This window comes from Phaseolus vulgaris, chromosome 4, assembly GCF_000499845.2.
Source record: "Phaseolus vulgaris cultivar G19833 chromosome 4, P. vulgaris v2.0, whole genome shotgun sequence".
In the NCBI taxonomy this organism is placed as follows: domain Eukaryota; kingdom Viridiplantae; phylum Streptophyta; class Magnoliopsida; order Fabales; family Fabaceae; genus Phaseolus; species Phaseolus vulgaris.
In genome coordinates this window covers 4,886,698-4,941,071 of record NC_023756.2, presented here as the reverse complement: position 1 = coordinate 4,941,071, position 54,374 = coordinate 4,886,698, and the positions used below count along the sequence as shown (strand labels likewise).

General features: G+C 30.7%; 6 protein-coding genes across 9 annotated transcripts; 4 read left to right on the top strand and 2 right to left on the bottom strand.

The window, feature by feature from the left end:
* Positions 1-10,255: 10,255 nt before the first annotated feature.
* Positions 10,256-14,355, top strand: LOC137837022 (cytochrome P450 85A-like). The gene is made up of 9 exons (XM_068645834.1): positions 10,256-10,846; positions 11,427-11,748; positions 11,879-12,028; positions 12,130-12,375; positions 12,479-12,565; positions 12,752-12,830; positions 13,303-13,409; positions 13,597-13,721; positions 14,146-14,355. The coding sequence occupies exons 1-9, from the start codon at positions 10,659-10,661 to the stop codon at positions 14,231-14,233; spliced, it is 1,392 nt and encodes a 463-aa protein (XP_068501935.1). The 5' UTR covers positions 10,256-10,658; the 3' UTR covers positions 14,234-14,355.
* Positions 14,356-24,501: 10,146 nt separating this feature from the next.
* LOC137837021 (UDP-arabinopyranose mutase 1-like) lies at positions 24,502-27,576 on the top strand. Its single transcript, XM_068645833.1, has 4 exons — positions 24,502-25,314; positions 26,108-26,358; positions 26,476-26,644; positions 26,946-27,576. Exons 1-4 carry the CDS (start codon positions 24,985-24,987, stop codon positions 27,273-27,275), a joined length of 1,080 nt encoding a protein of 359 aa, XP_068501934.1. The 5' UTR covers positions 24,502-24,984; the 3' UTR covers positions 27,276-27,576.
* A 2,302-nt stretch (positions 27,577-29,878) lies between these two features.
* Positions 29,879-36,552, bottom strand: LOC137837020 (tRNA (guanine(26)-N(2))-dimethyltransferase 1-like). 4 transcript variants are annotated; one of them, XM_068645832.1, is made up of 14 exons: positions 36,306-36,552; positions 36,120-36,223; positions 35,385-35,732; positions 35,129-35,216; positions 34,811-34,932; positions 34,578-34,717; positions 34,416-34,488; positions 33,054-33,142; positions 32,825-32,930; positions 31,639-31,851; positions 31,337-31,531; positions 31,029-31,106; positions 30,291-30,486; positions 29,879-30,151 (listed from the first exon to the last, which is right to left on the bottom strand). In XM_068645832.1, the coding sequence occupies exons 2-14, from the start codon at positions 36,213-36,215 to the stop codon at positions 30,138-30,140; spliced, it is 1,758 nt and encodes a 585-aa protein (XP_068501933.1). In that variant the 5' UTR covers positions 36,216-36,223; positions 36,306-36,552; the 3' UTR covers positions 29,879-30,137. The 4 variants fall into 4 exon arrangements, with proteins under 4 accessions (XP_068501933.1, XP_068501931.1, XP_068501932.1 ...); XM_068645830.1 differs by having other exon boundaries at positions 36,120-36,518; XM_068645831.1 differs by having other exon boundaries at positions 29,879-30,486; positions 36,306-36,434.
* A 7,431-nt stretch (positions 36,553-43,983) lies between these two features.
* LOC137837018 (COBRA-like protein 4) lies at positions 43,984-46,625 on the top strand. The gene is made up of 6 exons (XM_068645827.1): positions 43,984-44,255; positions 44,342-44,421; positions 44,680-45,136; positions 45,226-45,373; positions 45,705-45,982; positions 46,075-46,625. Exons 1-6 carry the CDS (start codon positions 44,204-44,206, stop codon positions 46,353-46,355), a joined length of 1,296 nt encoding a protein of 431 aa, XP_068501928.1. The 5' UTR covers positions 43,984-44,203; the 3' UTR covers positions 46,356-46,625.
* A 981-nt stretch (positions 46,626-47,606) lies between these two features.
* On the top strand, positions 47,607-48,556 carry LOC137837019 (COBRA-like protein 4). Its single transcript, XM_068645828.1, has 2 exons — positions 47,607-47,913; positions 48,006-48,556. The coding sequence occupies exons 1-2, from the start codon at positions 47,658-47,660 to the stop codon at positions 48,284-48,286; spliced, it is 537 nt and encodes a 178-aa protein (XP_068501929.1). The 5' UTR covers positions 47,607-47,657; the 3' UTR covers positions 48,287-48,556.
* A 397-nt stretch (positions 48,557-48,953) lies between these two features.
* On the bottom strand, positions 48,954-53,538 carry LOC137837017 (protein COBRA-like). Its single transcript, XM_068645826.1, has 6 exons — positions 53,257-53,538; positions 52,176-52,255; positions 51,269-51,725; positions 50,672-50,831; positions 50,295-50,578; positions 48,954-49,544 (listed from the first exon to the last, which is right to left on the bottom strand). Exons 1-6 carry the CDS (start codon positions 53,360-53,362, stop codon positions 49,255-49,257), a joined length of 1,377 nt encoding a protein of 458 aa, XP_068501927.1. The 5' UTR covers positions 53,363-53,538; the 3' UTR covers positions 48,954-49,254.
* Positions 53,539-54,374: the final 836 nt, after the last annotated feature.

The window sequence follows — 54,374 nt, the reverse complement described above, 5'->3', positions numbered from 1 at the left end:
TAAAAAAAAATGAGTGATGATGGTAATTAGTGGATTATGGAATGGTAAGTTTGGTTGAAAAGAAGGGCTGCATTTTGTGGTATGATGATGTCAAATCTCTATCTATGGATCTGCCTGTGGATTCACACTTTTCATCTTTGTCACCATCCGATCTACCTTTTGTGCCACTTGATGACAAGTCCTTGAAGCAAAGTCAAAAAACAAAATGAAGGAAGAGAAGATAATATACAGAAACCAGTCACACTCCAAACTCATGTCTCATTAAAATCATAAAACACACTGATGAGACTTATGATCATCACACACATACACACCAACCCAGAAACTGTACGGACCCAATTCCATGGTTCACTGCAACTCTGTTCATACTTCACATACATCAAAACTCTAGCTACAAGATGTTGATCACTGAGAAATCTCCACCTTCACAAGAATACACAGCAAACAACCAAACAAACAAATGCATGTAAAGAGAAAATTTTAAAAGATAATTAATAAAGTTTTTCTGGTACTACAGTGCTGGATTCTACTGAATCTCACCATGTTTATTTGATTGCGATTGAACTGTGCTGAATACTGAACATTGATTCTAAAGTATATTTTTAAGAAGTTGATTAAGAAAATGATTATGCTAAGATGAAAATGACAGTTAATCATAGATCTGATGACTGTGATTGGCCACCACCCTTTTGTATGGTTAGTGTCCAATCGTACGTTCATGCACACGCCAGAGATATCAACATTCTTAATTAGCTTAATCTTTTATGGTTATGTTTCTAATTTTTTGGATATATTATTCATAATAAAGGACTGTCTCAAAGATATGCTTGTTTCAACAAATCTTGCTTTCAATGTCAACTTTCATGGATTTTAACCAAAAACACCTTTTTGTAAATTTAAATGTATTTTTATTTCTTAATCCTGTAAAATAACGAATTTTTATAGCTTTTTTTACATTTTATTTCTGATCAAATTTAAAATCAATATTTTTCTGTTAACTCGTCTTAACATTGTATCACATAAAATATTCATTTGACATTTTCTTTCCTACATAAATAGTAAAAGATGTTAGATAAGGTTGGGATAAAAAAACAGTTGTTTTTAGACGCAAAGGGAGGAAAAATAAATACTTTTCACAATAACGAAAATTAAAACTTGTTTATTTGATAAGAGTTATGAATATATTTAAGCCAACTAGTAGTTTCAATTGTATAAAATTATTAAGAAAATTGTTAAGAAGTGGGCTACTACACTACAAGAAAATCATGAAATAGAAACTAATTTTTAGAGACCAAAATAATTAGTTGCAATAGTAACTAAATTAGAGACCATTTTAGAAACTAAAAAAAAAATTGGTTTCTAAATTAGTTTCTATTATTTTCTATTATTGTTAAATAGTTTCTAAATTGGTATCTAATTAGCAACTAAGGTTTTAACTACCAATTATTTAGTTTCTAAATTTGGTAGCAAAAACCTTGGTTGCTAATTAGATACCAATTTAGAAACTATTTAACAATAATAGAAAATAATAGAAACTAATTTAGAAACCAAATTTCTTTTTAGTTTCTAAAATGGTCTCTAATTTAGTTACTATTGCAACTAATTATTTTGGTTTCTACAAATTGGTTTCTATTTCATGATTTTCTTGTAGTCGTGGGTAGAGATATATGTCATGGGTGGTCGGCTCGCTAGTATAGATTCGAAAATGATTCTGATATCATGTTAAAAAGTGGACTTTAAGCCTAACTCAACCTCATAAAACCGACTTCATGAGATGAGGTTTGCACCCACTTATATACTATGAAAAGTTATAATCTCTAGTCGACGTCTATCTCCAACAAAAGTTAACTATTTGGTTTTTATTAAAAAAAAAAGTAAATGTCTTGTTTTGACTTTCATGTTTTTTACCTATATTTCTTTAGTTAAAAAGTGATGATAAGGGATTAAAAAGATACTTTTCCTGAAACTGTTTAATTAAAAAAGACTGGGAAAAGAAAGAACAGAGAAAGGTGATTTGGTTTTGAAATGAAATTGTAATAGAAGAAATTGGAAGAAAGATGATGAATGTGGTAAATTCAAAGTGCAGTGTGCTGAAAAGTTTCACAAGGTAGCAAAATTCCAAAGATCCAATTTTATTAATTCCAGTGATGTGATTAAATAGTTATCTTTTTCTGGTGCAAAGCTGAACTATCTAGTCCTGTTAAATGGACACGTACCTTATTATTATAAAATTGGTAAGAAACATACTTTCCACTGTCCTTTATCTTCTTATCTCATAAAACTCCAAAACTTCAACTCTCACAATTCCCTGGTTATTTTCCCCTTCCTTGTGTGATTCTAACAATTTTCTACTACCCAAAAAATAAAATCAAAAGCGAGCCAATTTAGTAAAAATTTCTTAAAAAAAATTAGAAAAATTATACTATAATAAATTATCAAACTAATTTTTAAATTATTAAATGATTTAGGTAAGGTCAAATTAGCTCATTCTAAATTAACACAAACTATTTTAATAAATAAATATTTATGATAGTGTCGGTTTAATTGACGTTAATTGAGTTTGTTTAATGTTGGACGCTAATAAATCTTCTCACATTCATTTCTTACCTGCACACTTATTTCCTTCATTCATAATCTGTATTCACATATATCTCATTTATCAACACTCATCTTCACATTTCCTTCATTCACATTCATTTTCTTCCACTGCATTTATCACTTTCCTCCGTACACATCTCCTTCATTCACACTCATCTCCTTTATCAACTACTATTTTTTTCTATTTTTCTTTTTTTATTTTATTTTGTTGAAGTTGGAGGGCTTGTAAGAGAAACTTTTTTTTAAATTACAATCATTAGCATATGAAACTGATGTAAGTTAAATTAATACTAAAATTAGATTTTATTAAGCATCTGCATAGCTAATGCTAATTCATTTCTATTTTAAAATTTATTTAATTTAGAGTCAGTTTAGACCAACACTAAACTGTTTTAATTAAAAAATTGTGATGAATTAACATCAGTTTATCCAACACTACTTAGAGTCGGTCTTCAAAAGTCAACACTAATGAATTAGCGTATGTGATTTTAGAGTCACACAAACGTGTGACGCAAATTGGATTCCATTGACTAATTATCATAAGCTTTTATTTGGTAATGTTGACTTTTCACCGACGTTATAAGTATATTTTCTTGTAGCAATAATATTTTGTATTATATGTAAGGAAGTGTATTTTAATAAGCATAAATTTAATATAAATGAAAAATAAATGTTATTATTTTAAGTTATAATATATATATATATATAACAAAAGATCTCATTCTTTATTTATGTGTTGACAAGTTTATGTTGAAAAATCTTGAGTGTTGGAAAACTAAATTTGACTAAATTAGATAAATCTTGATATATGTAACAAAAGATTTTGAAATGTAAAATTCCTAAGTTTTGGATTGATTTGAAAGAAAACATGTTTTTGGTGTTTGAATATTACTCAAACAACATGTTAGTTACTCCAACAATGTTTAAGTGATAACGTTTAATATTATGTCAAAAATTAATTATTTAAGTAACCATATCTAACTCGAATGATGATGTTCAAGCCTTAAAATAAGAGTTTTAGTGAGAAAAAAATATATAAATATTTTTCCTTAAAATGTATATCACTTAAATTTTGGAATATCAATTAATATTGGATATTGTTACTAGATAGCATGGTTAATATTGATTCTCTATATAATAATATTGATCAATTGAGTGGATTTTTCTCAAGCCATATTCTTCTTTTGAGCTAATTTTTTTTGTTTTATATATTTGAAAGGTTTATTAAAGAAGTGATTTGAGTTATTGAAAAGGGGAGTGATATACAAATAATATAAATTGTGATGAATTTAAATTGAATAATGTATGAAATTATTACAAAAAATAATAAATATATATATTTTAAGTTGTAATAAAATAATTATACAATATGAATGAATAATTAAGAGAATAATGATGAGAATGATAATGTGAGAGAAATCTTAAGTATTGTTACTATCAAGGTGGACATACACATGTGGTTACAAGTTTAGTTTAATTAGACATTATTAATTTTAAAAATATAAAAGTGTCCATAAGATATATTAGCACTATCAAGTATTGATTTAGGGTTTAGGGTTTATGATTTAGGGTCTAAAATTTAAATATACTTATATTATTTGTAAACAAGAACACAACATAGCTGGAAGAAAGAAGAAGTTGTACCTGAAAACAATATAGATTTGATTAAAAAAAGAAAACAAAAATCACGCGAAACACAAATTCACAACACAACACAACTGGAAGAAAGAAGAAGTTGTGCCTGAAAACAATATAGATTTGATTAAAAAAAGAAAACAAAAATCATTCAAAACACAAATTCAAAAATCTGGAAAAAAAAATGAACTTAATTGATTACCCTCTGCCTTAAAAATACAACCTAATAAATTATCCAAAGGTTTTAAAAGCATAATCGACTATGCATTCAGTTAAAAATCAAATATAATCAATTATGCTACAACATAATCGATAAAACTCATATTTACACACACACACCAAATAATCGATTATACTCCCAAAAAACAATACATAATCGATTATAAACTATTTTCAATAACATAATTAATTAAGTGTTGTGTTATTTTTCAGTACTAATCGATTAGGCACGCTACAAAGTTCACTGTAAGATAAATTCACTTTAAAAAAAGTGAACAAAAACAAGGGTAGCATGGTATTTTTTTGGTCTGTGACGTGGCTTTCTCCTTAGATATCTCTATTTTCTCTTCATTGTTGATAGGACCACTGCCCCTCCACTTTCTCTCCTCCCGCTCTCTTACCTTCAAGTGTGCACTGAACCAAACGGAGGTAACACCCTCTCATTCGTCTTTAACTACAGTAGAACCCCATAACCAAATAGCGTGTTAAAGTTAGAGTATGATACATGGATAATATGTGATTGAGAAAGTAAATTTCACTAAAAGTGGTAACTGGTTCTCTAATAAATATTAGTCGATAAAGCTAATAGAGGTGTAAAATTAGACTATTATAATAAATGAGGTGAATACATATATAAAATATCATAATAAATTATTATTTTTATCTTTTTTTGTTGTAAAAATTTATATTAGCAATAGTATTTTCTAAATTTATCTTTTAATACGCACAACCATATAATTTTTTATATAAAATATCTCCTAAAAAATGTAAATTAAACTTTATAATTTTGTAAACAATTACTCTAATTTCACAAATTAAAACGGTTTTACTTATATGGAAAAAAAATCGATTTTAAATAGAATATACCAACACAACTACAATATATTTGTAAAACACGCTAAAAAATTAAAGAAACTACCACCTCATAAACCTCATAAATCATGAGAAACTAACTTCATATTAATTTACTAGTAAAATGTTTTGTATAAACACCATGTTTATTTGAATGTAATAGTGTGCAATTTAACTATATATATATATTGATTAAATTATATAGATGAAGAATTTTAATAAAAACACGCTAATAATTTAATAATTTATATAAAAAATCTTAAAAATCTACATTTTTTTGGTGGCCATGAATTAAGGTTTTAAATAATTTAATCCTCATTGGTGTATTGTAAGAAAATGAAAAGTATAGAAAAATGCATGAAAAAGGGAATAAAAGTTGTTGCATGGATATGATTTGGATTTATCTATGTTGTTTAAAAATTCACTTCTGGCAAGAGTGAATGCAAATAGTGGAATGGTTATGTTGGAAATAGTATATCACAGAGGTTGAAAATGGAAGAAGATATTAGATGATAAAAATGATCTCATATAATATTTTAGATTTTTAATTGTAACTCTTTATCAGATATAATTGTTTTATCAATTATAATTGTTCTATCAGTATTCAAAGAACAAACCTTAGTTTTAGAGTCAGAAAATGTGTTTTTCTCGGTTACAAAGATGGGGTAAAAAGTTTTTACTCTTTTTGATATGAATTAGAAAAATATTTTTGTGACATGAGATGTTAATTTTTATGAAAATTTCCTTTTTATAAGGACAACATAGATAACAATTTGGACACACATGATATGTTTAAGCATTTGCTTCCTTATGTTTCTGATCATGATATTGTTGTGCCTACATGTGTTAATGGTATTGTTCCTTCAGTTCCTGAAGTTGTATTACCATCTAGTCTTCCTGCTACTGATTCTTCTACACCATTACATTTAATTGATATTGATGTCTTGCAACACCAACATTCTGATCCAAAAACTTCATATGTTTGAGTTTCTACTCGTCTCAAACAACCACCTAGATATTTGAAGGACTATCACACTACTTTATTCTCTTCAAAATATGTTTTCAATCATTCTTCAGGTACTAAATATCATATTTAAAAGTATCTCTCTTATCATAATTGTTCTCCAACATATTCTTCATTCTTCTTTTTGTCATAATATTTCTTCTATCCAAGAACCTAAATCATTTAAAGAGGAGATACAACATGATTGTTGGAAAGAAGCTATGCAATGTGAACTTGATGCTCTTGAGTCTAATGAAACATGGTTTATGATGGATTTGCCTCCTGGAAAGCGTCTTATTGGGTGTAAATGGGTTTTCAAAGCCAAGCATAAACCAAACGACACCAATGATAGGTACAAAGCTCGTTTGGTTACCAAAGGATATACTCAAACCGAAGGTATTGAGTATTTTGAGACTTTCTTTTCGGTAGTTAAAATTACTACTATTCGATTTATTTTGTCTTTAGCAAGTGCAAAGGGTTGAATTCTTCATCAACTAGATGTGAATAATGCTTTTCTTCATGGCGATCTTGATGAAGAAATTTACATGACTCCTCCCGCAGATCTTACTCTTTCTCATCCCACGCAAGCTTGTAAACTTAGAAAATCTTTATATGGACTAAAGCAAGTGAGTCGACAATGAAACTCAAAACTAACTCAAACTGTAATACAACTTGGTTATGTTCAAAGTTTAACTAATCATTCTTTATTTATTCACACAGACAATCATTCTTTCACCGCTTTGTTGATATATGTTGATGACATTATGTTGGTTGGCAATAATCTTTAGGAAATCCAACGTGTTAAAACTCATCTTCATAACTCATTTAGTATCAAAGACTTTGGTACTCTATGCTATTTCTTGGGATTTGAGATAAGTCGTTCACCTTCTGGTATTGTTCTCAATCAACAAAAATATTGTTTAGATATTCTTTCCGATAGTGGTTTATTGGCTTGCAAACCCGCCTCTTCTCCCATGGAACCATCTTATCCTCTCTCTGAAAGTGAAGGTTCATTACTTTTGAATCCAAGTGAATATAGAAGATTGATTGGGCATTTTTTATACCTTACTCACACTAGGCCTGATATCAGTTTAGCAGTTCATATACTGAGTCAGTTTATTTCAAATCCATGAAAACCTTATGACAGTTCTTCATGTATTGCGATATTTAAAAGGATGTTCTGGTCTTGGTCTATTATTTTCTAGTAATAATCAAATTGTTATCAAAGCTTTTTCTGATTAAGATTGGGCAACCTGCATTGATTCTAGAAGGTCTATCACTGGTTATTGTGTGTTTATGGGAAACTCTTTAATTTTAGGGAACTCTAAAAAGTAGTCTACAATATCCATATCTTTTTCAGAGGCAGAATATAGAGCACTAGCTTCACTTGTTTGTAAACTTTAGTGGTTACAATATTTGTGTCATGATTTGCATACTAATATTTTTGAATCTTTTGTTGTCTATTGTGACAATAAATCTGTTGTATGCATAACAAAGAATCTCACGTTTCATGAGAGGACGAAACACATTGAAATTGATTGTCATTTCATTCGGACTAAACTTCAAGAATGTCTCATTCATTTAATTCCAATTTCTTTCTTTAATCAAGTGGCTGATATGTTGACCAAACCTTTGCATCATCAGTTATTTCGTGACAACTTATCCAAGCTGAACATGAAAGATTTACATGCTTCATCTTGTGAGGCACTATTAAATGATAAAAATGATATCATATAATGTTAGATTTTCAGTTGTAACTACTTTATCAGATATAACTGTTTTATCAGTTATAACTGCTCTCAGTTGTAACGCTCTATGAGTATCAGTTATTTGTATTTTTTTTTTTATCTTTTTATGTGCTATATAAATATAGCTTATAACACTCCATAATGGAAGTGAATAACAATTCTTGATTAATAAAATATATCATTTTCTTCTTTTCTCCTTGTTTTTCTTCTTTTTCTAAATGAGATATATAAAACTAATAGAAGGGTTGGTTTTTGAACAATAATATTTTCACTGGTTTTATCTCCTTAATATTTTATTATAATATTGTGTCGTCCCGTCAAGGAGGCCAGGGAGGAAAGTCAACGGGTTGACCGCTTGAGGCGTCGCCAGGTTAAGGCATCGACGGTGCCACCCCCCGATACCCACGGGTAGGAAAGACCGTGGAGGGGGCGACACCCCGAGGGGCCTCAGTACCTCAGAGCAGTAAGAGACAGGTGGCTCCAAGGCCATAGTTTAGTACCAGTAGGGGGTAACCTGACTCGTGAAGTACCCATGCCACCTCTGGGAGACCCCTGAGATAGATATGACCCATGAGAGGGCCACGCCCAGGGGCGAACCATGTGCGTAGTACGAGAGGAAGGTAGATACACTTCCAGGGCAAGTGACTAGAGGTTGGGGCGCATAAGTTAGAACCCAGAAAGTTACCCCTTGCGCCAGATGCACTTCGAGAAAGGAGGACTTACACGATGGAATGTTCCTAAGTTGGGTTACGGCGCTGTAAGTCCCTCCACGTAGAAATAGCGATCAAGTCAGCAGAACACATGGCAGTAAGTACTGAATCATCAGGGTGTACACGTTTCCCTGAAAGTTTGCTAAGGTACGTTTTTATTCAGTTTACGTTTTAAACGCTTTAAAGCACTTTAAACGCTTTAAAGCACTTTAAACGCTTTGAACGTTTTAAACGCTTTAAAGCACTTTAAACGCTTTGAACGTTTTAAACGCGTTGAATGTTTTTAAACACCTTAAATACGCTTTAAGACGCTTTAAATGCTTTAGACGTTTAAAAAGGGGCTTTAGATGTTTGAGACGAGATCCAGACTCAGTTTACACACACTCTAGTTGCTTGTTCGCGGACCCACTGTACGCACAGGCAATCAGAGAGAAATTAGTTACTCAGTCATTCAACCACCTTCAGAGCATCCATTCACGGTGCTCCGATACGGAGGTGTGTTCTTTGATGTTTCTCGCTAACTGACTTGATCGTAGGAGTGCAAACGGCCGCGAGGGCGCCCCTTTGTTCACTTCTTTTCAGGTACTCACAGCGGCTAAAGGTGGGGATTTGGAGCAAAGATGAAGGGGACCTTGATACGCGAGTCTTAGCTACGCACGAAGCACAATTTGGTCAACCGACAGAAACAAATATAATATTATATTTCAAAAAATATTATAAAATCGTTCCGTATATCCTATAATCTCATTATAATTCTACATCATTTAGAAATTGAGACTATAATTCTTTCCTTATTAAAAAGTATGAAACAAATTTTATTCTAAATTTTTAGGATTGAAAGTGGCAGTTAGTATTTAGGAGTTGGAAGGTAAAGAAACCCCCTTTGGTCTTCTCTCAGCACATATTCACATGGTAACACAAGGAGAAAGTGTCTTGTAGTGGGATTATGTATTTCCATGACCAGATCTTATTGACAGACATGTGAGGAACTGGGGCTGGCTATGACCACCTTTTCCTTTAGGTCCAATGAGGTGCTATGCATGTGCCTTTTCTATAAACTATTTCCACTTTTTCCCCTTCTTCTACCTTCAAGATAAACTACACATTTTCTTTTTTATTCCATTCTTTTTACACTGTATCACACTATTTCTTGCTCATAGATTAACTTCTCAAAATACTCTTTTTAACACATTTCTATACTATAATTTAAGCAAATAGTTAGCAAACTTATCATCTGTCAGATGGGTAGATACTGATATATTTGAATTTAAATTACATGTTCCTTAAAATTCCCTACTTTCCTTCATAAACTCTACCCTTAATACCAAAGGACTGAACTCATTTAACTATAATCAATTATAAAGGTCACAAACAGACATTTCCAGCTTAAAATCTCGAAGGACTAAATGGGGTGTAAATATTTTATCCATGAATCATTGAAGACTGCATATGTCTGTTGTATTTAAGTTGCTCACCTCCCTAAAATCCTCATAAAAGGCATCCCCACTTTTTTTTTTTATGTAATTTCTTGATTCAAATTTGATGTTAAAACTTGGTAAAAAAATTATACTGTAAAAAAAAGTAGTCTTTTTTTTTAATAAATATTATATAGTTTATGATAAGATTACACGATAGTTTAGTCTAAAAAGTGCATATGTTATTTAGTTTTGAAAATTTATGTGGTGTGGTTATTGTTGGAATAAGAGATGCTACAACCTTGTGGAGTGCGGGTTTTTTTTGTCTTTATGGTTAATTCTTATTCTTATATGAAATGGTAGCACAAGGTGAAGGGCCTATAAATATGTGTGTTTATGTGCACTCTTTGGGTGACTACAACAGAAGAGATTGTACCTTCTTTTTGAAGTCTCTTTTGGGTTTAGAGTGGGAGCATCAATGGCTGTGTTCATGGCAATTGTAGGTGTAGTGCTGGTGCTCTGTTTTTGCTCTGCTCTCTTGAGGTGGAATGAAGTAAGGTACAGGAAGAAAGGTTTGCCTCCTGGCACAATGGGTTGGCCAGTTTTTGGGGAGACAACTGAGTTTCTCAAGCAGGGTCCAAACTTCATGAAAAACCAGAGAGCAAGGTAACTAACTACAGTAACTAACTGCATCATCACATGCTTTTCCTCATATTTATAGTTGTATGAGTATGTGTGCACGGAGTCTTCATCATGTTCACTTGCATAAGTGGGAAAAAAAAGTTGCTTTGGCAACACTTTACAGCCTTTGCTTCTGTTGTTAGTTTCATGTTCTTTCAAAAGTTCCATGTTTTGAAGGGTGTTTAGCTTTTAACTCCACCCCTTGCATGCCACTCTTGTTGTGTTTAATTTGTTGGGGGTAGGTACTAGGCCTAGCATGTTGATTCAAGAGATTATTGAGGATAAAATGAATGAAAAGTTGTGTTTGGGGGTGGAGAAAGAAGGGAATTGGAAATGGAGATCAAGGGGAATGAGCTAATAGATTCTGGTTTAATGGTACTTTTCTGTCCCTAAAGAATAATTTATGGCTTGCACACATCATCATGACAAATCTTTTTTTTTCTTACTTAAGGGTGGTTTCTTAAATTAGTTAAACCGGGTGTGAGGTAAGCACTGTTCATGCATGTACTTTTACCTCATTAGTAATGATTGTTAACTTTTATTTTACCTTTTGTCAAAATGGCAGGTATGGCAGTTTTTTCAAATCCCACATACTTGGTTGTCCTACCATTGTGTCCATGGATCCAGAGCTTAATAGATACATCCTAATGAATGAGGCAAAAGGTCTTGTTCCTGGATACCCTCAATCCATGTTAGATATCTTAGGCAAATGTAACATTGCAGCTGTTCATGGCTCCACCCACAAGTACATGAGAGGAGCACTTCTTTCCATCATTAGCCCCACCTTGATCAGAGATCAGATTTTACCAAAAATTGATGAGTTCATGAGAGCCCACCTTAGCAACTGGGATAACAAAGTTATCAACATTCAAGAGAAAACCAAGGAGGTTTGTGTTACTAATTCATCAATATCAAATTCATGAACAAAAGGGAAAGAAAAAAACAAAACAAAACTTACACATCACACTTCAACTTCCTAACATAACTTTCTTCCAAATTCTCAAACATTTGAAACAGATGGCCTTCCTCTCATCTCTCAAGCAGATTGCTGGCAAAGAATCTGTCTCATTATCTGACTCATTCATGACAGAGTTCTTTAAGCTTGTTCTAGGAACCATTTCTCTCCCTATTAACCTTCCTGGGACAAATTACCACCAAGGATTCCAGGTGTGATCATTGATCTTTTATGACACTTAATCTGTTTTCAGTTTTCTCTTCATCTTAACAACACTTTGACATAGGCTTATTTAATCCAATGCTTCTTGCAGGCAAGGAAGACTATGGTCAACGTTCTGAGTAAGCTACTAGAGGAAAGAAGAGCATCCAATGAAACCTACCATGACATGCTTGGTTGCTTGATGGCAAGAGAGGAAAATAGATACAAACTAAGTGATGAAGAAATCATTGATCTGGTGATAACAGTGATATATTCTGGTTATGAAACTGTTTCAACTACATCAATGATGGCAGTGAAGTACCTCTATGACCATCCCAAAGCTCTTGAAGAACTGAGAGTGAGTGAAAAACTCTATTTGTCCTTAAGTATCATAAATAGTCACACTTGTGATTTCTTATGTTTCTGTGCTGACTATATCATGTGTGGAATATTTGTTTCAGAAAGAGCATTTGGCCATAAGAGAGAGGAAAAAGCCAGATGAGGCAATTGACTGGAATGACCTCAAGTCAATGAGTTTTACTCGTGCGGTAAGAACTGTGTGCCATTTCTGTCACATTATGTGGTTGTTTTTCTAGGTAACCACAGTTAGTGTCTGATAGTGTTTTGAACCGAATTACCAATAAGAAAAAGATACACGTGAGAGAGAAAAAAAAGTAGTTGTTTTTCAAATGATTGCTAAGAAGATTTGATCAAGCTTTTGTACATTTTTGCAGGTGATTTTTGAGACCTCTAGATTGGCCACAATAGTTAATGGGGTCCTAAGGAAAACCACTCAAGACATGGAACTAAACGGTGGGTTTCATTAGGTGCTATAGCTTTTTGTTGTATTTTTGGGCTCAAGAAGCTGTTTTTTGACTTTAAGAGCTTCTTCTTTTGGTCACTTCCACAACATCAATGATTCAATATGAATATAAAATATGTAAAATTGTAACTTTCAAGAAAAAATTATCTGAGATGGTAATAATGCACACACACACCTTATAATTTGGCCATCAATTCAACAACCACACAAAGACAATTCCACTATAAAAACATGTTTTCCAGATAAGGAGGTACATTTCCTCCCAACTTTCCTTTGCCTTTTAGCATTAAATTAAATGGGTTAGCAAAAGGAAAGGATAAAAAAAGTAAGAATGAATGAAAGGGTAGGGTGTCCTTAACGAGTTTTGCACCAGCACACAAGTATTCCACTATTCACCATAAATGTGAGCAGCACCTTCTTGTTGCAATTAAGTGTGTTACTAATCCACATTGTTGTTTTCAGGCTATTTGATTCCCAAAGGATGGAGAATATATGTGTATACAAGAGAGATCAACTATGACCCTTTTCTGTATCCTGATCCTCTGACTTTCAATCCATGGAGATGGCTGGTTAGTCTAACAAAACAACCTTTTTCCTTTTGTTTTTTTAATGTCACAAGTTTTTCTTGGTCTATATGAGATACTAATCACACTACATACACTGTGACTGTTACTATCTATAGCTTTTCACATAAAATTCAAAATTAGTATATGATCATCACCCTTGATAACAATAAGCTTCAATTGCCAATTGCAGGATAAGAGTCTAGAATCAAAAAACTACTTCTTGATATTTGGAGGAGGCACCAGACTTTGTCCAGGAAAAGAATTGGGAATAACAGAAATTTCCACTTTCTTACACTACTTTGTAACCAGATACAGGTGACTAACACTAAGTTGAATTTATTTTCTACAGACTTTCAGTATAAAAAAATTTACATTCTTGATCAATCAAACCTCATGATAGTCCACCAAGATCAGTTTACATTATTAATCAATCATGATAGTTACTATAAAAAAAGTGTATACTTTGCAAACTGTGATTGTATAATAATAGTATATAAAGTTCCTTAATGCTACTTTATTCAGTTAAATATTTGGTTGGCACAAAGAATTGGTAAAAGTTTGAAAAGAACTATTATTTACACTAACTGCATTTGACTGATTTGGATTCTCTAAATGTCTCACATACATCTAGAAAAATTATTATTATCCATCATTAAGCATTGATTTGTCTGGTTTGAAATTTTTAACTGGTTTTAAGCTGTTTTCTGACATGTTGTAAAATATTTAATGTTGAGTGCAGGTGGGAAGAAGTGGGAGGGGATAAACTAATGAAATTTCCTAGAGTTCAAGCACCTAATGGACTGCACATAAGGGTGACATCTTACTAACTAGGCAGTGACTGTATATGTACAGTAATGAGATGAAATGTAGCAGCAGATGGTAGGGTATGTGTATGACAATGATCTAACAAATAATACAAAATGCAAGAAATTAAATTTTCTTCTTCATATATTCCATTCTTTGTTTTTCTATCTTTTTCCCTCATTATAAGTTTTTCTCATTTTGGTAAATTCCATTTAAGTTATATATATATATATATATATATATATATATATATATATATTCTCCATTTAAGGCCTAATTGTTAGTTTAACATGTGGGAGTAGCACATTCAATGAAAATTCCAAATCCATTATTGTCATGAGTCAAGTGGGCCATCTCATTGGGTTACTACTTTTATTGGCCCATTAATAAATTTGTTAATAGACTTAATTATATTTTTTAATAAAATTTGAACTAATTCTAGTTTTTCATTTTCAATTTTATTAAATTATTTTAGTTACTCACACTAAAAAAATACATTTTTAGTTCTTAAGTACGAAAAGTGAGGAACTATAATATTTTTTTTCATAACTTGGTTAGTTTGTAAACAGTAAATTTGGGAGACTAAAATTGTTTTTCTTTTCAAATTTGAGAGGTTTTGAAAAATTATTATTTCAAGAATTAAAAATGAAATTAAGACTTTTTTAAAAAATAATAAATCATTTAAAAATTAAGACAACCGACAAGCCCAACCCATTATAAACCATATTTTCAATTCAATTTATATTTTTTATTAGTAGGCCCAATGAACTGAACTATCTGATTCAACAAAGGTGATAAATCTTGATAAATTACTCAGTGTTCCTTTAGATGAACTACTATTACTATTTTTGGTGTTATTTATTTAACTAAATTTAAAGTTTCGCATCTAATAAAAAAATATCAAATGATAATATATATTATTAAAACAAAATGTCAATTCTAATACGAGAACAATATAATTTATGTTATGTCCTTTTACGTACTAAAGAATATTTTAGCGTAAAACTTATAAATAAATTAATTTCTACACGCTCATTTTAATTATATTTAATAATTCAAAATTTATCCTACTAAAATTTTAAGTACCTGTAACTGGATCTATGATTAGTCCGAAGGCCAAACGATTTTGGGCTATAATTTCCAGACCCATGCTAGTCTTGTTCATAAGATAAATTTCAATTTATGAGAGTTACTATTTACACTCCACTTTCTTACTTATGCATTCACTCTTTTTTTTTCTAAATTATCCTTAATTATACTTCTCTTTCTATTCGAACCTCTTTTTCACAAAAGATAATATACCTCCTTTTCTTTACTAAAAAATTCAAACACATTGCTAGTGTACACATCCATAATTTTACTTGCGGAATTTTTTCCCCACAAATTCTAGGAGAGAAAAAAAATCGGAATGAGTTTTTCTATAAGCTAATATAGTTTAAGCACAAATTAAAATGTAATTTTATAAATAATTATATGAAAAAATTAATTTATTCACAAGTTAATTTTAACTTCTAAAATAGTTATAGGAGAAAAAAATGAAGCAAGTGTTTTTATAAGCTAAACTTAGTTTATATAAAAATAAAAATTTGTTGAAGAGAACTTGCACAAATTATCTTATGCATGAACTAATTTAGTTTATAGAGAAATTTATTTTATTTTTTCCGTCTTATTTCTCTCAACTAAAAATATTTATAGAAAAAGGGTATAATCATGTAATATATTTTTCCACAAATTATTTTTCTCAACTTTCTCAACTACAAATTATCTTATTTTTCTAAACCCTAATGTATTTACTTGAATTGAAAATAGCACATTGATTGAGTTGGGCTTGAATGTTCATCTAATATCAGGTAAGGGGATGAACTTCTATTAGTGATGGGTTTGAACTCATATTTAAGTTGTCTTGTCATAAGATATTGTTTGGGTATAGAAGAACTTAATATCTTCCTAAATATTTCATGAAATGTGATCCTGTCGGTTGACCTGAGCGCAAGAGTCTTGCCACGTCAAAGGTTTCTCCTTCTGGATCGGCTTTGCACCACGTTAGCCTCTGCTCCTCACGCCTCGAATCCTCGCGAGAACCTGAAAAAGACAGAGTGGCGCCGCTGTGGCCGATCGCGCTCCGACGCTCAAGTCAGTGACGAAATCACCAAATACTAAGAGAGAAAATCTCAACTCAAGGAACCGTGCAAATATTCTCTCAGCGTACTCAAGTGTTCTGGAAAACGTACCTCAAAATCTGTTAAGAGTTCCTTATATACCTGAGCGTTTCTCTCTCCTGACGGTTACACCTCTGGACACGTGGCTCACATCCAACTGTACACGTGTCACCATCTGGATCCCTCTCCACTTGAGCGTCACTTCTACTCTTCACCCCTTGAAAGCCTTAAGCAAGCCTTCTTGATCTTTCGGCGATGTGCCCCTTTAGGCGGTCTCTAACCACTTGATCGCCTAAAACTCACATACGACGACTATGACATAAGCCTAGTGACCGCCGGTTATTCATACTAAAGATCGGAGAACGCCAACTCAACGGTTGGCGATTACACAAACTTCCTGATGTACTTCCCTTCTGTCAGCCAGGTGTCCCGTTCAACACGCATATATTATCGCTTGCTGCCACGTCATCACTTCTGATTACCTGATCGGTACAAAATGTATAACACATTAAATAACCCTTGGAAACATTAATTTGGAATTTGAGTAGAGTAACTCATAAAGAGAAGAAAGTTTTATTGCTCCCATTCAATGTTTGATGGATTCAAAACTTGAGACAAAGAGTACCTACTGTGAAGGACAAAGAAATACTTGAGGATAAGGTGTAAAAAAAGAAGGGGAGTGTAAATAGCAAATCATGTGATTTATAGTAAATATTTGTGCTTTACTGGGAAAATTTACAAAGTGTAAATTTTGTTTTGAATTCTTCTTTTATAAAGCTTTCATGTTAGGCATCAATATGTAAATTGACATCCCAGCTATGTTGCCACCTCAAGTAACAACAATCATTCGCCATCACATAAAAAAATATTATTAAAAGAAAAAAGAAAAAATAAAGAAAATACAAAAATTATGGGGAGATTAGACCAAAACTCATATATTAAAAAAAACGATACGTAGGTAGACTATACATATTCATAAATAATTCTAAGAACAAACTAGATGGAAGCCTATTATACCAATGAAAAGATTCTCTATGAATAAATCTTAAATTAGTCAGTTTATCCGCACACACATTCCCTTCATGAAAAATATGAGTAACCCTAAACCTGATTTTTCCACAACAAATAATACAAGTGTTCCATCGAATACGAAGCATCCACAGAACATCCGGGTCTTGCTACTTGTGGAGGTATTTTTCGTGGGAATATGAAGGAGTTTATTAGTGGTTTCTCTGTGTTTCTTGAAGTGCATACTGTCATGGTTGTTGAGTTTTATGGAGTTATGTATGCTATGGATGAAGCTCAAAAGAGGGGTATTACTAATGTATGGTTTGAATGTGATTTTTCCTTGGTTTGTGGAGGTATTTTCCGTGGGAGTATGGAGGAGTTTATTGGTGGTTTCTCTGCGTTTCTTGAAGTGCAAATTGTTTTGGTTGCTGAGTTTTATGGAGTTATGTATGCTATGGAGGAAGCTCAAAAGATGGAGGAAGCTCAAAGCTTTTACTGCTAGGACTAATGTTCCGTGGACGCTTCGTAATCGATGGAACACTTGTCTTAATTATTGTGGAAAAATCAGGTTTAGGATTACTCATATTTTTTGTGAAGGGAATGTGTGTGCTGATAAGTTGGCTAATTTAGGATTTATTAGTAAAGAATCATTTCATTGGTATAATAGGCTTCGATCTAGTTTGTTCTTAGAATTCTTTATGAATAGGTATAGTCTACCTATGTATCGTTTTTTTTAACATATGGTTTTTGGTCTAGTCTCCCATATTTTTTGTATTTTCTTTCTTTTTTTTTCTTTTTTTAATAATACTTTTTTCATGTGCTGACAGATGATTGTTGTTACTTAAAGTGTTAGCCTAGCTGAGATGCCAAATTGTATAGTGATACCTAACATAACATGAAAGCTTTTTTATAAAAAAAAGTTTTCCAAAAAACAATTAATTTTCACCAAAATCCAACCATAATTCTTTATGAAAAAAAAATAGACTTTTGAGAGCGACCAAGAAGATTTCAATAGAAAATAATGATAATAATAAACAATATTTGCATAAATGAAAAATATATTCAACTATAAAAATTTAAATTAGCATTTTTATTAGATATGGGATCGGGCTTTTCACCGATTACATGAAAAACGCAAGCTTAAATATACTTGTAACACCAATTTCAACTATTAATTGCTTTATTTTTTTCCCTTAAAATAATTATCAAAACAGAACCCAATAAATCTTAGCCAACTTGATGAACTTCTCTAACACTCATTGATCTTCTACTTTAAACAGCTTTTTTGTCATAAAAAAAATAATAAAAAAATGCAAAAGTGGCACTTAGGCATAGCCATGGCTACACTAGCTAGCCCACAATATTTTTTATTACTTCAATTTCTTCTCTTTGAAGCCTCATTCACAATCTTCAACACATAAAAACTCATTCAAATTCAAAGAATTGGTCGTTGGTGGTTTTATTTAACATTCTTTTGCTGAATTCCTAATGTGTAATTAATGTCGCCAAATCTTGAAGTTACTTTCAGTAGGTATAAATTTAATTACTTTGAAAAAAAGAGTATAAATTCAATTAGTGTAAAAAGAGAAGGTATAAATTTAATTTGTACTCACTTTCAACCAATATCTGTGGGTATAAATTTAATCAATTTTATATATAAATTAGAATAATTATTTAAAATTAGAATTTTAGAATTTAGAATTAAAAATTATGAGACAGAATAACATCTTCCTTATTAATTATTAATGGAAAACAATAGTACTATTTTGAGAAATTGAAATGAAATAGTAGAGTAATATTTAAAATAGTGTTTTTTTTGTTTGACTTAAGTATCTTCAAATGAAATTAAAGTCTTTAATAAGAGGTGCCAACTATAAGACATTATTTAATTCTCACATTCCCCTTCTCATATTGCGTTTCTTAGAAATCAAATTTTCAATGAAAGAGTCACTTAATGATGCCACGATCCTTCATTTGCTCACAGTGCTTGTAAGGAAATTATAAAATAAAAGACCTTGATATTTTAAAGTTTGGTTTCACTAATAAATGAACAAAATAAAAATAATGCATATTTTATGAAAAACAATGTTTTCTTTGGTAGCATATGATAATAGAAGAAATGGGAAAAAAACAATAAAAATTATGATAATTATCTCCTATGTTTTGTTTGGTAGAGAAATAATAAACGAGTGAGAAAAAAATGAAAAACATTTGTGAGAAATGAAATAAAAATAATTTTTTTTAAAAGTATTTTTTGTCAAACTTTGTAAATGAATTTCTAGGTCTTAATTATAACTAAATTTGTCAATTGGGTCTAACTTACACTATTTTATCCTAATTGTATGGATTATGGTAATATGTTGATTTGATGAATAGATTATCCACCTATATGTTTCTACACAACCAAATATTATTTTAAGAATTTTTTCCATCAAACATTATTATAAGTTGTTTGTATATTTTTCAATCTAAATGATATCACTTAACAATAATAATAGTTATTTAAACAATTCAAGTTGATTTATTTTGACTTATGGAATGACTATAAATTTGGTTATATCTTTAGTGAACACGAGTTGATGAGAAAATGAAGTTCATGAAACATGTATTATTTTTTTGTTTTTTTTAACTATGGCTTCCCTCTTTTCTTCACCAAATTTTTCCCTCATTTGTATTACTAGATTATTTTGGGTGTAAAAATTTGGGTTAAATCTCGTTATATCAGTAATTATTAAGCAAATACTCTCACGTTCTGTTACAACAATACGACAAATGTCTCCTCTAATTATGATAAAGATTTGTATTGATCTTTATAGTCTTTCTGGAGTAGACACTAATTTCTTTCAAACCATCAATTAATTGTGATTGTCTTTCTTTGAACACTACTCTCGAGATCTAGTGTATTTATCTTGTAATTGGAAGATCAAGTAATCACATCTTGTTTTTGCAATCTACATGTTGGTCTACCCATATTACATGTATATGTCAATTATTCGTTGGATACTTCACTTTTAAATAGACAACAAGCAAACTATCCCCAAATTGATTCAACAAAAGGCAACCCAAAATATTTTATATTATGAAAAAGCACTCCCTACAACATATTTTAGTATCAATGTTTTTGTCATGTCATGCATGCCAAAATTTGTTCTTAATTTGGTATAGCCTCGTACCTTAACCTATTCACCTAAAAATTAATTAAAACTTCGCCAAGTAGTTTTAGAGAATCACACGGGATCTAAAGGCCAACAAAATATCTCATCGACAAATATATCTCAAAACGACACATTTTTTGAGCTTTCTTGATCAATTAGAACCTAGTGTACATTGTGACTCATCATGATTACTACTATAAGGATGGGGTCATCTTTATATGAGATAAGTTTGTCTAAATCATTGTTGAGGAAAGTGATGGCTAGATAAGTCATGTTAGCATGTCATTCTCTAAAAAGGCTCATTATTGAGCCTGTATACATTTTCTTACCAACTAGTAGATCCTCCTTTCATGAAATCACTAGCGATAATATTAAAATCCCCTAAAATAAGGGCTTTTGTGTGCATCAATATTGGTTTGTTGTTGACTAGTTAAAGGAGATTTTTCCTTTTTCTTATCTTTACTTTCAATTTTTGCCTAGAGTCCTTTTTTTATGAGTTTCTCAATTGGAAAATTAAAGTGAAACGTAAGTGTCACAAAACTCACATCACATAATTTGATCACCTCCTACTTATTCGATTTAGTAGGAATCATAACCACTTTGTGATATTCGCATAGTTTACAAGCTTCTTCTTGGTCATAATGAAGGGAGTTGGTTCAATATCCAAATATTCACGTTGATAATCATATGATTGATAATGTCAATCATTATTTTTAGGTGTGAATGCATCATTCCTCCTAAATCAAGTGTTATTCGAGTCTCTTTTCTCAATGTTTTTACTCAAAGAGGATTGAAAACTTTCATTCTTTTCTTCAAATCATTTCTTGCAATGACTTAAGCATTTATGTGTAATGCAATACAAGATCTAACTGCAATCATGTTTTCTATTTTTCTTTATATTAAATACTTCCAAATGGGTTCTGATGTATGCATAATGAATACGGGTGGAAAATGCACCAATCTAGGTCATTTTGTCTCAGTCCGCGAAAAACAAGATGCGCAAGTTGATGGAAAAATCATTCAAACACAACATTCACAGAATAAACAGATAAAAGACCTAGAGTTCTGACTATGAGCATGCATGAAGGTTGGGCATCCGCCAACCCTTATTGGGTCCAAGATCATCTTTGAAGAGTTGGTCAACTCTAGTGTGTACTAAATTGCATAAGGTAGGAATAAACAGGCCTTTAATTAGGCCATGTAGTCTAGGATATTTGGGTCTTGTATTTTGGCTAGGTAGACTAGATATTTGTGTTTGTGTTTAGGCTTTGCAGTGTGTGGTGGTAGACTAGGGTTAGACTTTAAAGTAGTTTTACTAGGGTTTCAATTTGTCTCACTTAAGCCGAAAAAAAACCTTAGGACGTCCATAATCTAAAACGGATGCATGCTTTCCTCATTTTGAGCACATGTTCATATGTGAAAAATGAGTGGAAAAATGTCACTTGATTCACACCCTTTTATAAGCACATGCAAGAATTTAAATTTGATTTCTCCTCCTTTTTCCTTTCCCTTATCCTATAAATAGGAGTCTTCTTTCTTTGTATTTTATACTTTGGAATGAGTAGACTTATGTTTTAGAATGTATATGAGTTTGGAATTGAATGAGTTAATGAATGTATTTGAATAATTTGTTGAATCAAGTTAAATGCAATGTTTGATGAGAAATGGTTATTTGATTTTAAATGATTTTGATTTAGAAATCATATATATGTATATAGATTGACATAATAGCTAAATGACTCAATGAGAGTGTTTGTATAATTTTGATTAGGAACTTTCAATGTAATGTGTAGATTTATAAATATATGAATTGAATGAAATGTTAGTTTAAAATCTAACAAGTTTATGTAGGTTTTTTCTGCATATCTCGCTCAGGCGAGATAATTCTCGCTCAGGCGAGATAATTCTCGTTCAGGCGAGATAATTCTCACTCAAGCGACAATAGAATGAAAAAGGAGGTGCTCTCAGGTTCGTTTTTGCTCAAGTGAGAAGAAATCTTGCTCAAGCGAGATCTAGGATGAAATTCTGGGTGCTCTCGAGTTCATACTCGCTCAAGCGAGAGAATTTTCACTTGAGCGAAACTCATTCTCGCTCAAGCGAGCAAATTCTCGCTCAAGCTAGACTCTTTGTAAAAAAAATACTGATTTTTTTTTATATTTTCTTTTAAAAGGTTGGTTTATTTCTTTTTGTATAGTTTCTACTTATAAATTATGTAAACTTTTATTTTATTTATATTTTATTGAAAAATCCTTTAATTAGATATTTATGTGACTATTGGATGAAATTTTGAGTGATTTAAATTCTATGCTTTGGTATGATGTAATTGTGTGATTTTGAATATTGTGAGATTTAGAATATGAATTTAATGAAGACATGGTATTTTCAGGAAAGAAAATATCGTGTTAAGATTGTTTAAGATGTGCATTGACTAGAGATTTGTCTAGAAGGAGATATCTTAACTCTCCTGAGATAATGGAATCATATAGATGAAGTTATTCAGGTGGTGAGAGTTGAAAGAGGTTCATATGAATGGGTAAGTTGTTTGAAAAATAACTTACTTGACTTGTTATATGAATTAACCTTGTCATACAAGGAGAGATGATATTGAGATTATTTATGCGCATAGTTGTGTAGATTTCATAGTGAGATAGTATGACAGGTGCATATCTCTAAGTCTAAGTCAATGCATGAGTATTCCAGAAGTAGAGTCAAATGTCTATCTGTTGTGAGTCCGTAGAAGTCTAACATGGAAAAGATGAATTATGATTTTTTTAATAGACACTTGATTGTTTGAGAAATTGTATAAGACTTGATTAATTATGCTTATTAATTTGAAATTGAAATTTTATAGAAATTTTTATAAAGCTAGCTTACCCCGTTATTTGTTTGTGTTTGTTCTTTATCTATGATGATCGTGTTGTACACGAAAGTAGATGAGATTGCAGATAATAGAGTTTCTCAATCAGCATCAGGAGAATGAGATAGTTTTAATTTAAATGTTTTTTTGTTTTTAAAACTTTTGATGTATATATTAAAATATTTATGAAGAGAGATATCTTTTTGAGATATAATTATGAGATAGTTGTATATATTCACATGTTAATTAGATATTGTTTGTTTTATTTTTATTTTATTATAGATATAGGTAAAACTTTATTATAGATATAGGTAAAACTTAGAGATGTTACAATGTATGTTAATTTAATTAAACTATTTACATTATCCCCAAATTACAAATTACATATGTATTAAAAATATGCTAAATTTTATAATAGTTATTTTAAAAATCATCTCAATAATAAGGTTTAATTAGTCAGTAATATAAATATTTTTACACTAATAATTGTCCGTAAATTAAATTACCTCTTTATACAAGAAGTGGCAACTATTTATTAATAAAAATATACAAACTAAAAGAAATTGTTTGGTTTTTGGTACACGGAAGTTTTTTTTTCTCTTTTTTACCATCACAACTATTTTATTCTTGTTCTTCTTTCTTTCTGTTACTCTTTTTCTTTTTTACCCATACATAAAATGAGGCTGTAGATATATTATTATTTTATAAAAAACAAACATAAAAAACATCAAAACTTTCACTCACGTTTTGAATGGTATTCTAAGATTTTAATTGTTTGTGCTTGATGCCCATACAAATAAAAATTCGGTAAATTATATATATTTGTATTTTTCTAAAATTTTGAAGTACAATTTTAGTTTTTTTTTAAAATATTCATTTCTTTTCAATCCAATTTTAAAATATATCATTTTTAAACTATCAAACACTTAAACCAATTTTTTCATAGAAAGTTTTCCATAATCACTTTAAAGATTAAAAGTTTCACCATATAAAAAGCAATAAATTTTCTTAATCAAAAGATCTAAAACTGAATTTGGAAAATTTTAAATAATAAAAAAATATTCTGGGCCCTTTAAGATTCATAAAATACTTTAACCAGCAGTTTCTTCCTCAAAATCAGCCCACACATTCCATTTCTAAATTAAAGCAAGCAAATTTATGATCATTTGATTTGAAGTTTTTCCCAAACCAAAATGTAATTTTGAATCACAGTGGAATGACTCGTGTATGAACAATACTATGAACACATACACATGAAAAACCTCAAATGAAATGTTGTGTTTTGTTTGATGGTGCAGCACTGATGTTGGCCTCTGTGTCTGTTTCTCTCTCCCATCCACAAAAGTTAGCATATCTTGCGGGGAACACATCTTGAAGAAGTCATTGTTACCTTAAACATTCAGACACATCAACCTTTAAAGTTTACACCCCATACTAGTGCCGATAACTTAGGCATTGCACGTGTTACACCCTTCTCTTTCCCCTTAATACTCCTACAACATCCCTCTCTTTCCCTTCAAAAGCTCACTCTTTCTTCCTTCTCTTCACCACACTCTCTTTGGAACATTTTCTGTGACCTTAACCCTGTTGTTGCAATGGCAGCTAACACTTCCAGTATTGCACCCGCACCTCCACTGAAAGATGAACTTGACATCATTATCCCCACCATAAGGAACCTTGACTTTCTTGAGATGTGGAGGCCATTCTTTCAGCCTTACCATTTGATCATTGTGCAGGATGGTGACCCCACCAAAACCATTAAGGTTCCTCCTGGTTTTGACTATGAACTCTACAACCGCAATGACATCAACAAGCTTTTGGGTCCTAGGGCCTCCTGCATCTCCTTCAAGGACTCTGCTTGCCGCTGCTTTGGCTACATGGTGTCCAAGAAGAAGTACATCTTCACCATTGATGATGACTGCTTTGTGAGTTTTTCCAACCATTTTTTTTCTTCTTTTTATCTGGGGGTCTCAATTTTTGTAAATGGAAAAAACCTACATGCGGTTCTACATTAAATGTCAACATGCATTTCCAGAGTGACACTCAAATTTTGATTAAAACACAGAACAAAAAGCATGTGAAAAACCACATCAAAGTTTTGCATTTGTTTGCTCTTTTGTTCGATGTTTGGAGAGATCTTGATGTGATCTTTTGGAACTGAGTGACCTATTTCATGCCTCCATGCAATGATTTTGGTTGCAGATTCACCTGTGCCCTCTAGACTATGGATTCTGTTATTCTGCTCTGTATCATTGTTATTCTCCAAATGTTTTTAATGTGCTTCTTCTGTTTTCTTTTTTCTTTTTGGCCATAGATGAGTTAGATCCATGTTTTATGGTCTTTGATAATGAACTTCCTCTTCAAGGTGTTTAGCTTGTTAGCGAAATACTATTTTGCTAATCTGTACTATGAGATTTGGAAGTTTTAAGCATTGTCTTTGAAAATTGGCTTTCTTCTTACAACTCTACCTGCAAGGGTGTAATTTTTACTGCAAAAAAATTACATTGGTCCATATTCCGTAGTGTTAATTTTGTCTTTTATCTGTTTAATTCACATGCAGCAGTGCCATATCTTCTGTGGACCTTGGATTTTATCAATTGATTTTATAATCATTTGTCTATACTTTATACGATGATTAACATATAACTCTTTCTGCTGCTGCTTTTTTTTAATTAAATTAAATGATTCACTCGTTTATTATTTATTTTTTTGGCCCAGGTTGCCAATGATCCATCTGGAAAAGCGATTAATGCACTTGAGCAGCATATTAAAAACCTTCTGTGTCCATCCACACCATACTTCTTCAATACCCTTTATGACCCCTACAGAGAAGGAGCAGATTATGTTCGTGGATACCCTTTTAGTCTTCGTGAAGGTGCACCAACTGCAATTTCTCACGGTCTTTGGCTCAACATCCCAGACTATGATGCTCCTACACAACTTGTGAAGCCTCTTGAGAGGAACACTAGGTATATATATGTACTATATAACACAGCAATACTCTTATTTTGAACCTTCTACCTAACCAAAACTAAAAAGTTTTAGCCTATACAATTTGGATTGTGACTCTTGTCATTGTGTTCAAGGTATGTGGATACTGTTCTGACCATTCCAAAGGGTACTTTGTTCCCCATGTGTGGAATGAACTTGGCATTCGATCGTGATCTCATTGGACCTGCAATGTACTTTGGTCTCATGGGAGATGGTCAACCAATTGGACGCTACGATGATATGTGGGCTGGCTGGTGCTGCAAGGTCTGTTTCTTTGCTTTATGTTCACTATAAAATTAACAGGGTTTTATAGAAACAGTTCAATGCATGTTTGATAATGCTTAAAATTGTATATAAGTAGAAAGTTGGTAAAATCAAGCAGTTATTTCTTCTATAACATGAACTAATCACACACTTGTTGAATCAGTTCTTGTTATGTTAGCACTTATCAATGCAGAAATAAGCTTAAAATTGTTTTCATTAAGTTATTCTACAAAGTTTTCTTAATAGTTATATGAATGTTATAGCAAAAAACAAATGAGATATTGTGATGGTGGTGGTTCAGGTGATCTGTGATCATATGGGACTAGGAATCAAGACCGGTCTTCCATATATCTATCACAGCAAGGCCAGTAACCCATTTGTTAACCTGAGGAAAGAGTACAAAGGCATATTCTGGCAGGAAGACATTATTCCATTCTTCCAGAATGTTGTACTTCCAAAAGAATGCACCACTGTACAGAAGTGCTACATTGAGCTCTCCAAGCAGGTCAAGGAAAAGCTTTCAAAGGTAGATCCTTACTTTGACAAGCTGGCAGATGCCATGGTTACTTGGATTGAGGCTTGGGATGAGCTTAACCCTGCTGGAGCATCAAAGGCCAATGGCAAAGCATAAAAAACTCTTGTTTAACAACCACTGAAATTGGACAAGAACTGGAACTATTTTTATACTGCACTTTTTTCTGTATTTCTTTTCCATTTACAATTATGTCACTTAAGTTTGCAGCATTGTTAGCTGTAATTCTATTTATGCTTTGAGATTAGAAAGAATAAAGTACATTGGTCTAGTTGTTTTCTTGTGATTTTTGTCCCCTTAGTTATCACCTGCTAATACTGAAGTTCAAGAGAAGCAAGTGTTATAGGAAGAATATCAATGCATGGTTCATTACCAAATCAACAGTGATCGAGTTTCCAAACTAATGTGTTCAGAAAGTTTGATTTTTCTTCTGTAATTTTTCTGCCACTCAAATAATTTCCTTTTCATCAAATGATAGCTTGACTTTCTAAACATAAAAAATTGATAATAATGATCTCCCTCTCACGAGAAGATGAAACAATCCAATTAGAGTATAATTTCCATACACAGACAATGTAAAAAGTTCATTTCATCAACAACAACTATCATTATTAATATAGTTAATTACTATAAAATTCAATATACTTCTCAATCATTACTACTTTGATTAGATAAAGATGTAAAAACTCTGTACAATGTCTGTATGTAGACTATTTATTTATTCAACTAGTTATGTGAAAAATTACAAGTAACTTCGAAAACTTGTCAAACCAACTATTAATGCAGATAGAAATAATTTCTGGCATGGTGAATTTGGAAAAACTAGTGACAGAACAAGACAAGAAAACCAGTACTTTGGTAGAATAAAATTTCCAGTGTCAAATTTTTTTGTTACTAGCTGTTTGATTACTGCAAGACAAAACTTTTGTTGCTGATATTATAGTAGTTTGATTTCTAGCACTGAACTTCGGTATCTTCAATTACAGTGGAGCAATCCAAATAATAGCATATAAACCAAAATACATTACACTTATTATTGTTTGCATTCACATGATTACGTAAACATTCATAGTAGTGTAGCTGCAATGGACACGTTTTCAAGTTCTTTATGTGATGTGGAAGGTTGTGACATTGGTTTAATGTGAAAAATTGTACTGCAGGAGCAGTGGCTAACTGTATTTTGGTTCCATTGGATGGACATCATTGAAAGTTTGTAATAAACTCTGTCCTGTACTAAACTCTGTGACTCGGTTAGCACTGGAAATTTATGTCACATTGGGATATGTGACCTTAGGTGTCTGTAGGTGGTGAATAGCTTTTGGGATTTGAGTTAGTACTCACAGAATATGCCACTGTTCTGTTCTTAACCACTGTTCTGTTCTCAGCCACTGTTGTTTTACTCTCACCGACACTGGTGGTGATTTTTTTTTTAAGAAAAATAATTCAGTGTCTTAAAACTTTATTTTAAACTAATATGACTTCATGGAAAGATAAACAAAGTTTGATTAAATATTATTTTAATTAGAAATTGGATTTGAGCAGTGTCATTCAGCAGGTTAATCACTTCTGTTCATCTGAGTACTTTGAGGGAGAACTTTTTAGCATTGAAGACTCTTTCAAAGAGTTATTTTAACAATGGTGAAGACTCCTTTTATATTTTTTTTTTTCAAATCTTTCTTGTTCGAAGATTTATAAAATAAATAAAAGCTCTACCAAAAATTTATGTATAATCAATGTTATTTAATTACATAAATATTTTTAATCTTATAAGAAATGGAATATAAGTTTTTCTATTCGCCAAAAAATAAGCTTTTTTTAATTTAAAATTTAACCTAACATTATTATATAATGAAATGTTAATTTAATGTGTAATATATTATATTAAAAATATACATTATGATATTATCAATTAAACAACCATTTAGCTAATCCATTACTAATTAATTTGGTTTTAAAGATACTATTGTTAGCTGTTTTGAAATATATTTTAAAGCGAATATTAATTCTAGAACATCTACAATTTTCTATGAAGAATATTTTCAATGAGTTAAAAATGTGTGCCAAGTTATTTTTATACTTCTTAATATTATAAATTCCATACTTTATTAAATAAACTTATGCTTAAATTTTCTTAACTAATATCGTGAAAGCATTTTGTATTGTTTAAAAGATACATGGTATGAAAATAACTCAATAGCAGGCACAAATACAAAACTGAGAAAAACAGAGCATGAATACTGTGTTGGCACACATTGATATTTTGCATCTAACAATGTTTTGTAGACTCAAACCAAAATGTTGAAAAACTGAAACCCTGTAGTATTTAAAATAACAGCACAATCCCCACCATTTAAAACCATTCCTAATGAAATTTAAATATGAAGATAAACTAGTAAACATAGTAGTGTTCTATACATTTACACCACTTCAAGAATCTCAACAAACTAAGATGCCAGTACTTAAAGCTTGGAAAGAACTATGTAATAAATAAAATTGGTTCAATGCACCACATAGATTGCACCTATTCCAGTGACTATTATTTTTTTTTCAAATAATTGTGACTAAAGCCCAAACATTTTGAACATCATTCAAGAACCTGCATACTCAAACTTGAAGTGTCATTATTTTTGACACATGAAGGACACAGAAATCTAGAGAGGACTTCAACAGCTTTATACAAGAGGGAGAGACAGATAAATATGTAGAGCTAAACGTGAAGGGCAATTTTTCAATTTCCTTTTGTATTTTGCTTTTTGCTCAAAGGTTGAAACTTAAACTATAAAAAACAACAAATAAATAGTCACTAGAAAAAAATACTCCACAAGTTACAATTTCCACAATAATTCCAAAAGCCAAAAGAAATGAAGACATTCTAACATCTAATTTGATGCAAGGTGCCCTAATCTTCCCCTCAGCATTTTGCATACTTCTTAATTGAGAAACAAGGCACATTTTCTACTTTTACTCGTTTAACTCTGCAAAATTTAGTGAAGAGAAATGGATTTCTTTAGTAACCATAAATTTAGAACCCATGATCTCTAGATTGATGAAAATAATTTTGAAACTTTTTGAGCTAAGATGTGACAGTATCATCTTCGGTCCTTGGCTTCTTACTTTTCGGTTCTTCATCGTCTTCCTGATTGATAACTCCATTGATTGCTTCAGGACCCAAAAGAGAGACATGCTTGCTAGTAATTTGACGACCTGCCCTCAGTTTTGGACCCCAGTGTCTTTCAGGATTTGGAAGAAAGCGTGCAACTTTCTTAGCTTGAGCCTTGCTGAGAGATGATACAGCACGAGCAAAATTAGCCTGAAAAGGACATAGACAAGAAAAGTTTTAGTCACCATCACTACACCTTATCATAGTCCAACCAAACCAAATGCCAAAATATGAACCATGACCAAAGTCTAAGTTCATGGAAATTCATTACATGGCCCAAAGTCTCGTTATACAATAATTATAAATAACAATTACATGAGAAATAATTTCCCATGTCTTAGTTCATGGTTTTAACTAAAATATGCTTAATAACTTATTGGAAGATGTTTGTGGTGCTCAGTGCTTCATAATACCAAGTTTGGCCAACCAAAATTTTGTAAAAAGCATAAGCTTTCCACTTAGCATTGATCCACTCATAAAAACTAATCTTTACAATTTCTAAAAGCATAAGCTTTTGATTGCTTCTAACTCGGCCACCATAATCTGTTCACACATCTTAGTAATAGATGAAATTCTCCTCCATAACTTGCTTGAATTAGCCACCCAATAGCACAAAATAAAAATGTTGGGATAAATAGAAGGGAAATAACCCTACATCTTGCATGAGACCAAAGCTTTAATGATTAACATACCTGTAGAACAGGTTCCTTTGCAAGTATGATGCTTCCTGGTTGATCTGCTGGCTGAGGCTTCACTGGATGATTTTTTACCTGAAGGGAGAGATAATCAAAGAACAATGAGTAAAATGCAAATCATTCTTTCAAAATTTTCCCAGTATACCCAAGCAAAACAAATAAGTTCTACTCATAGCGTCTTTAAATGGGGCAATGTGTTCTATCTAGGAGTGTTTTATATATACATGTCAGAAAAATCAAATTCTATAGCAAACAACAGAGCCAACATATAAATGAAAAAGTTTCAACCATGTGTGATCACTTACCCAGCAGCGCATAATATCCCAAATAACATCCATGGGTGCATCTGATTTGAGCCCCAATGGATTAACATGAGTTCCAGATATACGATAGCCTGCATTGATCAATGCAGAACGGAACATAATTGCTGATGGAGAAGTGCATTTGAGGGTTGCACAGAGGTTGTGAAGACTCAAAAAGAGGGGAACATCAGGCAATTCCTGTAAAGAATATGCTCATTTAATATTAGAGTTTAGAAGATTTGGGCAAACCAATGTAACATAAAATGTTATGTTCATGTGTCTTAAATGAACATGGAAACACACACCTCTGATATTGTAGTCAACACAGCTGAAATACGATCATAAGCTGGATATCTGTCTTTCATAGATTTTACATCTGCTAGAATAGCAGCCACCCATTCTTGGTCGTGGATAGGAGCAGACCATATAGGACCACCCATATTAAACTTTTTCCCACAATCAGTGCATTCTTGAGGAACAACAGGACCAAAGCCAGGCAAATATCTGACGCTGGTATTCTGAATAAGTAAAAATGAAAATAAGTTCCTCCTCTCAGCACGTCATGGCTTTTATAGTAAATGGAAATGATGAAATAGATTAAAGAGCCATGAAAGCAACAAGTAGGATAACATGCCAGCCCTTTGGTCTATTGCTAAAGAATAACCCCAATCTAAAAACACAGAAGAGAACAATTAAATTTAGGTATAACTAGATAACTTCCCATGATGTAGTAATATTTTACACTTTTTTTCATTTTTGTTCAAATATTGTACCTAACTCCCTTGCTTTCTTTAAGGTAATTGTGTGTATGGTTCATGCATAAAAGGAGAGGTATGTGTAATTTCTTTAGTAAAAGGGTGTCCAAGTGTAAGAACCTTATATAAATTAAATCTGATTTTCCAAATATGTATGGTGTAATTAGTACTAAGCTCAGAGGTCAGTGTATTTCTCTTCAATTTATTTTGCTTTTTATAAATGTGATCCAGGCAAACCTCACCAGCACTAAACTCCATATATGACATTAAACACAAACTGAAAGTAAAAGTAACACTTCCTGAAATCGTAATAGAATTGATTATCCACCACAACTCCATATTACATGTTATACTTTTCAAAGAAATAACAACTATAAAAAGCTATGTATATTGAGAATAGCTAAATGCCCCCTACAAGGCTAGTTTAACTTTTACAATTTTTTTCTTGTTACTCTTGTTCATCCCTTGCACAAAAAAGGAACAGATGGATAAAACATATGAATCCTGCTTCTCTAAAGTGAGTAACTCACTTTAGAGTGTAAAGTAATATCAGTCATTGATGAGAAAATTAATATTCAAAATTACATGCATATATACATAACAAATCATACAAATGTCAAAAACAGCTTACTATCATGGCAATAGGTCTAGGTGTACAAAGAAGTTAGAAAATAGTGAATCAGAATGTATTACATGTCCAAATGATGACATTAACAGACTAGAATAGGGTATAAACCTTGGAAATGGTCCTTCCAATGGGCTGTAGGTGGAAAGAATCACAACCAGTGCACTGATAAACATATGAAAGCTTTAGGGGAGTGTTTTTCATGGCACTGGCAGAACTGCAACCAATTAATTCGTCTTTCAGTCATGATAAAAAAAATTATATTTTGTCACAATCATAAATCTGCAGACACTAACAAAATATTTACTGAAGGACATGATAACAAAAGTAGAGGACTTACGTATATATGCGAACAAAAACACGTAGATAAAAATTCATCTGAACGGATAGCACAGGAACAATATACCTCTTGTACCGATTAGCATGACTCTGCAATTGGTAAAAAATATGACATGTAAACCTTCAAAATATAGATAGATATTAAACCATTCACACTTTAGCACAATATTTTGGTCTTTGATGACTGATTGGCTATTTAACATCAATCTAGGCATCCAAATAACAGGAGGATACAAATTTAAGTAATAAACAAACATTCAAGATGTTAGGGTATCATTATGCATGCTGCATCTCGATATGTATTCAGGAAGTAAATGACTTTATTTTTACATTGCACAGTTAGCCAACTACTCCCCCAATTGTTTTCTTTTCCTGATTTAAATTAATATTGCTTGAGTTTTCTTATTGCCATTTCATCGGCCCATCAAATTGCTAAAGAGTATATAGCCTTATCCCCTCTTGCGATTCCTCTATTGCATTAATTCACTTGGCCTTATTGGTAAAGCAAATCCATAGTTCCATCATCAACATGACTAAAGGACAGCACAGATACTCTCAGTAAAACAAATTCATAGTTAATTCCCAAATCTAACATAGACATCAGGAATAAGATAGTTTATGATTCAATCAAATAGATATAGATAGATATAATAATTTCAATGCATGCAAACAACAATTTTCAAATATGATGCACCAGTTCAATATATAGTTTTTATTCTTTCTATTAAAGTATCCTACCCATACTGTACCTGTCTCAATAAGAAATTTTCAATTCCTTGTACTTGTATCACATTTTGTATGCATGCCTCTCTTAGGGTACAAGAATACAACTAGAAAGCTGCGAATTGTATAGAACATAAAATTTTCATCTATATGTTACTACATATTAGAAAACATACTATAGACATGAAGCTTTTGAATTGTACTTTATCATGACATCTTCTCAAAATATTACCATTCTTACACAAGTATTATTGGGGACATTTGTTTTGGTTTATGGATAAAATATCATAAATATATTAACAAAAAGGATACTTGTAATTTTCTGGAATTTTTTTCTCTAAGAAAGATTGTAAGATGAAGTACCAAAACAGAAAATCAGAACCAAAAAGAAAATGCAACATTTACAGCATCATTTATTACACGTTGTGTAAGAAAAAGAGCTTCTGATGCTCATCAACTCTAACATTATCTCAAATGCTAACAGATGAATTCATTTCAATGACATTGTTGTACAAGTAGCTAGCCACCAAAGAACAGATAACCCAAACAATCCCCAAATAATAGTACGATTTTATACTGATGAGACAATCATATATCTATTTTCCTTGAAAGAAATTCCACGTTATATATATATATATACCTCAATGCAAGCCAGCACAATCCTCAAAGCCATTTCATGGCAATATTTCCCTCTCAATGGGTATGATCCATATCTAGTATGAATAGCAATTGTTAGATGTTCAGTTCACCAATTAAACAAACGCCAAAGAAAGTTTATAGCTAATAAGAGTAATAATATTACTTTGAATAGCAGACCTCCCCATTTCCCCCACAGAGCACAGCCATGTCTGTTGCAGTACACATCAGCATACCTCCATCAGCAACAGATTGAACTGCTGAATCCAGAAACACAGAAGGTGAACCATAAGGATCAAGATCAACCTGAAAAAAACAGCACACATAAAGATCATGAAAAGCACAATTCCTTCGAGATTAAAAGGTTAACACAAGTACATAACAGTAGCATCCACTTACCACGTCAAATTCTTTAGGATGGGTTAGCATATATACACGAGCGTCGGCAAGATGAGACTCCACTTTTGCAACTGCAACTGAACCATTGAATTTGATGTTTCTTCTGCAAGCATCAACAGAAGCTGCCAAATGCAAAAAAAAAATTGTAGTAAGCATGCAGATGCTTAAGCTTACAAATCAAATTGCACTAATCTCAAAACAGATAGTATCAATTGTAAATACCCAATGAGCAGACAAACCATACAAAGGCAGAACTTTCTACATTTAAAACCATAAAATAAACTACAAGGACATATAAGCTGAAAAACCGTGAAGCACCTTGATCGTTGTCCACAGCCACAACCTGACCAATTCCATCCACTTCGCGGGCATATCTGAGAGACCTTAGCCCAGATGCAGACAAAGCCTGTGGGCAGGTAAAAGAAGAATTATATTATACACATCATACTTGGTCTGGATCCGAATTTCAGTGAAAAATATTTAAATTAAATCAATATTGAGACAACAATGATGTTGGTGTCAAGATGACGTCAAAGAGTTTTTATATAAATGAATTCTAGCAACTATACAAAACCTCAAGAACTCTCGGGGGCTTCAGTTCCCTCCGTCCTTTTCCTTCTGAAACATTGATTTGCCCTTCTGTAGTGCTGCATTCTTCAGTAACCTTAACTGAATCTTCTTCCACAGTGCTGCATGGTTCTTCTGGAGATATCTCTTCCTCTACTTTGTGTTCCCCATTAGATTTATGATCTTCTTCTGGAGTTGTGTCAGGTACTTCCTCCTTAACCAATTCAGAAGGTTCATTATTTTCAGGTATCTTTGGCGCCCCTTTTGTTCTCTTGGACAAATGTGCCTCGTGCTCTTGCTTCCTTTTCGATATAAATGTTCTCAAAACAGCGATTGATAAATCCCTGTTATTAACCTAATAATCATAAAGAAGGAAGAAGGATCAGTCTACACTGAACGAATATTGAATACATCAGTTCACCCCTAGAATAAAAAGTTAAAAACATAAACAGAGGAATTACATATAAACGTAACAAAAGAGAATGAACAATGACTTGATGATAAAATCATACTGGTAAGCATCTTAATAACCAATAACCGTCATCTCAAACAAATTGAAAAGGCGCTAACATCATCCAATTCTTCAACTTTCAACATTTGCTTATCATGAAACATACAAAAGCTGTATCCGATTAAAGAGGGAAAACTACAAATTTCAACTGGGTTTTTCAGCACAGGCAATATTTGAAAGCCAACCCCAAAAAACTAAAATTTATAAAAATAAAAAGGCAAACTTCATCACCTGAGTTTTGTTATAGAAAACTTCATTTTTTGCGTGCATAAGAATCTCAGCTTCTCCTTCCTTGATGATTTTGTAATCATTGAGATCTGAAGACATTGTGGTTCCTATATCATGCAAAAACAAATTCAGGGTGTGGTCCTTCTCCTCTGCTCGTTCTATGGTTTTGGAGCAGAAAAAAGACCAAACCTTGAAAAGAGGAAGAGGGTTTGTTCCGATTCTAGTTCTAGTTGCTGTAACAAGCTTCAATTGCAGTTTTAGAACGTGGGAATGGGTAACCAACATAGCAAGGGTTTATATACATGGCTTTCAATTGGGGTAACTGAAAACCCTATTGCGAAATTTTCGATTTTTCTTACGAAACAGTTTTTATTTCTTCTTAAACCCTAACTGCAACACACTATCTCGTAGGGTCAAAGTCAAAAAAAAATTTACCAAAAGTCGTAAATTACAGAAACGAGACTTTTTAAGAAAATATATTAAAAAGAGTAACTATTATGTAGTCACCTTGTAATATAAATTATCGTCAATAAATTTATTATTTATGTAATATTACGTAAATCTTAAAATCAATAATTTATATATAATTGTTTTAATTATATCAATCAAAATTATTTTATTAACTTAAAAATAGTATAATTATAGCTATATTACTTTAAAATAATGGAATTTGTTAAAATCTCTATTTTGAGTAAGAGTGCTTTTAACTATGAAAATGTTTTTAAAAGTTTCTTCCAAAAAAAATATTGAATTTTTATTCATGAATTTAATTCTTGAATATTGCGCTTCAATCTTAAATTTTTATTCATAAATTATTTTTATATTTTGTGTTTAAAATTTGAATTTTTATTCATGAATTTGACTATTGAATTTAACACTGAAAAATAATTTAAAAAATCTTATTTAGATGAGAATACTTGATATATTTTGATACTAGACATATATTAGAATATATGAATTGTTATATAACATCTTTTCTTAATGATAATAATGTTTTCTCTATTTGAGATATCAATTTTTAGAAGATAATCTTAATAATTTCATAATTGAGACATCAATATGAATAACTCTTATAATAACTTTTATATGTTGCATCAATATCAATTAATTCAAACTATTATGTTTTTATTCATTTATGAAGGAGAGTGTGAGAAAGATTAAATTTAATCTTAATTTATCAATTGAAATCTTTAAATCATTTACTTTGTTTTCTGAATTTTGACAATTAATTAGATATCGATTTATAAATTATTCATCAATAATAAAACGAATTTAGATATCAATATTTTTTTTTAGTTTCTAAAATAATATATAATTTGATCAATATAAAAATTAATTATTTTTTATCTTTAAAATTAATTTTTATTTAATTATTATACAGTAGTAGATAACACATGTTAAATATCTACTCAACTCAACTATTTGACTCAAGGATTTGAAAGATTTCTATGTTATAATTATATTCATTTTATTCATAAAATATATTCATAAGATAATCATAATTTCAATTCAATGGGTATATTAAGATATATCTATATCACACTCTAGTTAACTTTATGTGAAAACGTTAAAAGTTTAAACTTTTTCAACTCACTTATTAAACAGATTAATCCAAAAATAGGTTACTTTAATAATGAGTTGGAGATAATTCATTAGTATAGAGTCAACTTGAAAAATCTAAATATCACAAGTTCAACTTCATAAAAAAAACATCACAATTATGTTCAAATTAATACCTCCAAAAAAAATTTAGAAAATTTTTATTTAACATTAATAAATTATAAAAAATATAAAAAAATTACACACAAAAAATTGAATAAAATAATTAAATAGTAACTAATTTTAAAGATAAAAAATAATTAGTTACTAATTAAGTTAAATATTATTTTATAAACTAAAACTTATCAGTAGTTTCTATTATTAATAAAAAAAAATTATAAACTATTTTTTAAATTGATATCTAACAATATTTATCAAATTTTAACTACTAATTATTTTATATTTTAAATTAATCTTTAAATGTGACTAATTTACAATTAAATTAATTAGTAACAAAAAATTTAATAAACAAAAATTAAATTTTAAATTTTTATTAATAATATAAACAAATTTAAACATGAATAACTTTTAAATTTATAAATTATTTACTAATTAATTATCTTTTATATTTAAAATTAGTTTTTATTTAATAAACAAATTTAACTTAGAAACGTACACCTCCAAAACACTTTCAATTGAGATCAATGACATATAAACCAAGAGCAATGGCACAGCATCTATATAATGTTAAGAATAAAGGACTATTATTTTCATTTGCAATGTTTGAGAAATCAAACAACCATATTCTTATTAATTTTTCTTACTTATAAATTAGTAGTGTTAACACGATAATATTCTTATTAGTTATTGTTACTTATGAATTAATAGTGTTAATGATAATTTTAATAGTGTTAGATGTAAATGTATCTACAAATATCTAATCAGGATATATTGTTAATTCAAAAGTAATAAAATCAATGCTAGGATAAAATTAACATTTAAAAATGTTGATGTAAAAAAAACACTAATTTTTGAAGGTATTGATTCAGTAAAAAATAATTTGAAAATAACAAAAACTTATTTAACTCAAACTTATTTACTTTATAATTTGAGTATGCAAAGATGTGGAATGATTAATTCTAGGAGCGAATGTATTTTTATTTTATGTTGTTTAATTCTATTAATCAACATTACACAAATAAATACTCAGTATTTATAAGTAACTATTATTATTGTGAGAATATTTTATTATTAGAGAAATGAGGATAATAAATTTACACCATAACCCGTCAAAATTAGTTTACTTCAATTAATAAATCATTTAAATTCAATGGGTCGGATTATGTTAAGTCATAGAGTGAATAAAAGTGAAAAATGTTACTCAAAATGGCCTAATTTATTTGACCTCAAATTATTATTTATTATTAGTTTTTTCTTTTAAAATTTATATGAATATATTAAAAAAATTAACAAACCATTTTGGTTATCAATGGTCTATGAAATTTATAGAATAAAGCTTAAAAACAATTATAATCACTTTTTTAAATAAAATATTATATTATAATAAAATAATAATCGATTAATGAATGTAACTGATATTAAGGTATCATTCATAATTCGAGCGTCATAGGCGCGGTATCACAAACATCATTTCCTTAAAATTGCAGAAAAATATTTTATATAATAAATTATTTTTAATTTTAAAGACATCTTCGAATATTTTGTAAATAATAAAATATTGTAATGCGGATTCTATAAATAAAAATTCTTTAAAATTGATTGAAGTTTATTATATAAAAAATTATCTTCAATTTTAAAGACTCGTGTAACAAAATTTTATTGTTACAGTCTAAAGAATCTAAAAGTTATAGGATTCATATTAAAATAATATTTTTATTAACTACAAACTTTTATAATAATATCTAGTTAGAGATATTCAATATGTGATTTTGGAAAAAAAAAATTGTATGGTAAATATGGGTGTTTGTGATTTGGGTTAGTTTAAATTTTCATTAAAAAAAAACATCCAAACTAAAGATAAAAATCAAATATAATTTACTTTTAATTTAATATAAAATTCAAATCAAACCGAATAACTCTTTTGATAGATATAATATATTATACTTCCAATACAACTTAACTGTAAAATAACTTCTAAAACTAGTTAACTCTAAAGAAATAACATTATATTTAAATACAGTAGATGATTTAGTTTAATTATTGATTTTCAATTCAAAATCTAAATTAAACTATATTATTAAAAAAATTAATTTAGATTAATTCTGACTTATATTTTTGAACTGATTTGATTTTGAACGAAACTGTCACTCTAAAATAGTTTAGTTTTATCATATATGGACATGTCTTATTTGAAACAAATTACTACAATAAAATTATTAAATAAAAATTAATATTAAAAATAAAAAATAATTAATTATTATATTAATTAAATTAAATACTATTTTAAACACTAAAATTTATTAATATAATTTCTATTGTCAGTAAAATTTATAAATTAATATTTAATTAATTATCAATTTTAGAATGAATTTAATTAATATAATAATTAATTATTTTTTATTTCTAAAATTAATTTTTTTAGTAAATTATATACTTTACGAATGTATATTTACTACATAAATAAAAGTTAAACAAATCAAATTTTATATTAAATTATTTTATATAATGAAAACTTACCCTTTTTTTTATGTATATTTGGTTTCTGTGGAACTAGTGACACATGAAAATGAAAATGGTGAGCAATGAAATGTTATTGGGTAAAGAGTGTTTATTCCTGCACCCAACAAAAATTTCTCCATACACCCCATCATTTCTTTGAAAAGACTGTTTTACCATTTTTTTAAAAATGATTTTCGAATTAATTTTTTTAAAATGATTTTCCAATTATTTTTAAAAAAATATTTATGGAACATATTTTTAAAATATTTTTATGAATTTCAGAAACAATATTCCGGAATATTTTCCTGTCTTTCAAATTTTCTATTTTAAATAATTTTTATATATAATTTTTTTATTGTGAAATCACCTAAAATTATTAAGAATAATTTCGATAGCAACCTCTTCAATTTATTTTAGATTTTACGATTAAAAATATATTTTAAATTACATAATCTATAAAACTTAATTATAAAGGAACAACTTAAAATATGTTTTTAGATTGAAAGATATAGTTCAAGTTAGATAATTTAAAGAAACATATTTTTGGATGGTAAGAACATGTTTCTGAATTCAAAATTACACAGTTCTATATTATATAATATAAAATAATTTTTAAATTGTGTAATATGAAAATGTATTTCAATTTTAATTCGAAAAGACATTTTATAAATTATGTAATTTAAAAAATCTAAAGTATATTTTAATATTAAGAAATTCTATTAAATTATATAATTCAGAATAATTTTAAACATTATACAGTACAAAATTTATTTCTAAATGTAGAGATATTTTAAATGGTGTAATCTAAATCACAGTCTTAAAATCTAAAACATGAAAATCTTTACTTTTCCAACATTCCGGGGAAACGAAGAAATTCTGAATGATTTTTTATTTTATTTTTTTATTGTAGTTGATGACTTGAGTTTAACTAATTATTTGTTTAGTTTTTCTTTTTCTTATTTTCTGTTTAGGTTAACTTATTATGATTATTTTGTATTCTTATAATTCGTTTAGATTGAGAATAATATCACATTCAAGTTAAATTTTACATTAAAAAATTATAAAAAGTAAAATTTTAATAAGAAAAGTTAATTTCCAAAGTTGAGTACCAAAATTCCATGAACAAAGAAATGGAGGACTACAAGCCAAGTGGCAAAAGACTTAAAGTTAGTGGTACTTGAGAAAATTTATTATTTAAGCAATCATATTTTTTTGTTTTGGCATATAATATAATATAATATATATATATATATATATATATATATATGTATATGTATATATATGTATATGTATGCATGGGTGGTTAGGGTGTCGTTTTTTATTGGACAGGGATTCACTAACGGTCCCAATGTTGGTTGCTTCCTTCAAAGTAATTTCTGATTCATCAGACAAAAAAAGGAAGCAAGATTGTAAATATAATATGACCAATTAGGGATCATATTATGTTTCACATTTTTATGTAAGTAATGTGAGGTACATAAACTAAATATTTCTTATAGGTGAATGCATCACTAAACCTAATAAACAAATGTTTGGGTCATTTTTTTTTAATCTTTTTTTACTACATTCAATCCAATTTAATCTATTTTCTATGAAGTTGAAATATGTTCCGTTAATTGAGTTAGATTTATAATTTTTTATTAAAAAATTTAATTTGAAAATACTTTTCAGTATTTTAGAATAATTATTTTATTTAAATATTTTAATAATTAAATAATTTAATTTTTAAAAGAATACATATACTACAAGAAAAAATATTAACTAAATTTAAAGGCAAAAAATAATTAGTTACTATGTTAACTAAATTAAATATTACTTTTGAAATTAAAAAAATTAATCATATCTAAAGTAATTTTTATTATGAATAAAAAGATTATAAAATAATTTATAAATTAATATTTAAATTAATTATCTAGTTACTAATATTTTTAGATTATGAAGTAATAAGATTAATACAAACTAATTTAAAATATAAAGTAATTAGTAACTAATAATTAAATATAAATTTAAAAATTATTTTATAAATTTGTATTAATAATAGAAATTATTTTGGATACCATTTTTTTTAATTTATAAAATAATATCTAATTTAATCAATATAATAATTAATTATTTTGATTTTTAAAATTAATTTATATTTAATTAGTGATATTTAATTAATTGAAGAACAGAGTAAACAAAATAATAGTTATATTACTGTTATTTAATACAACTCAAAACACATACGATATATTTAACGTCTTTTTTAATTTATTTATTTATTTTTATGTTATTTTATTTAAATTTGAGATAGTATTTAGGATTTTTAAATTTAAAATCGAGGAGAAGTGTTACTCTCAGAGAGAGAGTAAATGGGATGTGTGTGAGAGAGAAAAAAATAAGTTTTAACTATTATTTAGAAGGTGATAAGATATAAGAAAACAAATAAATTGGTTTTTCATATATTAAAATATATAATGAAAAGTGAAATATGTATATAACAGAAAAGAAATATTTTTGTATATATAGTTATTGATTAATATTATAGAATAATTATGGTTAAATTGAGTTTAATTTCAGACTTAACATACAAAAACTCCTGATCCAAAATGTAAGAAAATATATTAGATGATGTTTGAGTCAATTGGAAAGAAGACTCAAATGAATTTATTTGGGTTAGATTAAGTTATAAGAGACAATATACACCCATATATATTGATAGTGGATAAATAATCACTTTAAATATAAATAAAATTTTAAAAAACTAAATATTTAGCTAAAAGTAAAATTTAAAGTTTTTGAACGTGTTTTTTATAAGTTTAGATGTGACACAACATTATTTTATTTTAATAAAAAGTTACTTATTTTTTGAGTTGTAAGTTATAATATGATATTGTCCACCTATTATCATACTTCTTATTATTCAACACATATTTCTATTTTCTTTTTATTCTCTCTCTTAGTTTCAAAATTTATTTTATAATTTAATGTATAAATAACATTTCTATAATAATAACGTTTAAATAAAAAAAAACTCAGTTGGTACCTGTAAGTGAGAAAACCTTATTTTTTAATTCTTATACTTAATAAAAAATAATGTCTTTTAATATATATGAATAAAATGATATACACAATAAGTTAAATGATTGTAAGTATGAAGATTAAACATAAATTTGTACAATTATAACAACAACAAAAAAACAAGTAATCCTAACCCTTACTATGATGTTTTAAAATTGTATACGTTACTATTTAATTTAAAGAATTTATGGGACCGACATAACTACCAAATGTACAAGAACACCATTGTATTTGGTCTTCTGCCAAATTTATCCAACCATTTGTACGTTCCCATCAAGTGAATCAATTCATTATAGTTGGAGAATTTTCAAGAAATTGAGAAAATTGCACTTGCAAACTAGAAAGGGAAAGGGGCATTCAAAAAAGTCCTTGTTTTGTTTTGAAAAACCTTGTTTCCATTCTCACTGTGTCAAGTTTCTTGATTTAAGTAAGTATGGCAAAAGAGAAAAGAAAACAAAGTTTATTGATTAAGGAATTTTCTTTCCCTCTCAAACACAACCGTTGAAGTGTTATGTTCACTCTCATAACATGTTGTTCTGATCTGTAGCGGTAGCTTTAAGAAAGGGAAACTTAAACAGAAATCCCAAGTGTGAGACAGTGATATATGGCAATAAAAATGTGCAGGTTCATAACAACCATTTGGTGAGACATAACTGGAACCCCAAGAGATCCCTGGAAAGTTCTTTCCACAATATTATACATTCAATGCCTTAGCATTTTCCCACTCAACAACTATTGATCTATAAAACTTTTGTAAGTTCCTTGGAGCCAATTGTAGTAGTTGATAACATCAAACACATATTCAGACAATGAGGCTTGTCATCTCAGCTCTTTGTGTTCTTGTGTTTTTCTCTTGTGCAGGTGAGATACAAATTTCACTGTATGTTGATTTTTGTTTCACTAACACATGAATATTCAACTAATGTTATAACTTTTTGTTGTCTTAGGTGCTTATGATCCTTTGGATCCAAACGGAAACATAACAATCAAATGGGATGTCATGTCTTGGACACCAGATGGCTATGTGGTAACTGCATTGCTACTTAGTGTGTTTGTGTGATTGTTTGCAAAATTGATTTCCATGCAATGCAATTATACTTAATGTTTTTCTCTCCTTGAAAAAAACAAGTTAAAAATAAAAGTAAGTATAATGCTTCAATTCAATCAGTTTTGAATCCAAATATCAAATAGCTAGCATTACAACAAATTGCAGTAGTAAAATGCATGAATGAAACCAGCTCTGCCAAAATAAATTATTGCCTTATGCCTATGCATTTTCCATCAGGCTGTGGTAACAGTTCATAATTTTCAAATGTTTCGGCACATCATGAATCCTGGATGGACCTTGGGATGGACATGGGCCAAGAAAGAAGTGATTTGGTCCATGGTAGGAGCTCAAACCACAGAGCAAGGAGATTGCTCTAAGTTCAAAGGCAGCATACCTCATTGCTGCAAGAAAACTCCCACAGTTGTAGATCTACTCCCTGGTGTTCCTTACAACCAGCAATTCTCAAACTGCTGTAAGGGTGGAGTGGTGGCTGCATGGGGCCAAGATCCTTCACAAGCTATCTCATCCTTCCAAGTCAGTGTAGGCCAAGCTGGTACCACAAACAAGACAGTTAAACTCCCCAAGAATTTCACTCTCTTGGCTCCTGGACCAGGCTATTCCTGTGGCCCTGCCAAGATTGTTCCTTCCACCACTTTCCTTACTCCTGACAAGCGCCGCAAGACTCAAGCACTAAGTAAGATCTCTAACCTCACAATTTCAATTTGATCACCAACTTCCAACATTAACAATTCTCAAAAGTCTCATTTGCTTTGTCTTATGCAGTGACATGGAATGTTACCTGCACATACTCACAGTTCCTGGCAAGAAAGAATCCAACTTGCTGTGTATCTTTGTCATCCTTCTATAACGAAACCATTACCCCTTGTCCCTCTTGTGCCTGTGGCTGCCACAACAAGAAGAATTGTGTCAAGTAAGTTTTATATGGAAAAGTGATGGCCTTAAGAAATATTCTAGAGTCAAACTTCATCTTAAAACCAATTTGCATTGTCATGAGGAGAAGTTACACAATAGTATTCCTTTCATTATTTTATCCTTAGGCAAATATTCCTGAATTGTTTGAAAAACATTATACTGACATCTTTATTTATGTGAGGAATGCATTACACCACGTACCCTTAGCTTTCTGTAAACGTTAAAATAGTAAAAGGGTCATGCAAAATCTCAAGAAATCTGTTAATATGTGTTCTATAAGTTAATAGAGAATTTCCAATAACTTTTATCACTGTTGGTGTGGTATGCAGGAGTGAGTCCAAAATTCTCCGCATGGTGGGTGTTCATTCTCCCAAGAAAGACAATGAACCATTGCTGCAGTGCACTCATCACATGTGTCCAATCAGGGTTCACTGGCATGTCAAGGTTAACTATAAGGACTATTGGAGAGTCAAGATTACCATTACAAACTTCAATTACAGGATGAATCACTCGCTCTGGTCTCTTGCTGTTCAGCATCCAAATCTTAACAATCTAACCCAAGTTTTCAGTTTTAATTACAAGCCTCTTCTGCCCTATGCTTCCATAAGTAAGTGCAAGCAAATCAATCTTCTTAAGCTTCTATTATAATTCCATAACTTTAAGAATGGGTATTCAAGCATGTTGTTCTTATGCATGCAGATGACACTGGCATGTTCTATGGCACGAAATACTTCAATGATCTTCTAATGGAAGCTGGACCAACTGGGAATGTTCAATCAGAGTTGCTTCTTCAGAAGGACAAGGATACATTCACATTCAAGCAGGGGTGGGCTTTTCCTCGCAAGATCTACTTTAATGGCGATGAATGCATGATGCCACAACCTGACACATACCCATTTCTACCTAACTCAGCACCTCCTAGTCTAATTACCTCCCCAGCATCTATTTTCTTACTGCTTTTCTTTTTAGCAGTTTGGTGAACTAGTGCACAGTGTGTCAGAATTTTGTGAAAATTTTGAAACCATGTATACCTTCTCAATGATAACGTGACAATAGGCATGAATACTCAAATTCTTTGGAAACACCAAGCCAATATGGCTGTGTTTTTCTGACATGAGCACCAGAGATGCTGAATGTAAATCTCAACAGTGATTTTGTCCGAATCATAGATTGCTTATGCTGTTACTGCAATGCCATAATGAATAATTCATGTCTTTTAGTCTGTTTCTTTGGACTGCATTTACTGCATATATGGATGAGTGCTTTGAATTTTAGTTAAAATTATTTTCAAAGAAATACAATTTATGTTTAGAAGTTTATGACTAAAACAACAGTCATTTTGGAACTAAGTATGAAAATACTCTTATTAAATAATTCAAATGTAGTTAAAATTTACTTATAATAATAAACCTACAAAAAATAATTTATTTATAGTTATATTTGAGATGGAAAGGAGTAAGTATGAATATTGACAATCGTGTTTAATATAGTATGTCATCGTGACTTTGAATGATCTTACCTGAATAAAAACACGCAGGAACATGCAGCAAAAATAAATACATGTACCAAAAGACACACTAAATGAATCACCTCCTACACAGATGATTCTGAAAGAATAAACAATGATAATTTCAAGTACAGACTTCGTTTATGAATTACTCCATTTATTGTGTACCTTTAAATATTTCTTATACTTACAGAACCAACTATGGATCTAAAATGAATAAACACATCATTACACAATAACAATGTAGTAGCAATTTCAATAGCCCCATAAGCTGAAACTTAGAAACAAATCATGGGGCAACAAAGCTACTAATGAAATTTTCTCTGGATGTCTTACTCCAGCTTGGTTCAAATCCCAAATTGGTATCCCAAAATTGAGTCAAAACTTGTCAGATCCAAGATTTTTTTCATGACAGACTTGAGTGTGGCATGCATAGGAACTTTAAGCGTATGCTTGAAATACTAAGGCCACCAAAGAGGTCATTATCAAAACAAGCAGGGAAACCTCTTGCCTGGAACCAGCATTAGGTAACCATGGATAAGCATCAGGTGGTGGCATCCTGAATTGTTTGAAAAACATTATACTGACATCTTTATTTATGTGAGGAATGCATTACACCACGTACCCTTAGCTTTCTGTAAACGTTAAAATAGTAAAAGGGTCATGCAAAATCTCAAGAAATCTGTTAATATGTGTTCTATAAGTTAATAGAGAATTTCCAATAACTTTTATCACTGTTGGTGTGGTATGCAGGAGTGAGTCCAAAATTCTCCGCATGGTGGGTGTTCATTCTCCCAAGAAAGACAATGAACCATTGCTGCAGTGCACTCATCACATGTGTCCAATCAGGGTTCACTGGCATGTCAAGGTTAACTATAAGGACTATTGGAGAGTCAAGATTACCATTACAAACTTCAATTACAGGATGAATCACTCGCTCTGGTCTCTTGCTGTTCAGCATCCAAATCTTAACAATCTAACCCAAGTTTTCAGTTTTAATTACAAGCCTCTTCTGCCCTATGCTTCCATAAGTAAGTGCAAGCAAATCAATCTTCTTAAGCTTCTATTATAATTCCATAACTTTAAGAATGGGTATTCAAGCATGTTGTTCTTATGCATGCAGATGACACTGGCATGTTCTATGGCACGAAATACTTCAATGATCTTCTAATGGAAGCTGGACCAACTGGGAATGTTCAATCAGAGTTGCTTCTTCAGAAGGACAAGGATACATTCACATTCAAGCAGGGGTGGGCTTTTCCTCGCAAGATCTACTTTAATGGCGATGAATGCATGATGCCACAACCTGACACATACCCATTTCTACCTAACTCAGCACCTCCTAGTCTAATTACCTCCCCAGCATCTATTTTCTTACTGCTTTTCTTTTTAGCAGTTTGGTGAACTAGTGCACAGTGTGTCAGAATTTTGTGAAAATTTTGAAACCATGTATACCTTCTCAATGATAACGTGACAATAGGCATGAATACTCAAATTCTTTGGAAACACCAAGCCAATATGGCTGTGTTTTTCTGACATGAGCACCAGAGATGCTGAATGTAAATCTCAACAGTGATTTTGTCCGAATCATAGATTGCTTATGCTGTTACTGCAATGCCATAATGAATAATTCATGTCTTTTAGTCTGTTTCTTTGGACTGCATTTACTGCATATATGGATGAGTGCTTTGAATTTTAGTTAAAATTATTTTCAAAGAAATACAATTTATGTTTAGAAGTTTATGACTAAAACAACAGTCATTTTGGAACTAAGTATGAAAATACTCTTATTAAATAATTCAAATGTAGTTAAAATTTACTTATAATAATAAACCTACAAAAAATAATTTATTTATAGTTATATTTGAGATGGAAAGGAGTAAGTATGAATATTGACAATCGTGTTTAATATAGTATGTCATCGTGACTTTGAATGATCTTACCTGAATAAAAACACGCAGGAACATGCAGCAAAAATAAATACATGTACCAAAAGACACACTAAATGAATCACCTCCTACACAGATGATTCTGAAAGAATAAACAATGATAATTTCAAGTACAGACTTCGTTTATGAATTACTCCATTTATTGTGTACCTTTAAATATTTCTTATACTTACAGAACCAACTATGGATCTAAAATGAATAAACACATCATTACACAATAACAATGTAGTAGCAATTTCAATAGCCCCATAAGCTGAAACTTAGAAACAAATCATGGGGCAACAAAGCTACTAATGAAATTTTCTCTGGATGTCTTACTCCAGCTTGGTTCAAATCCCAAATTGGTATCCCAAAATTGAGTCAAAACTTGTCAGATCCAAGATTTTTTTCATGACAGACTTGAGTGTGGCATGCATAGGAACTTTAAGCGTATGCTTGAAATACTAAGGCCACCAAAGAGGTCATTATCAAAACAAGCAGGGAAACCTCTTGCCTGGAACCAGCATTAGGTAACCATGGATAAGCATCAGGTGGTGGCATTACACAAACGTCACCATTGAAATAGACTCTCCGAGGGAAGGCCCAACCCTTGTCAAAAGTGAAAGTTGATTTATCCTTTCTGAATAGTATCTCTGACTGTACATTACCAAGAGTACCAGCTTGCATGAGAAAATCATTGTAGAACTTAACTCCCCAAAGCATTGCTGTATCATCTGTTAAAAGCCAACACAGATCAATTATTTGTGCGTCTCCACAAAAAATACATGTTCTATGGTGAAAACAAGAATATGTTGCTCTTGCAGTAATTATCTCCAGAATGTTTAGAATGTCAGTTTCAAGTATTTGTACATATCAAAGGTGGGTCAATTTTGTTTAAAATATAGATTAAAAGAAAAATATATTTGAAGGGAAAATGTTTAAAACTATAATGGATGTATGCAAATGTACTCTAATACATAAGAGTGGATCAGCCGGGATTTGGAGGAGAAAATGTAAATTATAATGAAAAAAAAACGAGTAAGTTTTTGGAGAAGAAAATAATAATAAAAAAAATTACAATCAATTACTTTGAAAGTATATGCAATTGAGTTTAGAAAACAAAAATTTTAACATAAAAAAGTAAATGTGGTAGTAATTGATAAATTAAGCATTTCAAAAAGTATGCAAATAAAGTGTTATGAAATGGTGAGGCTACATGTCTTGAAGAAGAACAAATTCAGATTACAATAGAAGATAATCTAACACTCAAGAAGTTGGACTCTTAATATATTAATAATATTTTCTGCTCAAGAAATTTGACAACTCCTACACTACATTCAATTTTTGTTTTGCTTTTCCACATGCCTCCTAAGAGGCAATCATGTTTGAGACACTATCAGACACTGCATTCAACTAAGTTAAATAGTTAAGAGTATTTTATATATCTAAAGTTTTTAGTCCTTGAAAGATCACATCACACTTACTTATTGATCCGTAGGGAGTTATTGCCTGGTAGTTGAAACTGAAAAGCTGGGTCAGATTGCTAAAGTTTGGATGTTGAATAACCAAGTTCCAATCAGAATAATTCATCCTGTAATTGAAATTAGTAACAGTGACCTTCACGCGCCAGTACTCCTTGTAGTTAAGCTTAACATGCCAGTGAACTCGGATAGGACACATATGACGAGTACATCGAACCAAAGGTGTAATACTACTTTTACCAGGTCCAGATTTGGAAACAACTGATGCAAGATGTGGTGAATCTGGACTGTAATGATATGAAAAAAAGGACATGTAACGTTATTACACAATTTTTATTTCTGTTAAGAAAAATATCAGTGCACCAAGCATTAAAACCTACTTTACACAGTCCCCTGTTAGTGATGAGTTGCCCTGGCAGCCACATGCACATGTAGAGCAGGGTACAACAGTATCATTATAGAAAGATGAGAGTGAGACGCAGCAAGTGGGCGCTCTCTGAGCAAGAAATTGTGAATATGTGCATGTCACATTCCATGTCACTGTAACAAATCAAAGCACTGGTAAGTTCAAAGTAAATTGATGGATCTTGCTAATGTGAAGTAAAAACTCGGAACAACTGTTAACTTAGGTTCTATTTGAATAAGCTTCTCAGTAAGAACTTATAGGAGAAGAAAATAAGAATTAATTGAGTTTTCCTCATAAGCAAAAATCAACTTATGCGCCTCAATTTTTGGAAAAATTAAATGAGAGAGCTTCAGTGAAAGTAAGTGTGTACAAGTTGAGTTTAGCTTATAGGAAAAATCAATTCATTTTACCTTCCTTGTTTATTCCCCTATAGTGTTTATGGAAACTTGATCTAAACTAGACCAGTTTTAAAATATTACCAGAGAACCAGGTTTTAGCACTAACAAAAACTACAACAAATAGATAATTAACCGACAAGTGTGGAAATGAACATAAAAGTCCAATAACTTACTGAGAGCTTGGGTCACTCTTCTTTTGTCTGGTTGTATGAATTCAGTTGGTTCCACAATTTTCGCTGGGCCACATGTGTAACCTGGTCCTGGTGCTTTCAAGGTGAAACTTTGTGGCAGTTTGACAGTTTTGTTCGTGGTACCAGCACTACCTACACTGATTTGAAAGGCTGAAACTGCTTTGGATTGATCCTGTGCCCATGAGCTGAGTACACCACCTTTGCAGCAGTTTGCAATTTGCTGATTATAAGGCGTTCCGGGAAGTAAATCTACAACTGTTGGGTCCTTTCTACAGCAATGTGGGATGTTTCCCTTAAATCTTGAGCAATCCCCTTGTTCAGTGGTCTGTCCTCCCACCATGCTCCATATTACCTCCTTCTTTGCCCATGTCCATCCTAGTGACCACCCAGGCGCTGAGATATGACGATATTTTTGGAAGTTGTTCATTGTAACAACAGCCTGTCCATTCAATTGTTTCTTAGACATCTAGTAACTAATTGAACAAAAATAAACCCAATCCATTCTAAATGGCTCTAGCCAATAATATAGATAAACTCATGTTTATACTTGTTGTTATTCAATTATAATAGTTCTACAACTTGCATGGTAAAAATGTGAACACAGTCTTCAACTTCAATCTATGATAAAGGGTGACAGAGAACATGTTGTTTTCATTTCTCTGTGAACAAAATGATTTTGCTTCTCAACCTTTTAAGCAAGATATATTATCCAAGTAAGAACTGAAATATAACATGAGATGCAACTGATGTGAACATGAAGATCCATCACAAAAGATGAGCCTAATTAGTAGAGACAAAAAGAGCCAAAAACATTAATGACCAAGTCTAACTGTAAATAGATGATTTGCTTCTGATATTAATAGGTGACATTGTAAAAGAATGTGCTTACAACATAACCATCAGGTGTCCAACTCATAATATCCCATTTGATTGTGATATTTCCATTTGGATCAAGTGGATCATAAGCTTCTGAAAGATAAACAGTAAAACTCAAAATTAATTTATGAAGGTGGGGACAAAGTAATCAGTAAACTTTCAAATTTTCCTATAACCTCTAACACATTATACGAAAAGGACAGTCATGATACTCATGAAAGGTGCGATAAAAATATTTCTGGACTTGCTAAAGCAAATGAACAAAGAAAGTAAACAAACAAACATTTATACAAGCAAATAACTAGTTCGTGAAATCACACTACTACACCTTTTACATATTCAAGCACCGTGATAAAAAAGCTCAATTGAAACCACGTAAATTCAATGTCATATCAATTTTAACCAGCATTTTACAACAAGACAGATAAGCATAATTTCATTTTCATTGCTCGGTACCAAGATTTAGAAAAAAAGCAAGAAAGAAAAATTACGAAGGAATCCAAAAACCATATTTCCCACTACAACCATCGACATCATCAACATGAAAAGCCACCACAAGCCAATAAAAGATCAAACTTTCAAAAGTATTAACAGTGGTTTTAAATTATATGCTCTACAACTTCCTGAAAAACGTGCCATCTTTGTTTTTCGTGCCCCATTTTCAGAACCGTAAGTTTTCGCCTTTGCATTTTGAAATACCCAAACTTTGGCCACTAAGGAATGAACACTTACGATTAGAGCCACTAAAATTTGGCATTTCAAAATTACAGAGACGAAAAGTCAAGGTTTAACAATCAGAAACTAAACCCAAAGACGCCCATTTCTCAGAAACTAAAAAGCTATCAACCCACTTCCAAAACTTGGACAAAATCCATCACCATTCATCACCCAACAAAGCGAGCCACCAATCTCAACATTCATTCCAATTCAACACGCCGTGAGGACCACGCCATGCAAAAAGGAACAAGCAAAAAAAAACGCAAACAATCTCGTACCCAACAGAAAAAACACGACACCCCATCAATCGAAGGCACAGAACAAACGAAAATTCCAAAACTTTAACGAGAAAAAACGGCCAGCATGAGTGCAGGAACCTGTTGAAGTGAAGCACGTGCAAGAGAAGAGAAGAAAAAGCAGAATGCATGCACAGGGTTTGACGAGGGATCGGATCGTGGGGTTGAAGGTGAAAGGGAAAAGCATTTTTCTTTGAACAAAGGGAATGTTAGGGTGTTGAGAAATTTTTTTGTTGGTGTGAGAGGGAGAGAGAACAGAGTGAGCAAAAGAAGAACAGAGGAAGAGAGAGAAAGAGTCTGTGTGGAAAAATTACGCGGCGGACACTGACTGTTTTTGTTCTGTCCAGTTGGCGAGTGTTTGTCAGAGGAAGAGATTGTGGGCTGTGAAGTCCCACTGTAAGCATTTCCAGCTTCTAGAAAATTCGGCCCACTTTACACTTTTCTATTTTTTTTTCATTTTTCATGAATTTAAATGATTTTATTATATATATATATATGTGTGTGTATTTCATAAAAATACTTAGAACCAGATGGATGAATAGTTAAATTTTAGAATTTTTATAAAGAAAAGAAAAAATATTTCATTGTCATTTGTTCTATTTATAAGTTTGGAAAGGAAATGGAAATAAATAAATCACAATGTATTCTTTCTAGTAATTAATAAATGAAAGAAGAAGAAAAAATTAATTTTTAACATATAAATTTTAAATTTCAGTTTAAATTCTATATATTTTTAATATTATCAGCTAAAAAATAATGTTAAATGTAACTTATAAGGTAATTATTATGAAGCCCATAAATTTACTATATATATAATTTGTTTTCGATTATATAAAAATATTATACTATATATCCTAGATCAATTACTTAGTTTTTCATTTTATTTTTTAATTTAACTTTCAAACTTTATTCTCCTTTTTTCTGTGTTCTAAACCCATGGTTTAGGTTATATCAATGACATTATATAATGTATCATAATTGGGTCATTACTAAAAAAAAGTTTGTGCTATTATCTAATCTATTTGTATCAATTTTAAACCTTCTAATATTGAATTGTCATTTTTAAAATAGAAAATTTAAATATATTTTAAACCATTCACATTATTAATAAGTTTGTTTAAGTTTTTTAGGAAAAAATGATTTTAAATAAAATAATTATTTCTTGTGAATTTTAACATGTTTTGATAAACTTATTTTAA

Excerpts from the sequence above, each read along its gene's own strand:
- LOC137837022 (XM_068645834.1), top strand. The coding sequence starts at position 10,659 with ATGGCTGTGTTCATGGCAATTGTAGGTGTAGTGCTGGTGCTCTGTTTT. Across the intron at positions 11,749-11,878 it reads TTCAAGAGAAAACCAAGGAG|ATGGCCTTCCTCTCATCTCT; the intron begins GTTTGTGTTACT and ends CATTTGAAACAG. Across the intron at positions 12,029-12,129 it reads ATTACCACCAAGGATTCCAG|GCAAGGAAGACTATGGTCAA; the intron begins GTGTGATCATTG and ends TGCTTCTTGCAG.
- LOC137837021 (XM_068645833.1), top strand. The coding sequence starts at position 24,985 with ATGGCAGCTAACACTTCCAGTATTGCACCCGCACCTCCACTGAAAGAT. Across the intron at positions 25,315-26,107 it reads CCATTGATGATGACTGCTTT|GTTGCCAATGATCCATCTGG; the intron begins GTGAGTTTTTCC and ends TTTTTGGCCCAG. Across the intron at positions 26,645-26,945 it reads GGGCTGGCTGGTGCTGCAAG|GTGATCTGTGATCATATGGG; the intron begins GTCTGTTTCTTT and ends GTGGTGGTTCAG.
- LOC137837020 (XM_068645829.1), bottom strand. The coding sequence starts at position 36,401 with ATGTTGGTTACCCATTCCCACGTTCTAAAACTGCAATTGAAGCTTGTT. Across the intron at positions 35,217-35,384 it reads AGCCCCCGAGAGTTCTTGAG|GCTTTGTCTGCATCTGGGCT; the intron begins GTTTTGTATAGT and ends ACCTGCCCACAG. Across the intron at positions 31,532-31,638 it reads TGTTGACTACAATATCAGAG|GAATTGCCTGATGTTCCCCT; the intron begins GTGTGTGTTTCC and ends TATTCTTTACAG.
- LOC137837018 (XM_068645827.1), top strand. The coding sequence starts at position 44,204 with ATGAGGCTTGTCATCTCAGCTCTTTGTGTTCTTGTGTTTTTCTCTTGT. Across the intron at positions 44,256-44,341 it reads TGTGTTTTTCTCTTGTGCAG|GTGCTTATGATCCTTTGGAT; the intron begins GTGAGATACAAA and ends TTGTTGTCTTAG. Across the intron at positions 45,374-45,704 it reads AACAAGAAGAATTGTGTCAA|GAGTGAGTCCAAAATTCTCC; the intron begins GTAAGTTTTATA and ends TGTGGTATGCAG.
- LOC137837019 (XM_068645828.1), top strand. The coding sequence starts at position 47,658 with ATGGTGGGTGTTCATTCTCCCAAGAAAGACAATGAACCATTGCTGCAG. Across the intron at positions 47,914-48,005 it reads TCTGCCCTATGCTTCCATAA|ATGACACTGGCATGTTCTAT; the intron begins GTAAGTGCAAGC and ends TTATGCATGCAG.
- LOC137837017 (XM_068645826.1), bottom strand. The coding sequence starts at position 53,362 with ATGCTTTTCCCTTTCACCTTCAACCCCACGATCCGATCCCTCGTCAAA. Across the intron at positions 51,726-52,175 it reads GGACACCTGATGGTTATGTT|GCTGTTGTTACAATGAACAA; the intron begins GTAAGCACATTC and ends TTGAATGGACAG. Across the intron at positions 50,579-50,671 it reads CTAACAGGGGACTGTGTAAA|TCCAGATTCACCACATCTTG; the intron begins GTAGGTTTTAAT and ends ATATCATTACAG.